This window comes from Colobus angolensis, unplaced genomic scaffold (genome assembly GCF_000951035.1).
Source record: "Colobus angolensis palliatus isolate OR3802 unplaced genomic scaffold, Cang.pa_1.0 Scaffold216, whole genome shotgun sequence".
In the NCBI taxonomy this organism is placed as follows: domain Eukaryota; kingdom Metazoa; phylum Chordata; class Mammalia; order Primates; family Cercopithecidae; genus Colobus; species Colobus angolensis.
This window is the reverse complement of record NW_012115333.1, coordinates 1,633,639-1,704,802: the sequence shown is the minus strand read 5'-3', so window position 1 is coordinate 1,704,802 and position 71,164 is coordinate 1,633,639. Positions and strand designations below refer to the sequence as shown.

The 71,164-nt window shown below is 42.9% G+C and overlaps 2 protein-coding genes across 3 annotated transcripts in view; both read left to right on the top strand.

The window, feature by feature from the left end:
• Nucleotides 1-29,212, top strand: part of IGBP1 (immunoglobulin (CD79A) binding protein 1) — a 33,454-nt gene extending 4,242 nt beyond the window's left edge. For both annotated transcript variants that reach the window (XM_011943153.1, XM_011943154.1), the window contains exons 4-7: nucleotides 9,525-9,720; nucleotides 11,980-12,059; nucleotides 13,434-13,546; nucleotides 28,726-29,212. In XM_011943153.1, the coding sequence (XP_011798543.1) occupies nucleotides 9,525-9,720; nucleotides 11,980-12,059; nucleotides 13,434-13,546; nucleotides 28,726-28,874 (538 nt within the window). In that variant the 3' untranslated portion in view covers nucleotides 28,875-29,212. The remainder of the gene's footprint in view (nucleotides 1-9,524; nucleotides 9,721-11,979; nucleotides 12,060-13,433; nucleotides 13,547-28,725) is intronic.
• An 11,091-nt stretch (nucleotides 29,213-40,303) lies between these two features.
• DGAT2L6 (diacylglycerol O-acyltransferase 2-like 6) lies at nucleotides 40,304-68,953 on the top strand. The gene is given in 8 exon segments (XM_011943152.1): nucleotides 40,304-40,446; nucleotides 40,449-40,487; nucleotides 62,877-62,987; nucleotides 63,418-63,488; nucleotides 63,851-64,055; nucleotides 65,487-65,661; nucleotides 67,919-68,130; nucleotides 68,567-68,953. Coding segments are annotated over 8 exon segments (1,011 nt in total). The 5' UTR covers nucleotides 40,304-40,403; the 3' UTR covers nucleotides 68,722-68,953.
• The last annotated feature ends 2,211 nt before the right edge of the window (nucleotides 68,954-71,164 follow it).

The window sequence follows — 71,164 nt, the reverse complement described above, 5'->3', positions numbered from 1 at the left end:
CAGGATGGTCGCGATCTTCTGACCTCGTGATCCGCCTGTCTCGGCCTCCCAAAGTGCTGGGATTACAGGCTTGAGCCACCGCGCCTGGCCTGCATTTTAACTAGTACACTCTAACAGCAGTTAGGAAACAATGAGGGAAAAGACTAGACCCAGTTAAGTCACAAAGGTGACTGGGGTTTACTATTGCAATGGTAGAGGGATGGGGGAATATATTTAGGAGGGTTGAATCTACAGGAAACCTGGTGATCAATTGGTTGTGGAAGGTGGGATAGAAGAAAGCAGCAAGGAAAGATGTCCATGTTTCTGATTTAGGTGGATGGCTGTGAAATTTATTGAGATGGGGAAAGAGGAAGAAGAGAAGATGGGGGAAGGGGAGAGTATGAATTTAGTATTGAAACATGTTGAGTTTAAGGTGCCTAGGAGATAAGTAGAGGTATCTGTTAGTCTGAAGCTCAGAGGAGAGGCTTGTTCTAGAGAGCTGAAGATGATTCATTTATTCAAAAATATTTATTAATTCCTTCCTGTGTGCCAGGAGCTGTTCTAGGTGTTAGAGAATCAGATAAAGTCAGTGGTGCTATGGAGCTTTTATTCTGGTGCTAGAGAAAAACAATAAGCTAGTAAATAATGAAATTTCAGCTGGTAAGGACTATGAGGAATAATAAAGTTAGGGGATAGTGAGTGACTGAGGATATGGGCTAGACTGATATGAAATGGAATTTAACATCCTGTCCTTTGTAAGTAGTTGGGGGCAGCCTGTCAGCAGGTAATAGATAGTTTAAACAGTGAGTTTGGTATCCAAATAATTATACAAAAAAAAAAAAACTGCAAGAGAAAGACGAGGGAGTGGTCACATCTGGTTGGAGGGATGAAGAAAAGGTTTCAGAACATAATGGCATTTGACACCAGGCGTGGTGGCTCACACCTGTAATCCCAGCACTTTGGGAGGCTAAGGCAGGTGCATCATTTGAGGTCAGGAGTTCAAGACCAGTCTGGTCAACATGGTGAAACCCCCGCCTCTGCAAAAAAAAAAGAAAAATTAGCTGGGAGTGGTGATGCACTCCTGTAATCCCAGGTACTCGGGAGGCTGAGGCAGCAGAATCGCCTGAGCCCGGGAGGCAGAGGCTGCAGTGAGCCAAGATCGCACCATTGCACTCTAGCCTGGGTATTGGAATGAGACTCTGTCTCAAAAAAAAAAGAACATAAATGGTATTTGAGACGAGTCTTACAGGATGGTTAAAACTAGAAATTAGGCTGAGCATGGTGGCTCATACGTGTAATCCCAACACTTTGGGAGGCCAAGGCGGGAGGATTACTTGAGCCCAGGAGTTCAAGAACAGCCTAGGCAACAAAGTAAGACTCTGTCTCTACCAAAAAATAAAAATAAAAAATTAGGTGTGGTGGCACAGTCCTGTAGTCCCAGCTACTCCAGAAGCTGAGCTGAGCTGGGAGGATCACTTGAGCCCCTGGAGGTTGAGGCTGCAGTGAGCTGTGATCGCACCATTGTATTCCAACCTAGGTGACAGAGTGAGACCCTGTCTCAAAAAAAAAAACAAAAACAAAAGATTTTCTTGAGTGTAAAAGTAATAGTGCTCATTGTAGAAAGTTTGCAAAACAGAAGAATATTTTTTAAATTAAAAATAAGCCTCAATCCTAGCACTCATGATGATTATTGTTAACTTTCTGGTGTGTTTCCTTTCAGATATATAGTTATTTAAGCTAATAAATTTGGAATGCTGTAACTATCCTGTTTTTTTAACCTGACATACCGTGAGCATTTCCTCGTGTTTTTTGAAACCATGATATTGAATGTTCTATGCTCTAGTTGTACCATAATTATTTAATCTGTTATTATCAAATATTTAGATACTGGTTTTTTGCTATTCTGAGTAATGCTATAAGCAAACATCTTTAAATGCAGCTGTCACTGTTTTCTTAGGGTAGATTTCTGGAGCCAGTGACTGGGTCAAAGTGTTTGAATATTTTGGAGGCTCTTGACATATGGTAAAAGTGTTGCTTTCCACGATAACAGAGTTTCAGAATATGTTCCACTGCATTTTTCTTGGATGTTAATACTTAGAAAATCCAATTGGGTGGCCGGACACGGTGGCTCACGCCTGTAATCCCAGCACTTTGGGAGGCCGAGGCGGGTGGATCACCTGAGGTCAGAAGTTCGAGACCAGCCTGGCCAACATGGCAAAACCCCATCTCTACTAAAAATGCAAAAATTAGCCAGGCATGGTGGCCAGTGGCTGTAATCTCAGCTTCTTAGGAGGCTGAGGAAGGAGAATTGCTGGAACCCAGGAGGTGGAGGTTAAGCTGAGATCGCACCATTGCACTCCAGCCTGGTCTGACAACAGTGAGACCCCATCTCAAAAAAAAAAAAAGAAAAAGAAAAAAGAAAAAAAAAGACAATCCAATTGGGCAAACAGAAAGTATCTATTGTTTTGATTTGCATTTCTTTGGCCTGCCTGCTTTGAATGTTTTTCTTAAATGCCTGACAGATATCAACACTTAACTTTATACTAATGTCTCCCACATTCATATCACTAGCCCAGACTCTTCCTGACCTTCAGACCCATACTTGCAACACCCTTCCTTCATGGGTGTTTCACAGACATGTCATACTTTGAACCCTTGACTTTTTAACCCCCAAATGTGCCTCCACAGCCATCTCAGTAAGTGTACCACCATTGACTTAGGTTTTTAAACCAGAAACCTAGGATTTACCTTCAATTCCTCCCTTTTTCTGAATTTTCACATCCAGTCTATCAGCAAAGCCCTGTCCATTCTAGCTACAAGAGGTATCTTCTATCCTTCTATTTCTCTCCATCTCCACTATCATACCTCAGTCTAGGCCACCAACATTTCTCACCCTAGATAGATAAATCAGCTCCAAGGCCTTGTGTGATCTGCTGCCTGCCTCTTTTCAGTCTCACCATGTGTCATTCTCCCCTCGTTCACTAGACTCCAGCCACAATGACTGTCTTTCAGTTCTTTGAATAGACCCAGCTCTGTCCTCTATAGAATCTCTGTGTGTGCAGTTCTCTTTGCATGGAATGCTCTTCATATGGCTAATTCTTCATCCTCTAGGTCTCAGCTTGAATATCACTCCTCAGGCCTTTCCAGATCAGTCTCTTTAAGTAGTTAACAACTATTATTCTCTCTTTGCTTCATGTTTGTTTCCTTCTTGGCACTTATGTGCAGTCATTCCTGTGTCTTTCTGAGTTTTGTCTTTCTCCCCTACTACAGTATATACTCTGAGGGCACAAGCCATTTCTTGTTCATCGTGTTATGCCTGCCATAGAGCTTGGGATATAGAAGTTACTAAAGCAATACTTATTGTTGACAAGCAGAAGAAACAAGATGAACAAAAGCCCAAAGCCAGGGTATATTTAGGTATGTTCAAAGACCATGTAATAATCTGGTTTGGCAGAAGCTAAGAGGAGTATGGTTGCAGCTCTGCGTAAAGAAGTGATATGTATATAAAATAGTGAAAAGAAAGGCAGAGGGAGAAATACAAGTTAGCATGTTATGATAGTACTTCAAATAGGAAGGAGTGATAAAAAATGAAGTTATAGCTATCAGAGATACTACTTTTGCAAGAAGAGTTTACATGGTTAGAAAACAAATTACTCAGATCCTTATTTACTTTCTGGAAGTCCCCCAACCCATGCCTTTAGATATTGAGGCCGTCTTACATAAAACACCTGAATGGTGTGTCCTCTCTCTCAAAACCTGTTTCTTCATGTATGTCCTGTATTTCCCATATCTGAGGAGTATGAGTCTGGTTGAGTAATAGCAACTCCATCCTTTTGAGAGAAATAGAGAAGTGAACGCTGGATAAGTAATGAGTCTAGTTTTGGATTTACTGAATTTAGGTCCTAAAGTGGCAACTGGATAGTCATTTCCATAGACAGATTGAAATGTGCAAGTAAAGTTTATGAGACTGTTTTGTGACTGATGTGAAAGATTTAGGAGGCCTCTGCTTTGGTTGGTGTAGATGAATTTGCCAAGGAAAAACATGTAGACAGAAAAAAACTCAAGGATAAAACTTTGGGGCAAATTAAGGGAGAAGGAAGAGGAAGGAAAGAGCAATCAGAAACTCAGTAAGGTAGCCGGGCGCGGTCTCTCACGCCTGTAATCCCAGCACTTTGGGAGACTGAGGTGGGTAGATCACGAGGTCAGGAGTTCGAGACCAGCCTGGCCAAGATGGTGAAACCCCATCTGTACTAAAAATACAAAAAAAATTAGCTGGGCCTGGTGGCAGGCGCCTGTAATCCTGGGCAGGAGAATCACTTGAACCCGGGAGGTGGAGGTTGCAATGAGCTGAGATTGCGCCACTGCACTCTAGCCTGGGCAACAGAGCAAGACCCCGTCTCAAAAAAGAAACTCAGTAAGGTACAGATACTTACAGGAGCCTGGAAAAGAGAAAGCAAATGTTATGTCTTCTTTGAAGCCTTTCCCTAATTATCTTCCCTCCCAAATACCATGGCATTTAGTTCATGTTACTTATCACAGTATAACTATCTGTCAGTCTCTAGACTTGAAACTCCTCAAGGTGAGAGACTTTGACTAATTGTATCTTAGTATCCTAATTATATCATTGTATATAATTGCATCCCTTGGTGCCCAACCCAGTAATTGGATCATAGTAGGTACTTGGAGGTGTCTTTGGGAGAGACAGAGTGGTCATAAAAAGATGGAAGCAAAATGCCACAGCAGAAAAAGCCTAGACTTAGGAGTCAGACCTGGGGTAACTAATCCAATTTCTACCACTTAATAGATGTGACATCATTTAGCAACCCCCCCCAGCCTCAATTTCTTTATCAGCTAACAGTGTATTGCTGCTTACAAAGCACTTTGATTTGTGTTTTTCCATTTGATCCTTGTAACAACCCCATGAAATAGACATTCTTGTCCCCATTTTAGAGATTTAAAAAAAGCAGGGGGGGCGAGCGCTCCGAGAATTGAATTGCCCAAAGTTACATAGCTAGTAAGTGGCTAGGTTAGGATTTAAACTCAGGTGTTCAAATTCCCAGTTCAGTAACATTCCCACTGTAGCATGGAAAAGAGAAGAATAGGCCAGGTGTGGTGGCTCATTCCTGTAATCCCAACACTTTGGGAGGCCAAGGCGGGCAGATTGTTTGAGTCTAGGAGTTCAAGACCAGCCTGGGCAACATGGCAAAACCCTGTCTCTACAAGAAATACAAAAATTAGCTGGGTGGTGGTACACGCCTGTAGTCCCAGCCACTCAGGAGGCTGAGGTTGGAGGATGACTTGAGCCCAAGAGATTGAGGCTGCAGTAAGCTGTGGTCACAGCACTGTACTCCAGCCTGGGTGACAGAGTAGAGACCCTGTCTCAAAAATAAAGAGAAGAGCGATCATTTAAAAGGGTAGAAAAATGAGTTGAGGGAAAGTGTTTCTAAGACAGGGGAAAGGCGCCAGTAGAGTGAAAACTAGCTGCTAACAACAAGGAGGATGATCAATAAATAGAGTGAGACCTGGAAGAATGTGTGTGGGGTACTAGATTGATAACAAAAGTGGAGTGGTAAAGACATTACCTTTGATCGGGCATAGTGGCTTGTGCCTTTAATTGCAGCACTTTGGGAGGCTGAGGCAGGAGGATCGTTTGAGGTAGGAGTTCGAGATCAGCCTGGGCAATGTAGTGAGACCCTGTCTGACTACAAAAAAATTAAAAATTAGCTGGGCATGGTGGTGTGCACCTGTCTTAGCTACTCGGGAGGCTGAGGTAAGAGGATCACTTGAGCCCAGGAGCTCGAGGTTGAAATGAGCTGTCATCACACCACTGCACTCCAGCCTGGACAACCAAGCGGGACCAAAGCAAAACAAAAAAAAAAGACATTACCTTGGAAATGCCTTGGTAGAGACAGAATCAGCTCCTTAAAGACAAAAGTAAAAGAGGAAGAGAGAAGTTATATATATATATATATATATTTTTTTTTTTTTTTTTTTTTTTTTTTTGAGGCAGAGTTTTGCTCTGTTGCCCAGGCTGGAGTGCAATGGCATGATCTCAGCTCACTGCAACCTCCACGTCCCAGGTTCAAGCAATTCTGCCTCAGCCTCCCGAGTAGCTGGGATTACAGGCGTGTACCTCCCTGCCCAGTTAATTTTGTACTTTTGGTAGAGACGGGGTTTTTCCATGTTGGTCAGGCCAGTCTCAAACTCCTGACCTCAGGAGATCCGCCTGCCTCAGCCTCCCAAAGTGCTGGGATTACAGGTGTGAGCCACCGCACCCGGCCAGTTAGAGATTTTATGGTGAAGAGGGAAATTGAATTCTACATTGGCTGGCCATCTGGTGAGTGTGATGGTGATAATAGTCTTCACAAAAGATGAACAAAAGGATGGCTGAGCAAGGGTGACCACTCAGCCAAAGTTTGACAATAATGGTTTGTAGTTGAACCATTTGATACAAGTTTCTAATTCCTTAACTCTCTTCAACAGCTTGGGAACAGAGAAAGGGAATGGAAGTTGCCCAGGGTTAGAAGGGTTACAAGGATAGTGGATTGTAGGGCAATAGGGAGTATTTCCATGTAATGGCCCACCATGGGGAATCTAACAGTGATGAAGGTCTAAGACTGGTTTTCCATCTGGTCCTTGGAGCCCCAAAATTTCACTGCAGTGCCTCGGGGTAGGGGGGAGTGTTGGCAGCCCTCCTGATTTAACCAAGGTAAATTTTACTTGTTTATTACTTATGGCAGTTCCATGGCATCTCTCATTAGAAGAAAAGGTTCTTTTACTAAGACAAAATAGTTTTAAAAACACTGGCCCAAATGAACAAGTGTTGAGTTAGAAGTTTAAAGGTGACAAGCAGGCTGGGTGCGGTGGCTCACACCTGGAATACACTTTGAGAGGCTGAGGCAGGCAGATGACCTGACATCAGGAGTTTGAGACCAGCCTGGCCAACATGGCAAAACCCCATCTCTACTAAAAATACAAAAATTAGCTGGGTGTGGTGGTGCACACCTATAATCCCAGCTACTTGGGAGGCTGAGGCAGGAGAATCACTTGAACCCGGGAGGTGGAGGTTGCAGTGAGCCAAAATTGCGCCACTGCACTCCAGCCTGGGTGACAGAGCAAGACTCTGTCTCAAAAAACAAAAAAAGGTGATGAGCAAAGTCATAGAAGCTAGGAAATAGAAGAAAAGGAAGGAGCAGAGTATAGTAGTTAGGCCTTAAGCATGCAGAGAATGGGAAAAGAAAGAAAAGAACTTTATTCAGAGGACTACTAGACTAACCCCGAATTTACCCTGAATTATATCATCCTAAGGTCCTCATATGTTATTTTTTTCCTGTGACAGGTACATCCAGGAAAGAGAGTTGGGGATAGGAGTGAGACTGGAGTTAAACATTCTCAAGTAGTATCTCTGATAGCATTCATGAACTAGGAATTGTATTTCTTTGTAGTGTTTTACTCAAAAAGCTTCCTAGGATGATGATGTGTCAGTTATTTGTAACATTATAGTAAATGTCCAATTGTTAAGTAAAAGGAACAGAAGAGCCTAAAAATTTTTTAAATAGCCTTTTCAGAACAGTGGTTCTTGACTTTTTTTTTCTTTTTTTTTTTTTTGAGATGAAGTCTCACTCTGGCGTCAGGCTGGAGTGCCGTGACACGATCTCGGCTCACTGCAACCTCCCACTCCCTGGTTCAAGCGGTTTTCCTGCCTCAGCCTCCCAAGTAGCTGGAATTACAGGCGCACGCCACCACGCCCAGCTAATTTTTGTATTTTTAGTAGAGATGGGGTTTCACCATGTTGGCCAGGGTGGCCTCGATCTCCTGACCTCATGATGCACCCCCCTCAGCCTCCCAGAGTCCTGGGATTACAGAGCTGAGCCACTGCGCCCGGCCGGTTCTTGACTTTTCATGGGTCATGGACCCCTTGCCCCTTTGATAATTTGATAAAATCTATAAAAATTTCTCAGCCAAAAAGAAAGCATATAGGTAGAGTTCTGTATAAAATTTGAGGGAGTTCAAGGACCACCCCCACCACACTGAACTCTCTGTGGACTTCAGCTTAAGACACCCTGATTTGGGTGAAGACCTACAGAGCAACATCTGATTCTGGAGAGTCTAAAGTGGGATTTCAAGCAGAGATATTTCAAGATATATCTCTTGGAAATCTTGATGTTTTTCCTTGACTTCTCTCTTTCCTTCAGGCTCTTACATCCAATAACTCAACATATCCTATCTATCTTATATTTTAAATATACCCACATCCCACTATCTCTATCACTACCTTCCTGTTTCAGGTCACCATCTCTCACTTGGATTGTGGCAGTATCCTCTTAATTGCTTTCCCTGCTTATATCCCTGCCTCATAGCTCCCACAGCCTATACTCCACACAACAGCCAGAGTGGCCCATATTTTAAAAAGTCTTTTAATGTCACTGTATTCATGTCATGTATTCAAAAGCCTCCAGTGGCTTTCCCATTCAAAATATCATGATATTTGATATTTTGGTTATTGCGACCTACCAGGTTCTACACATTATGGCCCTGGCTATGTCGGACTTCATTTTCTATCACTCTTCTTGACCTCAGCCACACTGGCCACCTTGATATTTCTCAGCCGTGTCAGGCCAGGCACACTTCCCACCTCATGGCCCTTGTATTTGCTTGTCTTCCTTAGCATAGTCTTCCAGATATTGGCATAGTTACTTTCCTGAAGTCTTTGTTCACTGTCACCTTTTCAGAGAGGTCTCTTCTGACTACCTTGTATATAATAGCACCACTACTTTTCCACCATCACCGTATGCACTTGACCTTACTTTTTGCTCTTTCATAGCACTTATCACAACCTAACTCATCTATTTCTTTTTGTCTACTCCCACTAGAATGAATGCTTCATGAGACCAAGGACTTTTCTTTTATACACTGCTGTGTCTCCAGCACTGAGAATGGTGCCTGTCACACAATAGGTACTCAGTAGATATTTGTCGGATGACATACTAGAATGCATCCTGAAAAAGAAAGGTAGCCAGGGTGGTTACGAGTCTTCAGATGATATAAAGATAAGCCAGAAGAGCTGGGAACATTTTGCCCAGAAGAAAAAAAGAGTTGACCATTTTTTAGGCTGTTTCACAAGGCATTCCTGCATCAGTGGAAGGTAAATGACCTCTAAGATTCTACGATTCTTTGAAGGTGTAATTCCCAAAATGGAAGCATCATAGGAAGCACTATGTTGCGATTCTAAGCGCCCACCCTAGTAAAGGTCAGTATAATCAAATGACTAAGGTGCTTATCGTCCCTAAAAGACTTGCTGAGATCCGGTTACTTCTGTATTTTTCTGGCTTCAGAATGTACTCCTCAGCCCCTGCTCGGTCCTTGTCGTCTGAGGGAACTGCCTGGTGGCAAACTCTGGGGTATAGAATCTGTATTCCTGCCAAGGTGGAAATTGGCATGCTTACTACCCTGCCATTTGCAAAGATGAAATCTTACTGAGGCCTTCTTTTGAAGGAATACCTCTTTATTTGTAAGTTCATGGGTAATGCTTTTCTGTGGAACAGATACAAGCAGAAGAAGGAGTTGGAGCATAGGTTGTCTGCAATGAAATCTGCTGTGGAAAGTGGTCAAGCAGATGATGAGCGTGTTCGTGAATATTATCATCTTCACCTTCAGAGGTGGATTGATATCAGCTTAGAAGAGATTGAGAGCATTGACCAGGAAATAAAGATCCTGAGAGAAAGAGACTCCTCAAGAGAGGTAAGCCTGGCCAAAGAAAGCTACTGCCAGAGATTTGAGTATTTTACAGGAGATCAAATTAAGATCCTGTTAAGTCTCCATAAAATCACTGTTTTTATCAAGATGAGTATAGAAAGGCCAAAGGGTCACTAGAGTAACTTTTTCTTTAATCTAATGTGGTCCCCAGGGCTTTTTAATCTGTAACACACTTATAGTCATTTGTAATGTTGTGGTGTACCATGGGGGACAGAAAAGTCTCTGAAATAAAAATTGGTTTTGGTTGTGGAAAGCTGTGGCTGCTGAAGGAAGGCATAGGGAGTTAAAGCTTTTAAAATCTGTGCTAACTGGCCACTATGGTGGCTCATGCCTATAATCCCAGCACTTTGGAATGCCAAGGCGGGCAGATCACTTGAGGCCTGGAGTTTGAGACCAGCCTGGCCAATATGGCAAAACCCCCTCTCTACTAAAAATACAAAAATTAGCCAGGTGTGGTGGTGCATGTCTGTGATTCCAGTTACTCAGGAGGCTGAGGCAGGAGAATTGCTTGAACCTTGGAGGCAGAGGTTGTGGTGAGCTGAGATCATGCCACTGCACTCCAGCCTGGGTGACAGAATGAGACTCCATCTCAAAAAAAAAAAAAAAAAAAATTGTGCTGACTATAATAAAGGGGAAGAGAGAAAGAGGATGGGAATGGAGAAGAAAGGTAGAACTGGAGGAGAGGGAGAAAAGAGTAGGAAGAATCTGAAACAAAAGACCAGGGGGATATGCTTAGGTTGGAGGAGGAATTAGAAATTAACCTTGCCACAATGATGCACTCTCACACCTTTAGATTACCCATGTAGGAGGCACAGCAAGGACATTTCCATGCACAGAGTGTCCAGTAAACTGGTAAAGAGACCTGGCATAACAGCTTTGGCTGTCTTTGAACATCATAACCCTGTTTTGGAGCTGCCGCTTCAAAAGAATAGGCTCTGCTGCCACTTGTTCTTTGGTTCAGGACACAACATGAATTGGGTTGAATTTATCAGCAAGTCACAGCCATTTATTTAAGTCCTCAGAGAAACCTCTTCCTAATTTGATTTGTACTAATTAGCCCAGGAGCTCTTGCCTCGGGATAACATCAACCTAGTTCTTCATGTTAAGAGATCAAAGAATGAACAATTAGTATTCTAAGGTCATAAGGCCCCTTGAGCATGTCTAGATGAGTGCTTTTCAGGCATTTTGAGGCTGGACTTTTCTGGGTCCTGTACTGTCCCTTTCTTTGTGTGTGGGTTTTTTGTTTTTTCTTGTTCATTTGTTTGTTTGTTGTAATTGTTGTGTTGTTTTAATGTCCTCTCATGTGGTATTGGAATTGGTTCTGAAAGTGATCGAGCTAGAACTAAGTGAGCACCTTTTCTTTAACCATCCTTTGTTTCAGCATGCCCCTAGAAAGCCAAGGTGCCTTGAAACTTTTCTATATATCTCTATATGGAAACTACTAACTATTCCTTGCCCCTTTCATTTACGAACATTGACTGCTAAAGTTCCGTAGAAGTTCTTGACAGTTAAGTGCATAATTACATTGGAAGAGGTTTTAGAAGAAGGGTTGTAGTGATTCAACTTTTTAACTGAAGGCCAGGCTGAGGAAAGGGGCTTCAAGTTCACCTCAAGGGATTTAGATGGAACATGGAAGAGGACTTTGGAATCTTCTTCTTTGGACAGGGTATTTTAAAGCCAAGTAATTTTTTTTTACTTCTAGTGACATGATTCCTGGGAGAACTTTCTGTCTTTTTTGCAAGGTACTCAGGCCCCCTCAGGAGAGCTAAGGAACCTCCACCATTAGTGTTCTGCTACTATATCTTAGAGACTGATAAATAGAAAGTGAATTTTGAGGCCGGGCGCGGTGGCTCAAGCCTGTAATCCCAGCACTTTGGGAGGCCGAGACGGGCGGATCACGAGGTCAGGAGATCGAGACCATCCTGGCTAACACGGTGAAACCCCGTCTCTACTAAAAAATACAAAAACCGAGCCGGGCGAGGTGGTGGGCGCCTGTAGTCCCAGCTACTCGGGAGGCTGAGGCAGGAGAATGGCCTAAACCCGGGAGGCGGAGCTTGCAGTGAGCTGAGATCCGGCCACTGCACTCCAGCCCGGGCGACAGAGCGAGACTCCGTCTCAGAAAAAAAAAAAAAAAGAAAGTGAATTTTGAATCCAGAGCTTTTCAAGCACCTGAAGACTTGAGAGCCCATATGGTAGGTTGGGTAAAATGGCAATTTCACCTCTCATAATTAATTTCCTTTTTAGGCATCAACTTCTAACTCATCTCGCCAAGAGAGGCCTCCAGTGAAACCCTTTATTCTCACTCGGAACACGGCCCAAGCCAAGTAGGTAGTACTAGAAAGGGGTTTGCTTTGCAGCCCTCTGCTTTTATGATTCAATGTGGCAATTCGTGAGTGACCCACAGACTGAGTGGTGTTGAAAAGTCATGATCTCGGCCGGGCACAGTGTCTCACGCCTGTAATCCTAGCACTTTGGGAGGCCGAGGTGGGTGGATCACCTGAGGTCGGGAGTTCGAAACCAGCCTGACCAACATGGAGAAACCCCGTCTCTACTAAAAATACAAAATTAGCTGGGCGTGGTGGCATATGCCTGTAATCTCAGCTACTAGGGAGGCCGAGGCAGGAGAGTCGATTGAACCTGGGAGGCAGGGGTTGCAGTGAGCCGAGATCACACCACTGCCCTCCAGCCTAGGCAACGAGAGTGAAACGCTGTCTCAAAAAAAAAAAAAAAAAAAAAGAAAAGTCATGATCTCACCTATGGAAGTTGTTCTTTTATCAAAGGGACGTTATCTCTCCTGAAACTTTCACCATGTCTGTCTTCCTCAGACACTTCCATCACAAACTCAAGCTTAAAAATAGGTACACATGGGCCAGGCATGGTGGCTCACGCCTGTAATCCCTGCCCTTTGGGAGGCCGAGGCAGGCAGGTCACCTGAGGTCAGGAGTTCAAGACCAGCCTCGCCAACATGGCAAAGCCCCGTCTCTACTAAAAAGAGAAAAATGAGCCAGGCATGTTGGCGGGCACCTGTAATCCCAGCTACTCAGGAGGCTGAGGCAGGAGAATCACATGAACCCAGGAGATGGAGGCTGCAATGAGCTGAGATCACCCCACTACACTCCAGCCTGGTCGACAGAGTGAGACTCTATCTTAAAAAAAAAAAAAAAAGGCGCACATGTAAACAAACAAATAAAACAGAAAAAAGGAAAATAATTGAACGGAGAATTGTATACTTTAAAGGTTTGGTTTTGTTTTGTTTTTTGTTTTTAACATTATTCGTACTCTTCCTGCCTTCAGCTACAATTCTCAAAAGGACATATTTGTCTCCCTATGATTTAATTCTGAGTTCTTGAGATACTTTTCCCTAGGGTGGCATGAGAGTCTCCTTGTTTTCTGTACCTTTCAGAGTCACCAACTGTGAATACCCATTCCACGGTGTCTTCACTGCTTTGTAGAGCATTGGCCTCTGGGATTGCTTAATGGGAGATGATCCTGGGCTATTTATCTTCTCATGAAAGCTCTGGACTTTAATGCCCCGTTCTGGATGCCTCTTTTTACATATCCTCCCGTGAGTTTGCACAACTCCTCAGAAGTTGACTGGGCAGGGAACAAGGCTGAAACAGACACAGACTTTGTTGTTAAAGAGACTTTTTAGTAGTATTTTGTTTGTTTGTTTTCTAAATGCAGTGTAATTTTTGCAGAGTATTTGGAGCTGGTTATCCAAGTCTGGCAACTATGACGGTGAGTGACTGGTATGAGCAACATCGGAAATATGGAGCATTACCGGATCAGGGAATAGCCAAGGCAACACCAGGTATGACGGGGTAGGAGGGAAATAGTTGTACCACTGGTCTTTCACTCCCTGGCAATTAAGTTCTCACCAAGTGTAGTTGCTCTTTAGGAGCAGAAATAGTGAGGACAAAGATTCTGAGTAATAGAAAGATTCTAGGCAGTATTATGTTTATTATTAAATAGCAAATGATTACGAGAGGATGGGGACAGTGGTAGCATAGTTTGTAAATCTCTCTAAATGTCATGACATAAAAACAGAGCAAGCTGTGTAGAAAACTCAGTCTATGGATAGCAGTTCCACATCTGGTAATGGCAGAGTAGGTTGTATCAGGCCAGCCCTTCATACAGGATAACAATTACAAACTGAACAAAATATTTTTAAAAACAACTACCTGAAGGTACTGGAAGGTCACCAAAAGCAGGTGTAAGCTGAAGGAGAGTCAGCACTTACAAGGAGGAAATGATACTTGGAACTCCTTCAGGGCAGGGACTTTGGCTTACTGTACCTTTAGTGCCCAACTTGGTAATTGGGTCATAGTGGGTACTTGGAATTGTCTTTGGAAGGGCAAGATGGAGAGGGTGGCCATCAAAAAGGTGGAAGCAATAGGGTATAACAGAAAAAGTATGGACAGACCTGGGATGAACAGTCCGACTCCTGTCACTTTTTTTTGAGACCAAGTCTCACTCTTGTCCCCCAGGCTGGACTGCAATGGCGCGATCTTGGCTCACTGCAACCTCTGCCTCCTGGGTTCAAGCAATTCTCCTGCCTCAGCCTCTCGAGTAACTGGGATTACAGGCACCTGCCACCATGCCTGGCAACGTTTTGTATTTTTAGTAGAGATGGGGTTTCACCATGTTGTCAGGCTGGTCTCGATCTCCTAACCTCAGGTGATCTACCCGCCTCGGCCTCCCAAAGTGCTGGGATTACAGGCATGAGCCACCGTGTCTGGCCCTCCTGTCACTTAATAGATGGAATATCCTAGTCTCTATGAGCTTCAGTTTCCTTATCTCATATATTACCCCATTTGATCCTTTTTTAAAAAGGAAAAATAGAGACAGGGTCTCACTGTGTTTTCCAGGCTAGTCTCAAACTCCTGGGCTCAGGCAATCCTCCTGCCTCAGCCTCCCAAAGCACTGGGATTATAGGCATCAGTCACCACGCTTAGCTTCATTTGATCCTCTTAACAACTTCATGAAGCAGACATTCTTCTTCTCATTTTAAGATGAGAAAGTGCTCTGGGACAAATAGGTGAAAACAAAAAGAAAAAAATAAAAATAAATAAGATGCGCTGGGCGCAGTGGCTCACACCTTTAGTCCCAACACTTTGGGAGGCTGAGGCAGGCGGATTGCTTGAGCTCAGGAGTTCAAGACCAGCCTGAGCAATATGGCGAAACCCCATCTCTACCAAAAATACAAAAACCAACCGAGCGTAGTGGCATGTATCTGTAGTCCCATCTGCTCGGGTGGCTGAGGTGGGAGGATCACATGAGCCCAGGAGGCAGAGGTTGTAGTGAGCCAAGATCATGCCACTGCACTCGAGCCTGGGTGACAGAGTGAGACCCTGTCTCAAATAAATAAAATGAGGAAGTGGTCACTGAGAACTGACTTAAAGTGGCCTGACTAGGATTTAAAATCAGACCTTCAAATTCCCAGATTCAGTTCTGTTTCTACTATAGCACCAAAAAGAGAAGAGTGGTAATTTGAAAGGATTAGCTTTTCACCTGGGGGCAAACTGCAGTTACTATGATGTGGGGTAACTCAAACTTGGTTAGGAACTTGCAGTAGTACTGTTTGAGGAATGAGAGAACTGAGATCACGGTGACTGGCAACTGAAAAATGAAGGAAGATATCCCAGAAAAGAGAGAACCACAGAGAAGACGCCCTTTTTCTGTATATAGACCCTACGGAAATCTCTGGCTGACTATGCATGCACAGAATGGACTCTAAGCACCTCAACTAAGGCTAAAATAACTGAATGGAGAATTCAGCTGTTGCCCAATGCAAGGGAGGTAGGATTTGGCATTTTGGTTTTAGACAAGTTAATTGCCTGCTAAAATGAAAAGTCAGTACTCTTTAGAGGAATGAAACAATTCAGAATCTCTACAATTTATCATTTATCACGTCCAGAATTCAATTCTAAGCTATTAGACGTGAAAAAAACAAACAGGAAAATGTGACTCATAACTCAGAAGGAAAGGCAATCAATGGATACCAACCCCAAAATAACTCACATGTTGGAATTAGCGGACAGGGACTTTAAAACAGCTATTATTTTTATCCTCAAGGGCAGAGAGCAAAAGATGTTTGTAATTAATGAAGAGATAAGAAATCTCAGCAGAGAAATAGAAATTATACACATAATTCTGGAATGGAAAAATACAATATCTGAAAATGTAAAGTCACTGGATCAGCTTAATACCAGATTGTTGCTGACAGAAGAGCGTGTCAGTTAACTTGAAGATCAATAGAAATTATCCAATCTGAAGAAAAAGAATGGGTAAAAGTAAGCAGTATGTCAGTAGCCTGCGGAATTATGTACAAAGGTCTCATGTATGTGCAATTGGAATGCCAGTATGAGAGGAGAAAGAAGGGAACAGAAAAACTGAAGAAATGATGGCTAAAGATTTCCCAAGATTCAGAAATGTCAGCAAACCCCAAGCAGTTTAAATACAAAGAAAATCACACATAGGCACATTATAGTCAAACTGCAGAACACCAGAGAGAAAGGAAATTTTGAAATCATCCAAAGATAAAGTACACATTACAAATAGGAGAACAAGGATATAAATTATTGCCGAATTTCCATTAAAAACCGTGGGAGCCGGAGATGGTGGAACATCTTCAAAGTGGTGGGGGGAGGAACTTGTCAATGTATAATTTTATACCCAGTGAAAAATATCCATAAAATGAAGATGAAATTAAGACATTTTCAGATAAATGAGAGCTACAAGAATTCTTCACCAGAAAATTGACATTAGAGAAATGCTGAAGAAAATTCCTCAGGCTGAGAGGAATGGTATCTATTCAGATAGAAATGTAAATATTCAAGTAGTGAAGAGCATCAGAAATGGTAATTATGTGGGTAAATGCAAAGGACTATCTCCCTCAACCCAGTGTTAAAAAACTATACGTGACTTCTCAAAGCAAAAATTACAGTACTGTCTTGTGAGGTTTATAATGTATGAGGTGTAGTATATATGACAGCCATCGCAAAAAGGACAGGGTAAATGGAACTATTTTGTTTGTGAGATTCTTCTGTTTTATGTGAACTGATACGTGTATACAAATTACTCTAAAACTTAGCAGCTTAAAATAACCAGCGTTTATTGTATCACATAGTTTCTGAGGGTGAGGAATTCAGAAGCAACTGGGTGGTCCTAGCTCAGAAACATTCATGAGGTTGCAGTCAAGCTGTCAGCTGGGGCTGCAGTCTTCTGGAAGCTTGGATGGGACTAGAGAATTCGCTGCCAAGCTCATCAATGTAGCTGAGGGCAGGAGGCTCACAGAACATTGCTCACAACATAACAGCTTTCGTTCCCCAAAGTGAATGATCTGAGAATGACCCAAATCAAAAGGCTCAACATCTTTTATAATCTAATGTTGGAATATGATTTCTGCCCTATTCTATTGGTCATATAGACCAACCCTGATAAACAGTATGAGAGGGGACTCCATAAGAGCATGAATACTAAGAGGCTGGGATTGTTGGGCACCATCCTTGAGGCCCCCCCATCACATCATTTTAACTCTAAGTAGGCTGGAAAGTTAAAGATGAACATCGTATTTCCTAGAGCAACCACTTAAAAAATAATTTATCAAGAGAATGAGAAAACAAGTCACAACCTGGGAGAAGATACTTGCAAAAGACATATCTGATGAAGGACTTTGTGGAACTCTTAAAACCCAACAATAAGAAAAGGAGCAGTTTTAGGCCAGGTGTGGTGGCTCACACCTGTAATCCCAATACTTTAGGTGGCCAAAGTGGGAGGATCCCTTGAGCCCAGGAGTTCAAGATCAACTTGAGCAACATGGTAAGACCCCCTCTCCACAAAAAAAAAAAAAAAAAAAGTTTTAAAAAACTAGCCAAGCATGATGGTTCATGCCTGTAGTCCCAGATACTTAGGAGGCTGAGGTGGGAGGATTACTTGAGCCTGTGAGGTTGAGGCTGCAGTGAGCTATCATCGCACCACTGCACTCCAGCCTGGGTGACAGAGCAAGACCCTGTCTCAAAAAAAGGGAGCAGCCTGATTAAGAAGTGGGCCAAAAACCTTAACCGATACCTCACCAAAGAAAATACACAGATCACAGATAAGCATGTGAGAAGATGCTCTACATCATGGCATTAGGGCAATGAAAATTAAACCACACTGAGATACCACTATATACCTGATAGAATGGCCAAATCCAGAGCACCTCAAATATAAATGGAATAAACCTTCAAACTAGAAGTCAGGGATCGATTATCGGGTCTAGCTACATGCTGTCTATAAGAGATACATTTTAAATATGAAGACACAGATTGGTTACAAATAAAAAGAACAAAAAAGTTACATAGGTGGCTCACGCCTGTAATCCCAGCACTTTGGGAGGCCAAGGCATTTGGATCACGAGGTCAGAAGTTCAAGACCAGCCTGACCAACATGGTGGAACCCCGTCTCTACTAAAAATACAAAAATTAGCCGGGTGTGGTGGTGCGCTCCTATAATCCCAGCTACTCAGGAGGCTGAGGCAGGAGAATCACTTGAACCCGGGAGGCTGAGGTTGCAGTGAGCCGAGATCACACCACTGCACTCTAGCTTGGGTGACAGAGTGAGACTCTATCTCAAAAAAAAAAAAAAAAAGATATATAGGTTGAGCATCCTAAATCTGAAAATGAAAAACCTGAAATGCTCCAAAATCCGAAATTTCTTAAAGCTAATGTGATGCTTAAAGGAAATGCTCTCTGGAGCATTTTAGATTTTCAGATTTGGGATGCCCAACCAGTAAACATATGATGCAGATATTCTAAAATAAAAAACAAATCTGAAATACTTCTGGTCCCATGCATTTCAGATAAGGGATACTCAACCTGTACCATGCTAACAGTAAGCATAAGAAAGCTGCAGTAACTATAGTAATATCAGATAAAGTAGATTTCAAGACGAAAATGTATTGTCAGATATTTTAAAAGGGCATTTCCTACTGATAAAGTGGAAAATTTATCAGGGAGACACAGCAGTCATAAATGCATTTGTGCCTAATAATTTTCAAATTATTTACTTGAATACTTATAGGCCACTGTAGGGTTATTCATTGGCCCAATTTCAATATTGCATCTCCAGGAACAGAGAGGCCTGAGGCAGGGTTGGGACAGCCAGTCAGTGGAGCAGTCAGTACATACACATTTACCCATTAAGTTCTCTGTCTTCTGTGGGCATGGTTTGTGGTGCCCCAAAACAATTACACTGGTAATACCAAAGACCACAGATCACCATAACAAATAAGGAAAAAGTTTGAGAAACTGAGAATTACCAAAATGTGACACAGTGACATGAACTGAGCAAATGCTCTTAGAAAAAGGGCACCAATAGACTTGCTCTCTGCAGGGTTGCCACAAACCTTCAATTTGTAAAAAAAATAAAAACATTTAAAAAATTTTTTAAAAAAAAGGCTCTGCAAAGCACAGTAGAGTGAAGCACAATAAAACGAGGTATGCCTTCACCTTCTTTTCAGATACCCATGGAACATTCACCAAGGTGGATCATATACCAGTCTATGAAATAAGTCTCAATAAATTTTTAAAAATTGAAATCACACTGAATATGTCCTCAGACCACAATGGAATTAAATTAGAAATCAATAACATACCTAGAAAATTCTCAAATATTTGAAAATTAAACAATACACTTCTAAATAACCTATAGGTCCAAGAGGAAATTAGAAAGAAAATTAGAAAGTACTTCTAACTGGGAATAAGTTCAAGAGATCTGTTATACAGCATGGTGACTATCGTTAATGGCTGGGTGTGGTGGCTCACGCCTATAATCCTAGCACTTTGGGAGGCCGAGGCAGGTGGATCACCTGAGATTAGGAGTTCAAGACTAACCTGGCCAAGATGGTAAAACTTTGTCTCTACTAAAAATACAAAAATTAGCCGAGCGTGGTGGCAGCTGTAATCCCAGCTATTTGGGAGGCTGAGGCAGGAGAATGTGTTGAGTCTAGGAGGCAGAGGTTGCAGCGAGTCAAGATCACGCCATTGCACTCCAGCCTGGGCAACAGAGCAAAACTCCATCTCAAAAAAAATAAAATAAAAATAAAATACAGAGTAGATGTTAAGTGTTCTTACTGCAAAAATAACAATGTGTGAGATGCTGCATCTTTTAATTAGCTAAACTATCCCATAATATGTACTTCAAAACATGCTGTACACCATAAATATATGTTTGCCCATTTAGAAATAAAGAGAATACTTTGAACAGAATTACAGTGAAAGTACAGCATCAGAATTTATGGGATACAACTTGAGCCAATTCTGAGATGGAAATATGTGTAACTTTCAACACTTGTTAGAAAAAAGGAAGATCAAATCAATTACCTAAGGTTTTACCTTAACAAGGGCGGGGGTCGGGCCTAGGGAACAAAGCAAGCCCAAAGTAAATAGATGAAAGGAAATAAAGGCAGGGAAACTAGGGGTGGTCGTGGTCATGGTAGTAATGCACAAAAATTGGACATGTGTATACTCCCATGACCTGGCAGTCTCCTTCCTCAGTATATACCTAAGAGGAGTGAGACCGTATGTCCACAAAAGACCTGTGCAAGATTGAACATGGCAGCATTATTTGTAATAGTCCACACTGAATACACCACTCAAATGCCCATAAATAATAGAATGAAGAAATAAATTTTGGTATATTCACACAATGGAAAACTATGTAGCAGTAAGGTTAAACTATAGTTTGTTAGCTGTGACAAATATAGCTGAATCTTATAAACCTAATTATGAGTGAAAAAAGCCAGATGCAAAAGAGTGTATACTGTATGACTCCATTCATACAAACTTCAACAAACAGGTAATACTTGTGTGTGCTGGTTGAAAGTTAGTAAGTGTTCACCCTTAGTTGGGGATCATGAATGGAACTGGACCTACAGGGTCTTCTGAGGAGTTAGAAATATTTTGTATCTTGATCTGGGTACTGATTACATGGATGTGTTCAATATGTGAGCGTTCACTGAGCTATACAAATACTAGTATACTTTTCTACATGTATGTTATACTTCAGTGAATATGAAAAAATACCCATGGACAATATTTATAATGAAAATAGGTGGCAGTGTTTCCCCATGAACGTCACAATAAAAACAGGTAAGGGCAAATTACCCGTAGCCACAAGATCCAGCAGTTATTGGCATCTGCGCAGGAGAAAACCGGAGTTGACAGGCCATCTGAAAAACTTGACAAACAGAATTCAAAACAGCATATTCCCTAGAAAGAATGGCAGTCCCATTTAAGAACTGCAGTTGAAACTAGGAGGGATGAGTATGAGGGACCAATAGTCAGAAAGTCTGAAAGGGATAGAGTAGTCTAGTCCTTAATGAACTCTTGAAGTTGATCCACCAGGTCTCCCTTCCAGGACAGGGACTCACACTGAGGAGAAATTGCTGAGAGTAGAATTGAAATTAAGCAGGACAGGAATAGAAAAAGAAAAGGTCCAGATGAAATTAGGAGAGAGGACCAGAACCAGGAACTCCAATCAAGCAAGTAATCATATTTCTTTAATGCACATAAAAACAGCGGAAAGGGAGCCTCTATGAAGTTAGAAAAGCTACTCTGAACCATGCTTCTTTCTGCAAGTTTAGGAAAACATTTCACGTAAAAATGAACAACAGACTGTGGTGATGGTTGCACAATTCTGAATATAAAACACTGAACTGGGCTGGATGGGTTGGCTCATACCTGTAATCCCAGCACTTTGGGAGGCGGATCACAAGGTCAGGAGTTTGAGACCAGCCTGGCCAAGATGGTGAAACCCCGTCTCTACTAAAAATACAAAAAAAAAAAAAAAGAAGAAGAAGAAGAAAAAAACTAGCTGGTCACGGTGGTGCGTGCCTGTAGTCCCAGCTACTCGGGAGGCTGAGGCAGGAGAATCGGCCTGAACCTGGGAGGCAGAGGTTGCCGTGAGTCGAGATTGCGCCACTGCACTCCAGCCTGGCAACAGAGCAAGACTTTGTCTCAAAGAAAAACAACAACAACAACAACAACAAAAAACAACTGAACTGTATACTTTTAGGTGGGTAGATTTTATGGATTGTGAAATATAGCACAAAGCTGAGAAAAAGGGAACAGAAAATTATCAAAGTCAAACCCTACACAAAATTATTAGAAAAGAATTGGAAACACTACAGAAAGACACGCTCAAAAAAAAAACAGAACAAATCTGAAACATGGTATTCAAAAAAGAGTTGGAAGATATTCGGAAAATAACATAGGACATGGAAGGACAATATAAAGCAGGATTAGAAAAACTCAGAAATATGACAACTTGGGGAACATGAATCATTTCAGAAATATAGACTAAAGTAGAAGGAAACAAGAATGAGTGAATGCAACAGGAAATGCCTTACTATGGTAAAAGGAAGGAAAATTTTTAAATGAAAAAAGATAAACAGGGTTTGAGGAAAAGTGACATATACTAAAGATAGTAAAGGAGACCTGGCATATAGATAATAGAATTATCTGAAGAAGAAAGCCAAAGCAAGGAAAAAGGATAAATGCTAAAAGTTAATATTAAGGAAAGTTTCTTGGGATTAAAAAAGTTGAGTGGGGGGAATCTCTGTTGGTGCTGGGTGTGGCGCAACCCACAGGCAGCCACAGCAGTGCTGTATTCCAAGGCACAGGTGCTCAGGGTGCCTTGGAACTTGGTCCTGGGTCCAGTATCTTCTTGAACTGCTGCAGCACCGGTGACATGGGTGCATGTTCAGTCTCAGGCACAGGTGGACGCCGCTCTCCCACCAAGCCAAGGACTATGACTCTGAGGCACTTCCCAGTAGCTTGGGCCCAGGGGCAAGGATGTAGCTGTGATTCCTTTCCTGGGGGTCAGGGCATAGTACTGGCATGGCTCTGGGGAGGAAGGGGTGTTCCAGACACTCAGACCCCAGGGAGCAGGGCACAGTGGCAATTCAGGCACCAGGAAAGAAGATACTGTGTAGTGGTGACTCTGGACCCTGGAAGCTCTATGAGGCCGGGTGCAGTGGCAACACAGCCCCAGAAATGGTGGGGCATAGCTGTGGCTTGGGCTCCAGTGGGTGGGATGTAGTGCAGTGTTGGCTTTGCTCCCCAGGGAGGTGGGACACCTCAGCGACTCAGACCCCGGAGGGCTGGTCCAGATCCAGGGAGGTGGGGGTGCTATGGCTGTTTGGCCCAGAGAGCATTGTGTACAGATTATCCAAGGCTGTGTTTCCCTGGGGGGTCCAGGGACCCGGTGCTATGCAGGCCAAAGCACCAGGGTCCCAGCTGCTTCCCTGGGCCAAAGCTCCAGTTCCCTGGGGCTGAGGCACTGAGTTGGATCAGGCACCAAAGAGGCACAACTACTCCCCGAAACCAGGCCCAGCTTCTCCGCGGGGCCTAAGCTCCTAGTCCTGGAGGGCTCGAGCACCACGGTCACTTGATAAGAAAAATCACACCGTGTACCTGAGAAACAACCCAGAATGACCAACAAGACAGGTCTAATAAAATTTCTGAATTTTAAAGAAAAGCCACAGACATCTCAGTAAAAATAGTAAGTGATTTATAAAGGAAAGAAACTTAGATTACCCTCAGATTTTTTGAGATCTATACTTTATGCCAGAAGAAAGAAGAAAATGGAATAACAGATATTTAAGATACTCAAAGAGAAAAAATGTGAGCCAAGGAACATTATACATGGTAAAACTGACTTTCAAGTATAGAGTACAGATATTTATCAACATGCAGGAATTCAAGAAATATTGTTCCACCATCCCATGAATTTGCTAGAGAATGAGTTTCAGACAGCCAAAGTGTTGAGAAACATTGACATCAGGACAGGTAGTGAGCGTTAAATGTACAGTTACTTGTAGAATTAAGATGAAATGAGGATTAAAAGGGAGATGGAGTATGTAATGCCTTTGTGCCCAGATAATGTAGATAACTATTCTTAAAAATGGAGAAATGGGGAAATCATGCAAAATTTTAATAGTTCTCAGTAATTATATTGGTGGGGTGTCAAAGTTAGTGTTATTATTGCAAGACTATGTATAATGTGAGATAATATAAATGAGCAATTATTAGATATTCTAATTCTATCGTCCTGTCTTTGAGAACTAGGACTTTTAATGTGAAAGAATACAGATGTAATTCCAAAGAATTTAGATTTTTTTTTAAACCCTGTAGTACTCCATATGAATGCATGAGAAATTTTATTTAAAAGTAAACACACACACACACACACACACACCCTACTTTTGCTCTATCCACTGAAAAGGCTTAGAAACAAGGACCAGCCCAGTAGCAATGAGGATACCTAGTAACTCCAGTTGTGATACAGAAATACTCTTCCCAATATTCTTTCTTTTAAGAAATCAGGATATCTTAGAGAAATAACTGACTACAATTCTGGGGCAGGAAATGTACAAAATAAGCTTGGAACATCTTGTCATAAAAGATAGGGAAGGAGCTTTCAAAGGCTACTGGGGTCATATCAAAAGCCAATTTGAAGATATTTCCACTGGCCAATTTGGTTTCACAGAGGATAATTGACAGTAGCAACAAGTCCATCCAGCGCCCAAATCTTGGTTTCTAATACCATCCTCTAATAAATGAACCAGGGCTCCTTGGAGAAATAGCTGATTCTAGGGCTGAGGCAGAGAATATACAAGATGAACCTGGAGCATCTCGTAGTCAGATGATAGTCAACATATAATGGGGTTATATCCTGGTAAAGCCATTGTAAGTTGAAAATATGGTTAAGTTGATAATGTGTTTGCTACACCTAACCTACCCAACATCGTAGCTTAGCCTAGCCTACCTTTGACCTGCTCAGAACACTTGCATTAGCCCACAGTCGGGCAAAATCATCTAACACAAAGCCTATTTTATACTACAATATTGAATATCTCAAAATACGAAGTATGGCTTTTACTGTATGCATATCACTTTCACACCATCATAAAGCTGAAAAATCAACTCAGGGCTCTCTGTAGTAGAAAACAAGAGCTCAAAAAACTGTTGGGGTGTTAAAGGAACACAAGAGCCAGCTGAACCCTCACAGCCCAAAACTGGGAGAACTTGGGCAGGAAAGTAAATTTAACAGTATTGGATTATCACACAAGGAATAAAATGAATGCACACGAGTCCATTGTGATAGAAATAAGTGATTGAATAAGTAAATAAGTGAGGGAGAAGAGATAAATCTGCCCTAGAGAAAAATTTCAAATAATTTTATGTAGATACTCCTGCTTCAAGGAGGTGTGTAGCATGACTGTGTACCCCAAAAGTGTGGGCTGTGCTTAGTGACTTGCTTCCAGGGACTGCAATGTGGAAGGAGGGAGGAGAAGTAACTTTAGTTGGAAACCTACAAATACCACTTTGGTCAGGTGATCGAGGTTATTATCAGTGTGAACTCAGGTTGATAGCATATGTAGTATTGTCCTCCAAAACCCATAACCCTAGTCTAATTCTGTAAAAAATAGGCAACCCAAACTGAGGGACATTGTACAAATTACCTGACAAGTACTCTTCAAAACTGTCCAGGTCATCAGAATGAAGGAAAGTCTGAGAAAGAGTTACAGCCTAGAGGAGACTAAAGAGACAGACAACAAAATGTACTGTGATGTCCTGGATAGGATCCTGGAACGGAAAAGGGACATTAGGTAAAACCTAAGGACATTTGAGTAATGTATGCACTTTAGTTGTTAATAATGTATTAGTATTGGTTCATTAGTTGTATGACAGAAACTGTATTAATGTAAGAGGTTAATAATAATAAACTGGGTGTGGTTATGTGGGAACTCAGTATTATTTTCTCAATTTTTCTGTAAATCGAAAACTTCTAAAATGAAGAAGTTGATTTAAATAGTTTTTTAAAACAATAATTGTGGGCCGGGCGCAGTGGCTCACGCCCGTAATTCCAGCACTTTGGGAGGCTGAGGTGGGTGGATCACTTGAGGTCAGAAGTTCAAGACCAGCCTGGCCAACATGGTGAAACCGCGTCTCTACTAAAAATGCAAAAAGTAGCCGGGTGTGGTGGCAGGCACCTGTAATCCCAGCTACTCAGGAGGATAAGACAGGAGAATCACTTGAGCCCAGGGGGCAGAGGTTGCTGTGAGCCAGGATCACACCACTGCACTCCAGCCTGGGTGACAGAGCAAGACTCCTTTGTCTCAATAATAATAATAGTTGCAACTGGTTGAAACTCATAAGATATGTTTAAATCTGTAAGTTCATAATTATATATTTTTTTATTTTTTTAGAGGTGGGTCTCACACTCTGAGCCCAGGCCAGGCTCAAGCAATCCTCCTGCCTCAACCTGCCCAGTAGGTAGGACTACAGCCATGCACTACCGTGCCTGGCAGATTTTAAACATTCTTTTCTTTTTTATAATTTTTTGAGCCAATTTAAGTGTCATAAATTTTTTTTTGTAGAGACAGGGTCTCTCCATCTTGCCTAGGATGATCTCGAACTCCTGGGTTCAAGCAGTCCTCCCACCTCAGCCTCTCAAAGTGCAGCGGTTACAGGTGTGAGCCACTGTCCCCGCCCATAATTATAAAACAAGCCCAAAGTATTCAACCTCAGAGGCTAACAAGGGAACACATTATCTTGAGAAATGGTAAATAAAAGAAAAAAGTCAAGTATTTTATCTTTTCTACTAGGCAACCAAATAGTAGTTGATGAGAGGAAGGCTCTCTTTGTAAAAGTATTCCAGTTAATTTTCAAAAGTTAAAATTAAGGGCATCACCTTTTTGAAACCCCCCAGGAAATGAATGGGTCTCGGCATTGAGCATCAACAGCTCCTAACATTACAACGAGACAGACATATTTACGTGCCTCCTGATGAAGGAATGCAGCACCACCTATAATTATTCACGCTGAAGGGATCAAACTTGAGTCAGATCAAGCCCCTGTATTCAGCTGCCAATCTGCAGAAAATACAGGAGGACATGTTAAACTGCATCATGAGTATGCAGTCAGCAAAATCTGGTCTTTGGGAAACAAACTCTACAGGTCATATGCCCCAAACTTCTTCAACAGATAACTTGGAAGAAAGGGATGGAGGGGGAACCTATAGATTTAAAAAGATATCAAAACATTTTTAAATAGGCAAGGCTAACCTCAAAAATACGATGCTAGGCCAGGTGCAGTGGCTCACACCTGTAATCCCAGCACTTTGGGAGGCCAAGGCAGGCAGATCACTTGAGGTCAGGAGTTCGAGACCAGCGTGGCCAATGTGGTGAAACCCCATCTCTACTAAAAATACAAAAATTAGCCAAGTGTGGTGGCAGGCACCTGTAATCCCAGCTACTCGGGAGACTGAGGCAGGAGAATCACTTGAACCCAGAAGGTGGAGGTTGCAGTGAGCCAAGATCACACCACTGCTTTCCAGCCTGGGAGACAGAGCAAGACTGTCTCAACAACAACAACAAAAAAAGATGATGATGCTAAGTGAAAGAAGTCAGCTGCAAAAGATCACACATTACATGATTTTGATTTCATGTATATGAAATGTCCACAATAGGCACATCTATGGAGACAGTTGATTCATGGTTCTAGGAGCTGGGGGCAGGGAGGGAAGGAATGGGAATTAACTGTAAATGGGCACAAGGGATCTTTTGGGGTTATAGAAGTTTTTAAATTGGATTGTGGTGATAGTTGCCCAACTCTGTACTAAAAAAATACGTTGAGTAAAAAAATGAATGTGCAAATAGACAATTACAGTGTCTAGTGATATATGATGAACTCTAGAAAGTTACTACTGTAAAAAACAGTATAGTGGTTACTTTTGCAGGGGAGGAGAGTTGATTTGTATAATGTACACAGAGAGGCTTTTGGGATGGATACAGGAGATCTGTTTCTTGACCTGAGTGGAGGCTATAAGGCCTCCTTATAAAAATTTGTTTTATATGTACTTGTGTGGTTTCCACCATCTCTTATTTTATAGTAAAGGATTTAAAAGAAAAGAACCAGGCAAGGTGGCCCACGCCTGTAACCCCAGCACTTTGGGAGGGCCAAGACCAGCCTGGGCAACATAGGGGAAGACTTTGTCTCTACAAAAAATGTAAGAATTAGCCAAGCGTGGTGGGTTCATGCCTGTGGTTCCAGCTACTCGGGAGGCTGAGGCAGGAGGATGACTTGAGCCCAGGAGTTCGAGGCTACAGTGAGCCATGATCACACCGCTGCACTCCAGCCTAGGCAACAGAGAGAAACCCTATCTCAGAAAAAAGAAAAGAAAATACGAGACTCTTGAGCTGTTAGATGAGGTCCCCACACATTTCATTCATAGTAATGAGACTGTTTCTCATGAGCAAACTCAAGAGTAGCCGGGAAAATGCTACTTTACCTCACAAAGGAAAAAAAAATGCAAAAGAGATGCAGCAGTTAGTTTAATTTCTTTTGGGTGTACACTGCATGATAAGTGCCATTTGGACCTCAGAGCCTATTTCAAGTACTGCAAAATAATACGTAGGCATGCTTTTCTTATAGGTCCAACTGCCCTGTGATTTTCAATTTTATGCACAAAAACTTGTATGACTGTAGTGAAGGAAATGGATGGAGGAGGAAACCTCAACTGCAATCCACCCCCCTGGCAACTCACAAATCACAAATTTATAAATATTTTTTCTTTCATGTTTTTGGATTGCAGGGGTTGTTTGGTGGTGGTGGTAATGTTTTTGTTTTGGGGCTGGAGGGGGGTGTTGGCCATTTTTGCAAGAACTCTCTTCCAAAATAGAATTCATTCTGAGGGGCACCTTTTATGATTTTTGCCTTCTTGTGGAAACCGCTCAGAGCATCCTTTCGTACTATTTTTTAACATGCGATATATTAGGTAATGCAAGTTCTCTCCCCGCTTCCGCCGGGCCCAGGGTAGGCAGCTGGCTGTATTCCTGTTCTCATTGCATGTGGTTGTGCTCAGAGTGGAACTGAGGCCCCTGACGTTACTTATTAACATTCCCTCAATTTCTCACCTCCCTTTCTAATTTTTCCACTTTAGAGGAATTCAGAAAAGCAGCTCAGCAACAGGAAGAACAAGAAGAAAAGGAGGAAGAGGATGATGAACAAACACTCCACAGAGCCCGGGAGTGGGATGACTGGAAGGACACCCATCCTAGAGGCTATGGCAACCGACAGAACATGGGCTGATCTTCCCACAACACGACAGGACTGCAGGGTGCACAACTCCCCCGCCAAGAAAAACCATGCAGTCCTCCCCTCCCTGGGCTCCCGCTTCAGCTCTGTACAACGAAGGCAAAGATGCTAAATCTTGCTTTGCATTCAATAAAGTGTCAAGTGATTAAGTGTGTATTTGTACCCTAGATGATGTGAGCCAGCAGTCTTGTTTTGGCATCATCTTCATCACGTTGTATTCCAGTTTCTTGAGAGAAAAGAGTGCTGAGAAATGGCTCTGTATAATCTATGGCTATCCGAATTCTCTGAAAAAACAATAAAAGCCCCCTCTACTACATGAGCCTGTACAGAAATATGGCTATCAGCTGCTTTTTTTGACGGGGGAGTGGGGACATTGAGCTGTGGGTCTCTGGGTTTATGGGGAGATGCCCTTTGATGTGGGCAGTGAATTTGTCCAGCATCAGATCTGCCCAGGCATTCTCCTTCCTACTGGGCATATGATATGAAGCCGTCCGTATAAGTAACACCCTGCACCATGAAGCATTCCAGCACTCTACAAGGGGAGATCATAAAAGCCAGAGCTTTCCCTGCCACACAGCACTATTCTCAGAAACTATAGCTGTAGGTGAATGGACCGCAAAGGGATGTAGTCTACTTCCCGGTCCTATCTACCTCGTTCTAGCGTGGCCAGAAGAAATGAGAGAGGAGGTATTCTTAAGAGTCATCCTTGTGTGTGTATCTGAGACCAGGGTCTTGACTGTCATGCAGACATTTACCATATATCCCTTGGGGTGAAGAGCAGCCTCAGGCCATAGCCTTTTTTTTTTTTTTTTTTTTTGGAGACGAGTCTCACTCTGTTGCCGGGGCTGGAGTGCAATGGCATGATCTCAGCTTACTACAACTTCCACCTCCCTAGTTCAAGCAATTCTCCTGCCTCAGCCTCACAAGTAGCTGGGATTACAGGCGCCCATCACCTCACCCAGCTAATTTTTGTATTTTTAGTAGAGACGGGGTTTTACCGTGTTGGTCAGGCCGGTCTCAAACTCCTGACCCCCTGAGCCAGCCACCTTGGCCTCAAAAGTGCTGGGATTACGAGCGTGAGCCAGCCAGCCTAACTCTTCAATTAGCCCTTCTTGCCTATGCTGTGAGATACCCGGCACAATCCAAACTAATGGCCTGGGTAAATGTGCCATGGTGGTGGTTTGGCTGCTTAGTGAGGTGCCTGCAGTCACGCAGATAATGGGTGTGGGGGAGGGGGACAGTACAGATGACACTGCAGCGTACCTACTTTCTGGGGAACAGAGAAGACAGTGTCCTCAGCTCTTGCGTTGGTATCCTATAAAAGCAGCCATGTGTTGAAACAAATGATATGCACAGAAAGCATACTTCTGTTCTGTGGCTTTGTTACACGGGTTTTCTTTTAAGAGGAAGATGACTCAGCCCTCCCAGCTTCTGCAGTCTGGCTTAGGAGAGGTGTTTGAAAAGGAGACTCAGTTCCCTCTTGTTTATAGGGTGGTTAGTGGAGGGCTGTCAGGTGATGAGGGGGAGGCTGTGTTTCGTGGGAGATGACAGAAGACTACCAATAAATCTATTTGTATACTGCTTAATGAGGAGTCATCTCACCCTCACAACATAAGCTCCTGAAACTGGGAGAGCACAGATTAAATCCCCAAGGATTTGGAAAGCAACATTTTCCGCTCTCTTCCAATGGTTGCCAGCCTGCCTCTAGCAATGGCCTATTTCCTGTTCTTGAAACTCCACCCTGAATTTATTCCCAAATGGGCCAGGTTGGAGTCACCTCCTTGGTCCAAGACCGTTTGAGATTGGGCCTTCCAGAAGGCCCAGCTCAATTAAACACCTTCACACATCCTGATATCTAAGAGGCAAACCAGACAAGGTGGGTTTGAATTCTGGCTTTAAAAATTGCAGGCTGATAGAAAGACAAACTTTGCATGTTCTTGCTTATTTGTGGGAACTAACAAAACAATTGAACTCATGGAGATAGAGAGTAGAAGATGGCTACCAGAGACTGGGAAGGGTACTGGGTGGGGTAGGGATGGGGACGGTTAATGGATCCAAAAAACTATAATGAATAGGACCCACTATTTGACAGCACAACAGGGCGACTATAGTCAATAATAATTTAATTGTACATTTAAAAATAAAAGTGTATAATTTGTAACAAAGGAGAAATGCTTAAGGGGATGGATATCCCATTTTTCATGATGTGATTTTTATGCATTGCATGCCTGCATCAAAACATCTCAGGTACCCCATAAATATATGCACCTATGCACCCCCAAAACTAAAACATAAGAAAATTTAAAATTGCAGGCTGTGTGACGTGACCTTGGGCAATAAAACTCGGAACTGCCTTTTCTTCGGGGCATGTAGATAAGCTGTCTCCAGGGGCTGTGAAGGTTAAATGAATAATGGCACCTATTATCGTAAACTCAGGCGACTGAAGAGTAAGTGCTTTTCTGTTAGCTTAGTGACTGCAGTCTGTCTACTGAGAAGGGAAAGGAAATGGACAGATATTGGGCCCCTAGTATGTGCCAGGCACTTTCCCACACTATTAATACAATGACCCTGCGAAACTTGATTTCTTCAAGTTCACACTAGTAAGATGTTATGCTGCTGTCATTTTCCATGTGCTTCCCAATTGCTTGTGCTTTTTTAGCTGTGTCTTAAAGCTGCTTCAAAGAGGAGCAGCTTTAGAAATCCAAACTAAAACAACTATGTCTACATCACTGGAGCTCTAGAAATTCCTTCTTAGCTGACTCACCAAAGAAAAGGTTATGTCAGCTCCCCCGCCACTGCCTCCTCAGCTGGGGGATAAGAAGACGGAGGTGGTGAGCAAGCTCATCTTCCTCCATTTTCCTCCCCAGTTCTGTCTGCCTGAATGCCGGAGACACCAAAAAAGCGCCACCTTCTCTACTCCCACCAGAGGCGAGTTCTTTCAGGGTCCTAGAGTGAGCTGGCTTTGGTGGATTCCCGGAAGCAAAGACTCTTAAAGCTCTCAATGATAGTAGTGCTTCATAGTTTGCAAAACACTTTCACATATGCTGCTTATTTCATTCTCACAACCTGTCAAGCAAGATCTGATATCTTCACACAGCTAAGAAGTAGGGCGCGCTAACAGATCGGCTTAGTCAAAGGATTTGCTCTCTGCGGCCCTCACGTGGAGGCCAATTAGATTTGGAAAAGGAGAATGCGAGGCACTATTTCCTTTACTGCCGTTACACACTCATTTGTCCTTTCCACTCTTGTTCCTCTTAACACCCCTGTGAGAAAGGGCAAGGGGAGAAATGAGCTGACTTCAAACCCAAGAATTTGGAGTTGGAGTCCTGAGTCAAAGTCTCAATTCCGGGGGCTCTGCCACTCCTAAACTGGGTGGCCCCAGGCAAAGTCTTCTGTCATTTCAAACAACTTAAAGAGGGGGAAACTTTAGGAAACTGCCTCTCTGTGTCACCCAAACCCCAGAAAGTCCTCCTCTGCTGACCCTGGGCCTGCAGTTTCATTAGCACAATAGGAGCATTGCCACCCATCTCTGTTGGGCACGCTACAGCAATAGAGTATTGTTATCACTGTCCCCTTGCAAAACAGCTGTTCCCAAAACCTGCGCATCATTTCCTCACAGATTCCTTTTAACCCACTCATCAAAGTGCAAGTCAACAGGGCACGGTTCGTTTCTGTCCAACACAAGGAGGCGTGGGTTCTAGTCCCAGCTCTGTCACTGTCTTAGCCCCTCTGAGATGCAGCCAATATCTGCCCTACTTACCTCACAGGCCAGGGTGGGGAGCAAATGAAATCATATAGGCAAAGGCACTCTGAACAGTTGTAAGACACAACACAAGAGTGACGAGTAAGAGCAGCAGGCTATTGGTAAGCTGGAGGGACAGAGGAGGGGATGCTTTTTTTTTCATTAAAAATTTTGGTAATAGAGATGGGGTCTCCCTGTGTTGCCCAGGCTGATCTCAAACTCCTGGGTTCAAGCGATCCTCCTGCCTCAGTCTCTCAAGTAGCTGAGATTACACGTGTGAGCCACCATACTCTGCTGATTTTTGTACTTTTTGTAGAGATGGGGTTTCGCCATGTTGCCCAGGCTGGTCTCGAACTCTTGGGCTCAAGTGATCCTCCTGCTTGGCCTCCCCAAATGCTAGGATTACAGGCATGAGCCACGGCGCCCGGCCTTTTTTTTAATTCAGCTGTTCACGACTTAAACCCTTGTTCCTCCGATGCTTTCTCAATCTTCTAGATGTCACCACCAGCCAAAAGGTTTGTGACATACTTTTCTTCATGTGCTGAAATGACCAGCAAAAAAGAGAAATAACTATGCACAGCAAAAACAGAGAACCAGTTTTTACATATCTGCCTGCCAGGCCACCTTTGACAAATGTATGTGAAAAGATGATGGGAAAAGTCTTAGATTTCAGTGTCTTGTTCCAACTGCAGCAAATCCCTCAAAGAGAGTAGAACTGAGCAATGTCTTAGGCTGGCCTAGTCCAGTGTGGTAGCAGGAATAAAAATTATGGCTACTGTGTATTAAGCACCTACTATATACTAGGAGCTTTACATACACTATTTCTAATCCTCACAACACGCAGTGTAGACACTATTATAGTCTCAATCTGTCGATGAGGAAATTGAGGTTTAGAGAAGAGATTTCCCAAAGATTACTAAGCTCTAAGTGGTTGAGCTGGTCCTGGATTCCAGGTTGGCCTGAGGACATATGAAGGTAGGAAATACATCCTGGTGGTACGCTGCTCTGAGGATAACCCCTCCCCTTTCTCTGTCCAAGTTTTGAGCAACAATTCTATCAGCTTTGCCTACTGGCCCCTTCAGGGACAGTCTGAGACCTGCTCACTAGGGGCAAACCCCACTGAGAAATCTACCCTTCCTGGGGCCCTCACGTTGCTCAACCTGCAGTGGAACACTTCTGCCCCCAATGCCAAGCCTACGTACCTTCCCTTTCCCTGTCCAGCCTTACTCAGCTGGTCTTTGTTCAAGTAAATCTTTTATTTTTATTTTTTTTAGAGACAGAGTTTTGCTCCCTCTCCTAGGCTGGAATGCAGTGGTGCAATCATAGCTCACTGTAACCGCAAACTCTGCTCTCTTAACCTGAATGCCATCACCTCATTTTTTAAAAATAGAGCCAGTCTTACTATGTCACCCAGGCTGGAGGGCGGTGGCTATTCACAGGCACAATCATTGCACACTGCAGCCTTGAACTCCTGGGCTCAAGCGATCCTCCTGCTTCAGCCTCCTGAGTAGCTAGGATAATAGATACATGTCCACACCCAGCTATTTTTTCTATGTTTTATTTTGTAGAGATGAGGTCTTGCTATGTTGCCCAGGCTTCAGGTAAACCTTTAAAACCTTTTCTCCCAGCCTCTCATTCAGGGGTTCCTACATAGTTTCTAAGCCAGTCACAGCATCTCTTCATCTACCAGGCCTTTCAGGACAACTAAGACCAGACCCAGACCACGCGTGCATGGGGTTTGGGAGACAGGGGCTGGGAGGAAGGTTTCTGCGTGAACTCTGAGGCGCTTCAACACTCAATAACAGATACAGCCTCTGCTACCCTGGTGCCCTTGGCCCTGGCTCAGAGGTGTTAAGAGATTTGCAGAACTACTTCCTCACCAGCTTTATTTCATCTGTCTTCCCCTTTCCTCGTCTATCTTCTCCATTCCACTTCCGGCTTCCCTGTCCACAAATAAACTGGCGGCTATCACTAGCCCTGGCTGTTTCACTGAGCTCCCAGACCTGTACCCTGCCATCTGCCACACAGCTCCCCTTGATGAACAAACTGAACTCAAACTCCACAGTCTTACAATGAACTCATCACATTCCCCACCCCTCTCTCTCCATCAGAGCTTCTTACATCCTCATCACCTACTTAGTGCTCATCCTCAGAAGCTTACCATTGTTTCTGACTTTTCCTCCTGACAAAGCAAGCATTCAAATGTCTGCTGAATGAATTACTGAATGAATGAGTTCCATCATGAATCACACTTCATCAGGCAGATTCACAAGAATCCAGCCTCTTTCTTTTCATATTCAAACAACTTTACATAAAAGAAAACTTTGAATCCCTTCACCTTAAAGCAGCAATCATTTCTGTCTCAGGCTGATGGATCAGTTCAGTCTATGATTGAAGAGACCAGTTTTTTTGTTGTTTTTTTGTTTTTTGTTTTTACCAAGTGCATTCAATGTAGAGGTGTGCTTTATATTCTGCTTTTAAAGCTTAGCAAGTAATACTACAGAGTCTGCCTTATAATAATTTTAATAATGTTAATGACTGCGGATTAGTCTATAATGTTGCTATATAATCGTTTACTTAGTCAGCCCCAGATTTTGAACACTTGGAATGATTCCAGGTTTGTACTGTTAGTTTCTTTATTCATTAACAAAGCAAATTACCTTATTTGCTTGTGTATGCAAAAAGAGGGTTCCTGGAAGGGGAGGAGTATTGAGTTGTTAGAGGCCAGGAGTGGGAAGGACACTTTTCACTGAGCACGCATAGTTCCTTCTGAATTCTGAGTCATGCAACTATACCAGCTATTCAAAATATACATACCAAAAGCTTACTGTACACCGAGCATTGCGCCAGAAGCTGACTGTAGAGGTTTATACTCCCAACCCAACTCCTTGATATGTGCTCTCCCAAAAGTATGTATAATGTGCCTTGGAAACCCAGAGGAGAGAGCAGGGAATGACATTTTCACTGAATCTTGAAGGGTGGGTAGGAGCCAGTCAGGTTGATCGGATGCTGTGATGGGCAAAGGCTCAGAATAGGAAAGGACACTTCCAGTTTGGGGAACTACGGTGTATCTGGGTGGTGTGAAAGTGATGGGAAATGAGACTTTCAAGGAGGGTGGAAACCAGTGTAGAAAGAGCTCTGGGTCCAGGTCCTGGGGTCTGAGTTGGATCCCAGAGGCAATCGGGCCTTTGGAGTGTTTGAGACAAGGCAGAGAGACAGTAAGAGCCGTGTTTGACAGCAGCCCCTCTCACTGCAGAATGGAGACCAAAGGAAGGGAGGCGAGCAGGCAGCAACCTGCTGTAGTCCAGGAGACAGTGACAAGGGCCCAAACTAGGGGGACCGACTGTTTTAGTTTGACCAAGGTTATACCAGTTTTAGCCCTGGAAGTCCAGCATCCTGGGAAACTCCTCATTCCAGGCAAACTGGGAGGGTTGGCCACCCCTCCCCCAAGCCCCCAAAGGCCACTGTTCCCTGGGGCCTTGCCTGCCATGAGAAGTGATCCAATCACTACTGCTTCCAGGGCATTTGAAACATCCTCTGTTCTGCCCTACACTCCATCTCCACAGGCCCCTCGTCCCACCACCACTCCTGGGTCTACCTGCACTGAATAAATCTCTTTACGTATATCTAGGCCTCCAGATACGCAAGGAGATTTGTGAGGAAATCAGCCCTACTTACGCTTTCCATGCTTCTCTTCTTCTACTCCCCTCCACCAACCTGAGGCTCCTATCAAACTAAACCACCCACTGTGCCAAAGCAAACCTCTGGCCTTTTGTGTATGCTGGGCCACCGTAGGAAATGCCATGCTCCCCACTTCTCAGCCTGTTGGAGCACATTGCAAATACTCCCTCCCCACAGCTGAATAGTAGCACTAGTGAACAACTCCTGGATGGTAAACACCGCACGAGAAGCTTTTCAAATACTGCCGCTACATCTTACAGCAAAGAAATGGGATGCATCCTTTTTACCGATGAAGAAACCAAAACTCAAAGAGAGGAAGTGTCTGGTCCAAGGTCACACAGCTACTAGTGTTCGTCTCTGTCTCCTTTGGCATTATCTGATGGCCCCAATCCTTGTATTGATGACATGTGCGCTTCTTTCATTCCCTGTCTGTGCCCCCTGCCCCCTAACCCAACACACATGCAATTGTAAACCTAGAACAATACCAGACTTAGAGTAAGTAGGGCCTCAAGGAAAATTTGGTGAATGAAGGGATTAGGTATACTCCTTCTAGAATACCTAGCCTGGTGCTTGGCATTAAATAGGTTCTCCATTGTTGTTGTTTAAGACAGGGTCTTGCTCTGTCATCCAGGCTAGAGTGCAGTGGTACATTCTTGGCTCACTGCAGTCTCAACCTTCTGGGCTCTAGAGATTCTTCCACATCAGCCTCTCAAGTGAGTAGCTGGGACTACAGGTCTGCACCACCATGCTCAGCTAATTTTTGTACGTTTAGTAGACACAGGGTTTCACCATGTTGGCCAGGCTAGTCTCAAACTCCTGGACTCAAGTGATGTGCCCACCTCAGCCTCCCAAAGTGCTGGGATTACAGGCATGAGCCACCGCACCTGGGCCTAATGTTTTCAACTGAGCTGAAATTGTAATACCTGACCATATAAGGGTATGACAGAGGGAGAAGATCAGAAGAAAACAAATTATGGCAAAACCTCAGCTATCCAAAGCTTTCTGGAAATGAGTCATTCCAAAGGCTGAGGGTGAACCTTTGAATCAGAGCTACCCTCCCTTCCACCACCCTTTCTGAACTCTCTGGTCCCGGTCCCCTTGAGCTGTTTCCTTCCACTTTCCTCCTTTGTTTTTCTGTTTCTCCTTTGAAGTTTCTTTGGGGTCCAGCTTATCCCAGCCCCGTTTGGTGAGCTCACGGCTGTCTCTCAGACTGCCTGTCCAGGCCTCTCTCACCTGATCCATTTCTCCTCACTGCAGCGGGCCCTCTTCCACAGAGCCCTCCCTCACCTCCCAGGGCAGGCAGGTGTTTCTCTCGTCTGTGCAACCCACAGCACCCCATGCAGGTGTCTGCTTTTACACCTACTTCCAACACTGGACTGTGAGTTTCTTGAGGGTGGGAATCACGTCAACCTTCAATGTCTACAGATGAAATTGGCAGGCCTTTGTGCTCCTTGGCAACCTTTCCTTCTTTGTTGCTTACTCTGAGGCGGCCAAGCTTCTGCTTGTTGGGTGATGAATTGTAATTGGGAAATCACGAGTGCTGGCTGTTCCAGGTTGATCTGCTAGCCTAATTATCTTCTTCTTGCTGTTTCTCTGTTCCCTGATGTTTATGTTACACTTGTCCATTTGGCTCAAGAGAGCTCCAGCTGGGCCAGCGTGCTCTGTCTTTGGAAGTAAAGGGTGGCCAATCCGGGTCAGTCCATCTTGCCTGAGGCAGCAGGAGACCTGGTATCCCTCACAGGTTCCACAGACATTTACTTGAGTGCCTGCTCTGCACCAGACCCTGACCCAGGTGTTAGGGAGACAGAGGTAGAAAACTGTCTGGCCCTGTCTGCCTCTGGTTCCTGCATCACCTTGAGCCCCTTCTAGATCTCCTCCATTTACCCATCTGAAAGTGGAAGGGAGCGGAGACCTGATCTGTAAGGTGCATTGGAGCTCTTGATACTGTGGATCTTGTCTGGCCTAGGTACTCTAAGCCCCTCCATATCTCTGCTTTCCCCCAGCAGAGCCAGGCCTGCCTCTTTTACCTCCCTCCCTCCTCCCCTGCAAATTCTGAGCAGATACGCTCTGATACATCTCACCTTCTATGTGGTCAAGCAGCCCCAAGAAGCAGCTGGAGAACCCCAGCTAGCCCAAGGGGAAGAAAAGAAAGAGGAGAAAGAGGAAAGCGTCGCATGTCAGATGACCATCTAGAGCACATGGGGAAGTGAAAGCACACCCTGACGTACCAAAAAAGTTCCCCAAGCTCGGCTCCGAAGAGTCACATTGGTCAGTCTAATGAGGGAAGCCCAAAGCAGAGTGGGAGTGGGGAGATAGCAGAGTTCCACTAATCTCCCTGGGAAAGGGACCAATGCCCCCTTGCACTTGTAGAACCCTTGATACCATTTTTATATCTGATTTTCCCAGCAACCCCTTCAGTTCTGTTTAACAGGTGTTTTTGACTTATCTTCTATATTCAAGGCCTTCTGCTGGGAGCACTGGCCTTTTCCTGTAGGACACATCACAACTTCAAGTGTACAGATATTTTCTCTTATTTTATCATTTATTTATTTACTTATTTTGTAGAGATGGCATCTCATTATGTTACCCAGGCTGGTCTTCAACTTCTGGGCTCAAGCAACCCTCCCGCCTCAGCCTCCCAAAGTGCCAGGATTACAGGCATGAGCTGCCACACTCAGCCTAACATTTTTGTGATTTTTTTTCTGTTTTAATGTCTGTCTCCTCCACCAGACTGTAGACTAAAAGAAGGCAAGAATCATGTCTGTCTTCTTACTTACTGAATCCTCAGCACCTAAAAACAGTACCTGGCAAACAGCAGTCACTCACTAGATAGTGACAGAAAAAATATATCCAACATGGTGAAACCCCATCACTACTAACAATAGAAAAACTAGCTGGGTGTGGTGGTGTGCACCAGTAGTCCCAGCTACTCAGGCTGCTGAGGCAGGAGAATCACTGGAACCCAGAAGGCAGAGGTTACAGTAAGCCGAGATCACCCCATTGCACTCCAGCCTGGGTGACACAGTGAGGCTCTGTCTGGAAAAACAACAACAACAACAAAAAAAAAGGTCTGAGACCTGGCAACAGTCTTCAATTTTCCAAAGGCTATTGCACAGAAACAAGCCTCAGCCTGAAACATACATTACTTGTTCAATATATGTTACTTGAACTCAATGAGTAGTAATGACAGGAAACGGTCCCAGGCTGTGTGCTAAGCACTTTATATTCATTCACTCATCTAATCCTCAGAACTATCCTAAGAAGTAGGTACTACTATAGTCCCACTTTTACCGATGGAGAAACTGGGGCATAGAGGTTCACCACCTTGTAAGTGACAGAGCTGAGATGTGAACCCCAGCTATCTGGCTCTAAAATCTATGCCCCTAACCTACACTGCATTCTAGCAATGAATGCTCAAACTGAGCTCTAGAGAGATGTAGCGTTTTCCAAAGGTGTCACAGGAAGAGCATGGCAGAGCAGGGACTGGGAGCCAGGTCTTTCTTCTGTGCAATGCTTCTCCCGCTCTATGATAAGGTATCTGGCCACTGAGACAGGGCCCTTGGGACTAGAGGCACAAAGAGGGATCTGAGGAGTCTATTAACAGATATCCAGTGCAGAAAAACAGCCCCAGTGGGCTAGGTGACTCAGCAGAAGACAAGAGGAGACAAGGGGGAACCACTAGGGCAGAAACAAGTGTGGCTGCCAAGTCCCTTTTCTTAAGCAGGGAAAGGAAGTGGGGTGCTTTTCAGAGGTCCTATTTGAGGCCCAAGCTACTCTCTTCCTGCATTAACTTATCAAGACTGGCCCTCCTTCACAGCTAGAGCCACCCCAGGGCCATTTCTGCTTTATTACAATTGGGCACACGTGGAGAAAGGATACTACTGGGGAGATCAATTATATTGCCTGATCTGCAACCTGATGTGTGGGTAGGAACTTGGGGCGGAGCAGTGGAGGAAAGGTTTGGTCAAGTGTGACAAAACCCCAGCAGCTAATCTCACTCCACAATAAGAGATTATAGCAAAGCATCTATAATCAACTCAGCTTAAGAAGTTTTGACCTTCTGGTTGGGCTTCTTACCGCAACAGAACAGCACCATAACCATGGCCTTCTTCTCCCGACTGAATCTCCAGGAGGGTCTCCAAACCTCTCTGTTTTGCAATGGATTCCAGTCTATATATTTTTAGGTGAGTGAACCCCAAGGGCTGGAGAGCATATGGGGAACAAACCAAAAGAGTGTCCAATCTCCAGATGAGGAGGGTTCCAAAGAGATCATCTGGTTGATCTCCACCCTCTGGAAAGGATCTGCCAGGCACAAAGGCCAGGAGTGAGGCTGCGGCTGTTCTGGTTTAAAGATTATTCCGGGCCAGGCACGGTGGCTCACGCCTATAATCCCAGCACTTTGGGAGGCTGAGGCAGGTGGATCACCTGAGGTCAGGGGTTCGAGAGCAGCCTGGCCAACATTGTGAAATCTCATCTCTACTAAAAAAAAAAAAAAAAAAAAGAAAAGAACGGGAGGTGGAGCTTGCAGTGAGCCGAGATCCTGCCACTGCACTCCAGCCTGGGTAACAGAGCAAGACTCTGTCTCCAGATTAAAAAAAAAAAAAAAAATCACTCATGCTTCACCGCAAACTCAATTGTATCAAAGCTTTAAATTGATGATCTATATATGAACACTACTCTGTCTCCAGATTAAAAAAAAAAAAAAAAATCACTCCAGCCTTCTCAGGAGCTGTCCCCTATGAACTAGCTGAAAAGAGTCATATTCAGGGACAGGGCAGAAGTGGTAGTGGCTTACAGAGTCGGTGTTACTAGGTAGGTGTTGGGTGATTTTCTAGTCTACAGTTACGGTGAGAGAATTCTGGAAAATCTGAGGGCTGCCTGAGTGACATCTCAGATAGAATTTTGAGAAAGAGCCAGTTGTTCCGTGGACTCACGGCACGGAAGTCAACAGTGTTGGGCCTCTCCCACCTAAGAAGGATCTTCTGGGGCAGCACTTTTTTTTTTTTTTGAGACGGAGTTTCGCTCTTGTCACCCAGGCTGGAGTGCAAACTGCAAATGGGCTGACAGCGCCAAGATTTTCCTTGCCAGAAACCAGGGATTTGAGGGCGGTCAATTACAGGGGCAAGCTTGAAAACTGGATGAGGAGAAATAATATCATCCTGAGGGATGAGATGGGTAGGAGATAGCTGGTTCCAACCCATGGGAGGCTATATGATCCTTAGAGCAGAGGCTCTCAACCAGGGTCCTACAGACCAAAAATTCAGGGTGGATGGGGGGGTACTTTGAATTGGGATGAATAAAACTGCCTCTTTCGGCCGGGCACAGTGGCTCACGCCTGTAATCCCAGCACTTTGGGGGGCCGAGGCAGGACGATCATGAGGTCAGGAGATTGAGACCATCCTGGCTAACACGGTGAAACCCCATCTCTACTAAAAATAACAGAAAATTAGCCAGGCTTGGTGGCGGGCACCTGTAGTCCCAGCTACTCAGGAGGCTGAGGCAGGAGAATGGCGTGAACCTGGAAGGCAGAGCTTGCAGTGAGCCAAGATCGTGCTACTGCACTCTAGCCTGGGCGACAGAGCAAGACTCCGTCTCAAAAAAACAAAAAACAAAAAACAGAAAAACAAATAAAACAAACTGCCTCTTTCTTTCCACTAACATCTAATTGAAATGTAGTATTTCCTTCAATGATGAATGTAAGCAATAAACCACAAAGTATTAGGAGTACCTGTGAGTGTCAGTAACAGACATCACAGAGATTTGCATTTCGTATTACAGATGTTGCAGGCATCTCGAAATTTCATTTATGTTCACGACTACTTCAAAATACCAGTAGTTATTGGCACTGCTGTTAGATCTGGTTATTTAATGCATACATCAAGAAGCACATATGTTACTGTATCACATTGTGGGTAATATTTTGATAACCGAATTTTAATATAATGGGTTTCCTTTGTAAATCTGTGTATTTTATTTTGTGCATTTAAACATATTATTCAGAGAAAGGGTCCATGGCTTCACCAGACTGCCAGAGGGGTCCACAGCTTTCTCAAAATGCAGACTTACTAAGCCTTATTAAAATCAAAACACGCTAAGCCCATTGATGGCTTGACTTTAGCTATATCGACAGAAGACAGTGATTTTGTTAGTAAACTTAGTTGTTTCTAGACTTTCATAGTTTCTTTTTGTTTTCCTTTGTATTTCCCCTAACTTCCCCAAAAAGACCCCTTTGATAAGTTCCAGCCCTCAGCCAGGAAAGTGAGGGACACAGAAATGTCCTAAGACACTTGCTATCAGGGTGGCAGCAACTGTGTCAAATCAGGATCCCAGAAAGAATGGGCAGAGATGGGGCAGAAAGAGCAGGGAAAAGATATCAAGAGGATGAATTTTGTGAGCGGGTCCTTTTAGGTGTGAGGCCTCTTCCACCCAGGAAAGCTCTTCTGGGGCAGGTTTTTTTTTTTTTTTGAGACGGAATTTCGCTCTTGTTGCCCAGGCTAGAGTGCAATGGCACGATCTTGGCTCACTGCTACCTCCGCCTTCCGAGTTCAAGCGATTCTCCTGCTTCAGCTTCCCAAGTAGCTGGGACTACAGGCGCCTGCCACCACGCCGAGCTAATTTTTGTATTTTTAGCAGAGAGGGGTATCGCCATGTTGGCCAAGTTGTTCTCAAACTCCTGACCTCAGGTGATCTGCCCACCTCGGCCTCCCAAAGTGCTGGGATTACAGGCATGAGCCACCGCGCCCAGCCGAGCCAGCTTTTCTAATTAAAATGTACTCGTTTTTCTGCCAGAAAATGATACTTTCTCATATATATTTTTCTCTTTTTCATTTCCTCTCTCAAAGGACAGTGTGTCCTGCTGGGTATAGGGTAGAGAGTGTATCAGACAACTGGATATGTGAGGGACCAAGAAGGTGAGGATTAGCCTCCAAGTAATGCCCCTTCACCCCCAAATTTCAATGGTTTCTAGTTGTCCCAGAAGAGCTGGAGGAGTGGAGTGGGGATGATACCTATGTGTCTTCAGTGGAAACACATAAGAATAAATGGGGCCGGGTGTGATGGCTCACGCCTGTAATCCCCACACTTCAGGAGGCTGAGGCGGGCGGATCACAAGATCAAGAGATCGAGACCATCTTGGCCAACATGGTGAAACCCCATCTCTACTAAAAATACAAAAATTAGCTGGGTGTGGTGGCATGCGCCTGTAGTCCTAGCTACTCGGGAGGCTGAGGCAGGAGAATCACTTGAACCTGAGAGGCAGAGGTTGCAGTGAGCCAAGATCACGCTCCTGCACTCCAGCCTGGTGACAGAGCAAGACTCTGTCTCAAACAAAATAAAAAATAAAAAAATTTTAAAAATAATTAAAAAAAGAATAAATGGGATTTTTTTCACCTTCATTTTTTAAAGTTATTTTTATTGTGATACCATACCTAGAACATAAAATTTACCATTGTAACCATTTCTAAGTGTGCTCTAAGCACATGTCATTAAGTACATTCACAATGCATGGTCACCATCCATCTCCAGAATTTTATCTTCCCAAACTGAAATTCTGTATCCATTAAACAATAACTCCCTAATTTCCCCTCCTTCCAGCCCCTGGCAACCACCATTCTGCTTTCTGTCTCTATGAATTTGCCTATTCTAGGTACCTCATATAATTGGAATTATTATTCCAGTGTTTGTCCTTTCATGACTGGCTTATTTTACTTAGTATAATGGCTTTAAGGCTCACCCATGTGGTATCATGTGTCAGAATTTCTTTCCTTTGAAAGGCTGAGTTATACAGTGCCTTGTGTGGATATGCTACATATTGTTTTTCATTCATCTACTGATGGACATTTAGGTTGCCTTGACATTTTGGCTATTGTGAGTAATGTTGCTATGAATATAGATGTACAAACATCTGAGACTCTGCTTTCAATGCTTGTGATATACACCCAGAAATGGAATTCCTGGATCACACAGTAATTCTGTTTTTACTTTTTTTTTGGAACTGCCATCCTGTTTTCCTTAACGGCTGCACAATCTCACATTCCCACCAACAGTGCACAAGAGTTTCAATTTCCCCACATCCTCATCTATACTTCTTATTTTCTGTTTTTTAAATAATAGCCATCCCAATGGGTGTGAGATGATATCTCATTGTGGTTTTGCTTCACATTTCCCTGATGATCAATAATGTTGAGCATCTTTTTCGTGTGCTTGTTGGCCCTTTGATTTGACTTCTTTTAGACTGATTAGCTTTACTATTTCATTTGTCTTTCTCTTCTTGTTCAGGTGCTATACGTCCTGTTTCTGTTCTTTTAGTGATTATGCTAGAAATTACAACACAAATCCTGGGTCTTGAAAGTTACCAAGGTAGCTTCAGTGTCCAACAGGGCGTGATGCCCACAGAGGTGCCTAAGACATTCAAATATGTTCAATCCAACAGTTATAGAGTAAATACTAATGATAAGATCTTGGGCTGTCCTTGCTGTGAGATCCTTACAGGCTCTTTACTATCTAGTAACAGAGATAAACCAATCATTCATTCAACCACTGTCCCCATTTTATGTGCCAGTGCTGGACACATACACAGATCACTATAATGTAAGACAGACTGTGGTGAGTGAAAGAGCCATGACAAAGTGATATTAGGGTGTCAGAATAAGAAAATATTATACAAGTTGAACAGATCAGGGGAGACAGGAAAGGGAGTCACCGTGGCATGGCAAACAGGACATGAGTTCTGGAGTTCATCAGACTTAGATGGCAATTAGCTGTGTGACTCCAAACAAGTACTGCAATCCCTCTAAGTCTCAGTGTCCCTATTCTCTCAGCCTGGTTCATGGGAAATGCTCCTACAGAAATGTCTGCCTTCCACCCTTCCTTCTTCCTTTTCTTTCTCACCTTCTTTCCTTGCTTCCTTCTATCTTGCTCAGAGCCTCCCTCAGTGCTTCCCCTCCTTCCCAAATGATGTTCAGAATCATAGCTGATTATGGAGCATTACTGGAAGTAATGGGGAGGAAATAGAGAAAATGGAGAAAAGGCAGAGGGACAAGAAGGAGGGAGGAAGCAAGAAGAGAGGAGTGAGAAAATGGCTTGCAGGAGATGTGGAATACAAATATTCATGTCCTTAGAATTAGGCTGTGGCTCTGACAGCCCCTCTCAGGGCCAGCTTTCATTCAGAGGATGGCTTTCCCTCATCTCTTCTGGGCTTGTATCACCATCCCCCTAAACTATCTCAATATTTTTTTTCCTGATCGTCTAACCTCTGATCTCCACCCTCTCCAATCTATTCCAGTGCCTGCTTTTGGAGGTCTTTTGAAAGCATCCCCCCCTTTTTTTTTTTTGAGACGGAGTCTTACTCTGTTGCCCAGGCTGGAGGGCAGTGGGGCAGTCTCGGCTCACTGCAACCTCCGCCTCCTGGGTTCAAGCAATTCACCAGCCTCAGCCTCCTAAGTAGCTGGGATTACAGGCATGTGCCACCACACCTGGCTAATTTTTTTTTTTTTTTTTTTTTGGTATTTTTAGTAGAGACAGGATTTTGCCATGTTGGCCAGGCTGGTCTCCAATTCCTGACCTCAGGTGATCCACCCACTTCAGCCTCCCAAAGTGTTGGGATTACAGGCATGAGCCACCGTCTCAAAAGCATCTTTGATTACATCCCTCTCCTGCTCAAAAAAAGTCAGTGGTTTCCCATTGCCTATGTGATAATGTATAAAGGTGTCAGACTGGGCATTCAAAGTCTTCCTCCACTCTCTGGTGTTAACCCGTTGCCAGCTCATCCTCCTACTCTTCCCTACATGATTGCCTTGCGTTCCAGGTAATCTATTCACTGAACAAACAGGAAATCTACTCTTCCATTCCTTCACCTCTGCTCCCACTACTCCTACTACTCCTGCCACTGGAAAGACGACATGATAGCTCTTCCTGGACTATCCAGGGACAGCACCTCCTTTTAGATATTACTCAAGTTATATCTTCTCTGTACATTTTCCAGACAACCCATGACTACATCACCTCTGAAAGTCTAGAGCACTTTGTAAGAATAGGCTGGGTAGCAGCCATTATATCTTTTGTGCCCTCTACCCAATAAGCTCCATGAGAACAGGAGCTCTTTCTTATCATTATATTTCATGCAAGACCAAGCTTGACACTAACTTGAAGGTCTTCCAGATTTCTTCTTCCTCAGCAGAAATCTTTAAATTCACTCTTACTCTTTTTTCTCTCCCTTGGACATCCTTTTTGGGTGTGTAGGCCTGCCCTCTTTCTCTGGTTTCTGGTACTGTAAAAAACAGAACAGGTTGGGTGCAGTGGCTCATGCCTGTAATCCCAACATTTTGGGAGGCCGAGGTGGGAGGATCACTCGAGCCTGGGAGTTTGAGACCAGCCTGGGCAACATAGTAAGACTCCATCTCTACAGAAAAAAAAAAAAATCAAAAAATTAGCCAGGCATGGTGGTGCACGCCTGTGGTCCCAGCTATTGTGCTGGCTAAAATGGGGGACTCATTTGAGCCTAAGAGGTAAAGGTTAGAGTGAGTTGTGATCACGCCATTGCACTCTAGCCTGGGTAACAAAGCGAGACCCTGTCTCAAAATAAATAAATAAAAGTAGAACATAGTCTTCAGAGTCAGATAGACCAGTCTGTCACTTACTTGCTATGAGACCTTATGCAAGTAAGTCTCTGTTACTTTCTATGTGACCTTGAACAAGTAAGTCATTCACCCTGTACCATAACAGAAACAGCATAGTACCTGCCTCTCAAGACTGTTCCAGAGATCTTTGAGGTGAGAAAATCCTCAATACATGTTAATTTTCTTCCTTTCAACTACCAAAATTGACTACTTGGAGCCCAACCACCACACCTGATAAGATACTGCCAACCTTGCCACTTGATCAACAGAGGAGTGACAACCACTCCTCTGAGGCAGACACCTTAGACACTGACTTTATTGCATCTTCAGGAAGAATAATGATAACTAAAGCAGATAGAGACTTTTTCTTTCTTTTCTCTTTCCCTCCCTCCCCTCCCTCCCTTCATTCCTTCCTTCCTTCCTTTTCTCTCTCTCTCTCTTTCTTTCTTTCTTTCTTCTTTCTCTCTTTCTTTTTCTTTTTTGAAACAGAGTCTCGCTCTGTCTCCCAGGTTGGAGTGCAGTGGTATGATCGTAACTCACTGCAGCCTCAAACTCCTGGGCTCAAGCGATCCTCTTGCCTCAGCTTCCCGAGTAGCTGGGACTACAAGTGTGCACCACCATGCTCGGCTAATTTTAAAATTTTTTTGTAGAGATGAGGTCTCACTATGTTGCCTGGGTTGGTCTCGAACTCCTGGACTCCAGTGCTCCTTCTGCCCTGGCCTCCCAAAATGCTGGCATTACAGGAGTGAGCCACCATGCCCGGCCTAGACTTTGATGCATTCCCAGCATTCCCACATACCCCATCACGGCATCTTTCATTAATCCCCTTCCATCACCCCAGCATCAAATCAGCTGTGTTGGGCTGAAAATTCTACCTCCTTGGTGACTTTCAAATTGCTATGTGAAACAGTAGCCTATTTTAGGTTCCCACTGGCTTTCATCTGAATGCCAAAACTCTTAGCTGATCTCTTTGCCTATAGTTTGTCTTGCTCTCACAGTTATTCCAGATTATCTTCCTGAAACAGACACGATCATGCTACTCTTCTGCTCTCTGCTTAATAACCTTTACTGGCTACTCATTCCCTTCAGCATCAGGCCTAATCTTTCCAGTTTCCTTCCCAGCTTCATCTCCTGTACCACGGCTTCCTTAGGCTGCCTGTGTTTTTGCAGGTAATGATGTTACTCATGGGCCTTGGACTCTCCCATCTCCTGGCCTTTGTTCGAGTTCTTCTTTGTGCATGGAGGACCCTTCCTCTGCCAAGCCATCTGACAAAAGTCCTACCTTTTATCCAAAATCAACTCTGAACCTTACCTTTCACAAGAAACCCAGAGCTTCTGGAAGACAGGAATTTTGTTTTCCACATGTATTAATATGAGTTAATACACATGAGGTACTTAAAATAGTTATTGGCACACAATGAAGATTCAACAAATGCTATCTACTTTTTTCCTACCGCTTGGAGTAAAGATACATGATCTCTCTGATTCTCAGTTTCTTCATGTGTAAAATGAGATATAAAATTATCCGCCTATGAGGATTGCAAGAACATTAAATGAGATAATATACATTAAGTGCTGAACAGAGTGCCTTTCACAACAAATGGTCAATACATGGTATCAAGGACCACGCATGCATTCTTTTCATCATTTCCATATTTACTCCCTTCACCCTCCTCTTTCCAGTTCCCAACCCTGTCCCCATGGCTCTTAACATAGAGATTTCATATGAGGTAGGCTCATCAATGTTTATTGAATTTTTAAATTACCTGTCACTCCTACAAGTTCTTATATTGATAGTTTATTTGGATCCAACAAGTAATCCCAAAGCCACGGGATTCCTCTTTGACAAACTACCCTTGTTTTTTGTTTTTTTTTTTTTAATTTCTGAAGGCATTGAGCCAACTGACTAGATTTGGCAAGCATTGCCAACATTCAGATTTAGGTCATTGCCCCGAAACATGAAACATAATGTTTTCACCCATAAGATCTATAGGTTTTCACCTTACACTGGAAATAATTCATTGCCTATATCCTTACACACACATGCACACCTTATAACTTCAGAAGGCCTTTCCTTGTTTGGAATAAGGGCATTGGTGGTTTCTCTTCCTATTAACTTTCACCTGCAACTTGGAGAATTTTGAAATCGAACTTCCTCCTTTACTATAATTCAATGTAATGAATAATTATCATAAGCTATCTCTTTGTGCTTGGCACTGTGCTAAAGGGTGTTTTTAAGAAGCTTACTGTCTGATAGGGAGAGAAACGGACATATGAGGTACTAATTACACAATCAAACAAAATGGACCAGAACCAGAAAGAAGCACCAGTAGTGTCTTGGGAGTGTGCAGAAGAGGCAGTCCTTAATTCTGACCAGGAGATGAGCAAAGATATCACAAGGAAGTGTCATTTGAGCTAATCCTTAAAGCCTGAGAGAATTTTGATAAGCAGAAAGTTGGAAACAGAGTAATAAAAATAAGTGAACAGCATCATCAAAGGCACAGAAATGTGAATTACATGGTGAGTTGAGGGAATGGGAAGTAGACAAAGGCGGTCGGGCCCCTGTTTCCCATACTTTAGCCATTTGTGTCCCACCTTCTGGCTCTTTCCACAGCTGTGTACCACCCATGCTATTATTACTTAACGTACTTTTCCTTCAAATTAAGTCATCTCTGTAGCCTAAATTAATGTATTTTAACAGGAAATTTTATATTGCTACCATGAATTTGCTTTTATTCTCTATGCATTCAAATAACTTTTTGTCCATATACCACCTTGGATCATCTAATGTCCCTACAGAGCATGGGAACACTAGGCTGAGAAACACTTTGATTTTTCAAATTACTAGGCTGCAGCATAAGGAATGTGAGTACAGGCACTGAGAGATGAGGCTAGGAAGATATATGGGGCTAGGCCAGTGAAGGCCTTGAATACCAGGCCAATGTGTTCAGACTTTATTCTGTCAGCAGTTGGAAAATATTGATGGTTTTGGAGAAAGCAAACAACATGATGTGATGGTGCTTTTTAAAAATTTCTGGCAGAGGTGTGGAAAATGGATTGGAGGGGAAGAAACCAATAGCTGAAGGGCAGACAAAATGCTGCAGTCCAGACTAGAAAAAAATCAAGTCCTGGACCATAGCAGTGGCAATGGGGACAGAGACAGGAAGATGGATAGAAGAGGTTTTTGTTGTTGTTGTTGTTTGTTTGTTTGTTTGTTTTGGGTTTTTTTGGAAAGGGAAAGAAGTCAAAGATGGCCTAAAAATATTGAACCTATGACATTTATCTTGAGGCCTGAAAGATCAATAGGAACTAGCCAGACAAAGGGCTGAAGAGAGAGTTTTCCAGGCAAAGGGGACTGCATGCAGAGAAGCCCTGAAGCTAGAGAGCACTTGAAGGAGCTGAAAGAATAGCATGGTGGAATGCAAAGGACAAGGTGGTGGCCAGGGCCTAGATCACCAAGATCTCCTAATCCTTCTAAACCAGGGTTAGGAGACCAGACTTGATCCTAAGGGCCACAGGAAACCATGTTAATTGTTGAATTGTTAAATTACCATATACTCCCACAGGTTCTTATATTTATAGTTGACTTAGATACAATAGGTAATCATAAAGCCACAGATATGCCTCTTTGACAAACCAGCCATGTCCTTGGCTACGTGCTATAGAGTGACACAGACAGACTTGCATTTAATGCACTGGCTGCATCATGGCTCAAATGGAAGCAGGCAGCCTATTTGGAAGACACTGGTGGTCATCTAGGTGAGAGATAATGGTGGCTTTGAGCAAGTGGTAGCATGGAGGTGGGAAATATAATAATTTGAAAGATATCTGGAAGGCAGAAGTGGCAAGAATTGGTACCTGACTAAATGGAAGTAACAGCTAGAGCTTGGTGGTTAAGGGTACAGTCTCTGGAGTAAGACAATCTTGGTTCTCAGCCCTGGTTCACTTACCTCCTAGCTGTGTAATTTTGGAACTATTTAACCACTCTGAACCTCAGGTCCTCATCCACAAATTGATAATGATTACTGTTCTCATGGGGTCTTTATGAAGATTACATAAACTACGCCACATGAAACACTTAGTTTTACATGATAAGTGTACAATAGATATTGGCTATTAATCTATGGGATAAGTGAGCAAGTGAGAGGAATCAGAGATGATTTGAAGAAAGGACCCACTTAGGTCATATTGATACCATTTTTAACTTAAGCTAGTAATCATTAGCAATTTGAGGCTATACAGGTTTAACTTTTTTTAAAGTCAGGATCAGGGATAAAGAGGGACATTATGTAATGATAAATGGGATGATTCACCAAGAAAACAACTATCCTAAATGTGTCTGCCTCAAATGATAGAATTTCAAAATACATGATGCAAAAACTGATGGCTCTAAAAAGAAAAATAGACAAATTATCAATTATATTTGGAGACCTCCTTGACAACCACAATCAGTCAAAACTCACCTAACATGAAATAAATAACCCATCACTATAATCTTAATTTTAGAAGGTTAAAAACCTTCCAAAAAGAGATTTTCAGACCCAGATGGTTTCAACAGCAAATTCTACATTTTACAGAAGAAAAATCACGAATTCTATGAAATCTCTGCGAGAAAACTTAAGAGAAAGGAACATTTCCCAAATCATTTACGAGGCCACATCCTGATACCAAAATCAGACAAAGATAGTACAAAAAAAGGAAAAGAAAACTATAGACTAAGATCCCTCATATATATAAATGAAAAAAGCAACAAAATATTAACAAATTGAATCCAGCAATACATCACAAAGAATAATGCACCGTGACCAAGTGGCCTTTATCCAGGAAGGCAAGTGTAAATATTTGAAAATAAATCAATGTAAACTACCATATTAACCATCTAAGCATGAAAAAACCCCACGTAATCATATCAATTGACAAACTTCAACATTTAATCATGATATAATCTCTCAGCAAACTAGGAATAGAAGGGAACTTCCTCAATCTGATAAAGGGCATCTACAAAAAAAAAAAAAAAACCCTACAGTTAACATCGCACTTGATCACGAAAGATGAAATGCTTTCTCCCTAAGATTAGAAACAAAGCAAAGATGTCCATTCTCACCACTTGTATTCAACGATATACTAAAAGCCCTAGCAAATGCAATATGGCAAAAAGAAAAAAAGAAATAAATGCATACAGATAGGAAAAAATGGGAAATAAAACTGTCCTTACTTGTAGATGACATGAGAGTCTGTAAGGAAGATCCCAAGGACTCTACTTTAAATAAAACAAAAACCTCCAAGAACTAACAAATGAGATTAGCCAGTCACAGGATACAAGACCATGCATAAAAAGTAATCACATTTCTATATACTAGCACAGAAGAATTGAAAACGGAAATTTAAAAAACAATACCATTTAGGCCGGGCGCGGTGGCTCAAGCCTGTAATCCCAGCACTTTGGGAGGCCGAGACGGGTGGATCACGAGGTCAGGAGATCGAGACCATCCTGGCTAACACGGTGAAACCCCGTCTCTACTAAAAAAATACAAAAAACTAGCCGGGCGAGGTGGCAGGCGCCTGTAGTCCCAGCCACTCGGGAGGCTGAGGCAGGAGAATGGCGTAAACCCGGGAGGCGGAGCTTGCAGTGAGCTGAGGTCTGGCCACTGCACTCCAGCCTGGGCGACAGAGCAAGACTCCGTCTCAAAAAAAAAAAACTACCATTTAAATATCTTCAAAAATAAAATGTTTGGGAATAAATCTAATAAACCATACAGGATTCATAGGCTAAAAACTGTAAAATGCTGATGAATAAAATAAAAGATCTAAATAATTAGAGACATACTATCTTCACAGATTGGAAGATTCAACAGAGTAAAGACGCCAGTTCTCCCCAGACTGATCTATAAGTATAATGCAATTCAAGTAAAAATCACAGCCAGGGTATATTGGGTAATAGTTTTGCATAAATATTAAATTTCCCAAATTCGGTAATAGCATTATGGGTGCTATAAGGGAAGAGAATATCGTTTTTCTTGCAAAATACATGCTAAAGTATTTAGAAGCAAAAGGTTGTAATTTCTGTGATGTATTCTCAAATACAATCATATGTATATACTTACATTTTTACATTTAAAGATAAATCAAAAGTAAAATGTTGACAATGGGTAGATGTAGATGAAGATTATACAAGACTTTGTTAAAATAGTCTTGTTTTGTCAAAATAAAAAGTTTAATTTAAAAACCTCCATCAAGAGATTTTGTAGAAATAAACAAGCTGATTCAAAAATTTATATAGAAAAACAAAGAAACTACAAATAACTAAACAATTTTGAGAAAGAATAAAGTTAAAGGAATTATACCATCTGATTTTGAGACTTAGTATAAGACTACAGCAATCAAGACAGTGACGTATTTGTCAAGGAATAGATATATTGATCCACAGAACAGAAAAGAGTCAAGAAATAAACACATGAATATGGTCAATTGATTTTTAACAAAGATGAAAAAGCAATTCAATGGAGGATGAATAAGTCTTTTCAAGGAATGGTGTAGGAAATTTTGATGTCCATATGTGGCAAAATGAACCTTGACCCAAACTTCAGGCTCTATAAAATTTGACTCAAGTATGACATCAACAAGATGGTGAATGGGAAGTCCATCACATCTCTCCAGAGCAAAAAGAATTTGGCAGCCATCCGTGGACCAGAGTACCTTTGTGGGAATTTTGGACCCAGGTAGGATGTTGCAAAACTCTAGTAGAGTCCAACACCAAGGAAGGCTGTTTTGAGAGGGCAGACCCACACCCAAGGTTGTTGACCATGGTGAAGGTTACAGACCTGGAAATAGCCTCATCCCCCTGTAAACTCAGCTACAATGCCATTTGGCCTTGATTCTGCCACCAAAATCATCTTCCAAGGTGTCCAGGAGGAGTCACAACCATCTGTGCCTCAAGTTACAGGACTGCCAATCTTGGTCCCTGTAGTATACCCTGAAGCAGCCTTATAACTCAGCTCTGGTCACACTCTGCTGTGGTATGGGAGCAATTATGCCTTCCCAGGGGCTTGCTGGGAGTCATGCCTGTCTGTGCCATAGGAAGCAAGCTTGCTAACCTTGGTACCACAGCAGATCCTGAAACAGCCCCATAACTTGGCTCCAGCTCCATTGTACTGTCCAGAGCAGTCCTGTCCACCCAGGAACCTGGCAGGAGGCACACCTGTCCATGCCCATGGAGGCAGGCCTGCAGGCCTCAGTCTTGGCTATAGACCTTGAGGCAGCCCTATGACTCGGTTCTATCCCTTCTCAGCCACAATCCTGGGCCTGTCCTGCCTGCCCAGGGACCCACCCAGTAACCTAGCAGAAGCCCTCCCATAAACCTGCTGAAATCAGTCTATAAAGACTGATTTGCTCCTTGAAATGCACAGACACCAATGAAAGGCTACATAAATAACAAATAATCCAGCAAACATGACACCACCAAAGTAAACTAGTATAGCTCCAGTAACAGCCTAAATAAATGGAGCTCTATTAAAGGCTTGATGAAGAATTCAAGATAGTCATCCTGAAGTGCAGTGAGTTGTGAGAGAACACAGACAACTAAACAAAATCAGGAAAACAACACATAAATGAGATGAGAAGTTTAATAAAGAAATAAAAACCATAAAAAGAACCCAAACAGAAATCCTCGAGCTGGTGTATACAATGACAGAACTGAAAACTAAAAGAAAGAGTTTCAACAGCAGACTTGATCATGCAGAAGAAAGAAATGGGTAACACAAAGATAGGTAATTTGAAATTTGCCAATTAGAGAAACAAAAAAGAAAAAAATGAAAATGAGTGAAGAAAGCATAAGGAACCTATGGGACACAATAAGCAAATGAATCTACTAATTATGGGAGTCCCATAATTTAGGAGAAGAAAAAGAGAGAGAAAGAAACAGAAAGCTTTTTTCAAGAAATAATGGTTGGAAACTTCACAAATCCTAGGAAAGAAATGGACATCAAGATTCATGAAGCTCAGAGGATCCCAAGCAAGATCAACTCAAAGAAGAATATCCTGAAGCACATTATAATCAAATTGTCAAAAGTCAAAGACAAAAGAGAATATTGAAAGCATTAAGAGAAAAGAGTTGTATCACATACAAGGGAACTTCATCAGCCCACTTCTCAGCAGAAATCTTGCAGGCCAGGAGGGAGTGGGATGATACATTCAAAGTGCTAAAAGATGAAAAACTGCCAATGAAGAATACTATAACCAGCAAAGTGGTCATTCGTAAATGAAGGAACAATAAAGACATTCTCAAAGCCAGGCATGGTAGCTCATGTCTGTAATCCCAGCATGTTGGGAGGCTGAGGTGGGAGGATTGCTTAAGGCCAGTTTGAGACCAGCTGGGGCAACATAGTGAGACTCTGTCTCTGCAAAAATAAAACTAATAAAATTAGCCAGGCATGATGATGTCCAGCTACTTGAACTTCCAGCTACTTGGGAAGCTAAGGCAGGAAGATCGCTTGAGCCCAGGAGTTCAAAGCTTCAGTGAGCTATGAGCATGCCACTGCCCTTCAGCATGGGTAACAAAATGAGACCCCATCTCTAGCAACAAAAAAAGGCATTTCCAGACAAATAAAAGCTAAAGGAGTTCATCACGACTAGACCTACCTTGCAAGAAATGCTAAAGAAAGGTGTTCAAGTTGAAATGAAAGGATACTAAGTAACAATATTAAAACAGACAAAAATATGAAACTCACTGGTAAAGGTAAATATATCATCAAATCCAAAATGGTAGTGTGTAAATCACTTTTAACTTTACATCTTTTTATATCATGTATCCATTAAAAAATTATTGCAGCTGTAGTTATTTTTAATACTTTTGTCTCTTATCTCATGTTAGAGTTAAAAGTGGAAATCAAAGAGTATCTTGAAGCATATGAAAATGGAAACACATCAAACCAAAACTTATAGAATGCAGCAAAAACAGTTCTAAGGGGAAAGTTTATCGTGATAAATACCTACATAAAGAAAAAAGAAATATCACAAATCAATAACCTAACTTTACATCCCATGAAACTAGAAAAAAAAAGAATAAACTAACCCTAAGATAAACAAAAGTAACAAACCCTTAGCTAAACTAACCAAGGAAAAAAGAGAGAGAATATCAAATAAATAAAATCAGAAATAAAAGAGGAGACATTACAACTGATAAGACAGAAATACAAAGGTCATAAAAGACTACCATGAACAATCATACGCCAACAAATTGGATAATCTAGAAGAAATGGATATGTTTCTAGACACATACAACCTACCAAGAATAAATTATGAAGGAAGAAAATCTAAACAGATCAATGACAGATGAGATTTAGTCAATAATCAAAAACCTCCTAACAAAGAAAAGCCCAGGACCAGACAGCTTCATAGGTGGTCAGTAGTTCCAGACCAGCTCGGCCAACGTGATGAGTTTGAGACCAGCCTGGCCAACATGCTGAAAATACAAAAATTAGCCAGGCATGGGGGCATGCTCCTGTAGTCCCAGCTACTCGGGAGGCTGAGGCACAAGAATTACTTGAACCAGGGAGCAGTGAGCCGAGATCGCACCATTGCACTCCAGCCTGGGCAACAGAGTGAAACTGTGTGTCAAAAGGAAAAAAAAAGAATTAATGTCATTCCTTCTCAAACTCTTCCAGAAAATTGAAAAGGCAGGAGCACTTCCAAACTCCTTTTACAATGCCAGCACTACCCTGATACCAAAGCTAGGCAAGGATACTGCAAGAAAAGAACATTACAGGCCCATATCCCTGATGAACATAGATGCAAAAAATCCTCAACAAAATACTAGCAAACCAAATTCAACAGCACATTAAAAGGATCATACACCATGATCAAGTGGGATTTATCCCTGGGATGCAGGGGTGGTTCAACATGCATATGTCAATAAATGTAATATGCCACATTAACAGAAGAAGAATAAAAATCATAAGATCATCTCAATAGGTGCAGAAAAAGCATTTGACAAAATTTAACATCTTTTCATGATAAAAACTCTCAGCAAGTTAGACATAGAAGGAATGGATTTCAACATAATAAAGGCCATATATGAAAAGTCCACAGCTAACATCATACACAGTGGTGAAAAGCTGAACGCTTTTCCTCTAAGATTAGAAACAAGACAAGGGTGCTCATTCTGCCATTTCTACTCAACACAGTACTGGATGTCCTACCAAGAGCAATTACACAAGAAAAAGAAATAAAAGGCATCTAAATTGGAAAGAAAGAAGTTAAATTGTCTCTGTTAGCAGATGACATAATCTTATACAGAAAACCCTAAAGACTCCACCAAAAAATTGTTAGAACTAATAGATGAATTCGGTAAAATGTCAGGATATAAAATGAACATCCAAAAATCAGTTGCATTTTTATACACTGACAATAAACTATCCAAAAAAGAAATGAAGGTAAACAATTCAATTTACAATATCATTAAAAGGAATAAAATACTTAGGAGGTTAAATAAACTACTAGGTTAAATAAATTTAACCTAGGAGGTGAAAGATCTGTATATCAAAAACTGTAAGACATTGAAAAAAAATTGAAGAAGACACAAATAAGTTGAAAGATGTCCTGTGTTCATGGATTGGAAAAATTAATATTATTAACATGTCTATACTACTCAAAGTGATCTATAGATCCAGTACGATCCCTATGAAAATTCCAATGACATTTTTAGAAGAAACATAAAAAAATCCTAAAATTTGTATGAGACAGCAAAAGACCCTGAATAGCTAAAGTAATCTTGAGAAAGAAAAACAAAGCTAGAGGCATCACACTTCCTGATTTCAAACTATATTACAAAACCATAGTAATCAAAACACTATGGTACTGACATAAAAACAGACACAGAAACCAGTGAAATATGATAGCCCAGAAATAATCCCATGCATTTATAGCCAACTAATCTTTGAAACAGGTCCCAAGAATACACAATGGGAAAAGGATAGTTTCTTCAATAAATGGTGTTGAACTAGACATCCACATGCAAAATAATGAAACTAGACTCTTACCTTACAACATACACAAACATTAACTCAAAATGGATTAAAGACTTAAATGTAAGACCTGAAATCATTAAACTCCTAAAAGAAAATATAGGGGAAAAGCTCCTTGACATTGGCCTTGGCAATGATTTTTTGGATATGACAACAAAAGCACAGGCAACAAAAGCAAAAATAAACAAGCAGGAGTACCTCAAATTAAAAATCTTCTGCCTAGCAAAGGAAACAATCAACTAAATGAAAAGGCAACCCACAGAATGGAAGAAAATGTTTGCAAACCACATATCTCATAAGGGATTAATCTCTAAAATATATAAAGAACTCACACCACTCAATAGAAAAAAATAAAATAACCTAAACTTTTTAATAGGCAAAGGACTTGAATAGACATTTTTCCAAAGAAAACATACAAATAGCCAACAGGTATATGAAAAGGGGCTCAACATTATTAGTCATCAGGGAGCTGCAAATCAAAACCACAGTGAGATATCACCTTATACCTGTTAGGATAGCTATTATCAAAAAGACAAATGATAAGTTTTGGTGAGGATATAGATAAAAGGGAGTCTTTGTACACTGTTGGTAGGAATGTAAATTGTTACAAATTATGGCAAATAGTGGGGAGGTTCCAATGGTAATGAAATTAGTGTCTTGAAGAAATATCTGCCCTCCCATGTTCACTGCAGTATTAATCATAATAGCCAAGACGTGGGATCAACCTAAGTGTCCATTGGCAGATGAATGAATAAAGAAAGTGTCACACACATACACACACACACACGAATATTATTCAGCCATAAAAAGGAGATCCTGCCATTTGCAATAACATGGATGAATCTGGAGGATATTATGCTAAGTGAAATAAGCCAGACACAGAAAGAAAAATACCATATGATCTCACTTAGAGCTGAATGTGGTGCCACATGCTTGTAATCCTAGCTACTCAGGAGGCTGAGGTGGGAGCATCACTTGAGCTCAGGAATTTGAGACCAGCTTGGGCAGCACAGAGAGAACCTGTCTCTAAATATGTATATTTGTAAATAAATATAAGTCAAATTCATAGAAGCAGAGAATAGAATGGTGGTTGCCAGGAGCTGGGGCAGAGGGAAAATAAGGAAATATTTGTCAAAGGGCACAAAATTTCAGTTATAAAAAGAAGAATTTCTGGGAATCTAAAGTATAGCAGCATGGTGACTATAGTTAATAATACTATATTATATGCTTGAAATTTGCTGAGTGGATCTTAAGTATGCACACCTCTAGCCACAAACACACACAAAGGGTAACTGTGTATGGTGGTGGATGTGTTGATTGATTTGATTGCTGTAATCATCACACAATGTATACCTGTGTCAAATCATCACATTGTGCACACTGAATACACACCATTTTTATTTGTAAATTATACCTCCATAAAACTGGTAAAAATTAACTTGAAGTGTATTGTAGATTTAAATGTAAAAAAAGAAAACTGTAAAATGTTTAGTAGAAAACATAGGGGAGGCCAGGTGCAGTGGCTCACACCTGTAATCCCAACACTTTGGGAAGCTAAGGCAGGAGGATCACTTGAGACCAGGAGTTTGAAACTAGCTGGGGCAACACAGCAAGACCCTGTCTCTACAAAAAAATACAAAATAAATTGGCTGGGTGTGGTAGCATGCTCCTGTAGTCCCAGCCACTCTGGAGGCTGAAGTGGGGGGAATCACTTGAGCCCAGGAAGCAGAGGTTGCAATGCGTTGAGCCGAGATCATGCCACAGCACTCCAGTCTGGGTGACAGAGCCAGATCCTGTCTGAGAGAGAGAGAGAGAGAAAGAAAGGAAGGAAGGAAGGAAGGAAGGAAGGAAGGAAGGAAGGAAGGAAGGAAGGAAGGAAAGGAAGGAAGGAAAATATAGGGGAAAAATCTTCATGACATGAGGTTACACAAAGAGTTTTTTCAGCTTGACACCAAAAGCACAATCTGTGAAAGAAAAAAAAATTAATAAATTGGGCTTCATCAATATTAAAAGCTTTTGCTCTAAAAAGGACCCTGTTACAAGAATGAAAAGATAGACAGATTAGGAGAAAATGTTTGCAAATCACATGTCAGACAAAAAACTTATATCCAAAATGCATAAAGAACTATCAAAAGTCAACAGTAAGAAAACAACCCAATTGAAAAATGGGCAAAAGATTTGAATGGACACTTCACCAAAGAGGATATGCAGAAAGCAGACAAGCACATGAAAAGCTGTTTCGCATCACTAGCTATCAGAGAAATGCAAGTTAAAATTATGATGAGCTACCAATGCGCATATATTAGTTTTTTTCTTCATTTTTTTCCTTTTTTTTCCCCCAGTGCGCATATATTAGAATGGCTTGGCCATCTTCACTACAAACTAAATTAGAAGCCTACCTATGTGAACTTCCTCTTTGATAACCCTCTCCAAGACGCCTCACTTGAACGTGACAAGAGAAATTGGAACCATCTCCTGGTGTCAAGGCCATAATATCTAAGGGAGTGTCACACATACATAAATGCTTGTTCATCATTCCTTTCTCAGGTACCCTTGCTTTATGTCACGGAACTCTTTTTCCATGAGACTTAGCTCTTCCACATTTGGCCTCTATTTCTCCTATATCTTTCTTTCTTTCTTTATTTTTGAGACGGAGTCTTGTTCATCTTCCAGGCTGGAGTGCAGTGGCGCGATCTCGGCTCACTGCAAGCTCCGCCTCCTGGGTTCACGCCATTCTCCTGTCTCAGCCTCCCGACTAGCTGGGACTACAAGCGCCTGCCACCACGCCCGGCTAATTTTTTTTTTTTTTTTTTGTATTTTTAGCAGAGGCAGGGTTTCACCGTGTTAGCCAGAATGGTCTCGATTTCCTGACCTCGTGATCCGCCCGCCTCGGCCTCCCAAAGTGCTGGGATTATAGGCGTGAGCCACCGCGCCCGGCCTCTCCTATATCTTTAAATTCCACTTTTGTCACTGTGCACGACTCTAGTGACACTCAGGCTGGGTCTGGAAGCCTTGCTCTGGAAGAACCTTCCTGGTCTCTTGCCGGGTCATACCTGCAGTTCCAATAGGTTCCACAAGGGGGATGGTGTTACCCAGGTAAGGGCTCTTAGACCGCCTTTAGGACTGGTGGATAAATGAATGAGATAAAAGGTACACGACCAATCCGTCTATGTTATTAAAATAACATCACATTTAAATAACACTATACATGCTGACTAAATAGTAATCATCAAGTTTACTACTGAAAACAGAAAACATTTTCTTATTTCTTTTTCAATCGGTCTACAGATATTTGTTGAACACACACTGTGTGCCAAGCTCTCTTCTAAATACTGGGGATACAAACAAAATGTATTTGAAAAAATATATAAAGGAAATGATATACTTAAGCTAACTTTAATTAGTGATGATTCTTATTTAACTTTATCTGAATTTTCTTCTGAAGCTTAATTGGCAAATTTACTCTCCTCTTTGATGAAGGGCATAGACAGCAAGGCTTTTCTCCATGACAGGCTTCCCATAAAACTCCTCCCACCACTCTTTCCTGTCTAATTCGAATGCTTACAACAACCATCTCGATCAGTGCTTATGAGGGCAATTCAGCTTATTACAAAGGTTTCTTCTACTCCATAACATGACTTTTTAAAGTACTGTCCACTCAGCCTTTTTCCTGCTATTTTCATTTATGTCCAAAATGCAAGAGACAAAGAGTTGGTAGGTAACTCCTGAGTTTCTTCTTCCCTGAAACTTTTATCTGCCATGACATGGTACCTGGTCAAAGAAGTCATTCCCTTAGCTAAGTCTTTTTTTATTCACCATATGTATACTCAGCCCCTCTTTCTCATGAATGCAGATTTTTTAATGGAATTCATTCCCACTGCTGTAAGATGTATCATGTTCACAGTTACAGCCTGCTATGGTCATTTGCTAACACAGACTTCCCCTTCTGAACCTTTGTGACACTTTTGAATGGAACAAAATGAACGTAGTAAAGTGGTTTTTTTGTTGTTGTTGTTGTTGTGTTTTTTGTTTTTTTGGTTTTTTAGAGATAGGGTCTTGCTTTGTTACCCAGGCTGGTCTCAAACTCCTAGGTTCAAGCTGTCCTCTCGCTTTGGCCTCCCTCCCAAATTGCTAAGATTATAGGAGTGAGCCACCGCACCTGGCCTAGTAGAGCAGTTTTGTTGTTGTCGTTGTTGTTTGTTTTGTTTTGTTTTGTTTTTTTCGAGACGGAGTCTTGCTCTGTTGCCCAGGCTGCAGTGCAGTGGTGCTATCTCAGCTCACTGCAACCTCTGCCTCCCGGGTTCAAGCAGTTCTCCTCCCTCTGCCTCCCAAGTAGCTGGGACTACAAGCGTGTGCCACCTCGCCCCGCTAATTTTTTGTATTTTTAGTAGAGACGGGGTTTCACCGTGTTAGCCAGGATGGTCTCAATCTCCTGACCTTGTGATCCACCTGCCTCGGCCTCCCAAAGTGGAGCAGTTTTTAATCCATGTTTACTTTTCAGCATCAAACAGCCTGTACACTGCGGATAACGTCCCTGCTGGAATATGCAGACTTGGCAGTTCAGCACAGGAAAGTGGTTCAAGCTTTTAGAAAGAATTTCCAGAGGTCCCAGAATGGGGATTCAGCTACCAGCCCAATGTGCTCTTCTTCCCATTCAGCAAGCCATGCTGTCCTTTGACCCCAACTTCATGGTTCTGCTCTTTCTTCAATTGAGAGTTTGGCCATCAAGGAGACCCAGATCCAGGGGCTCAGAGGCCTGCCTAGACTACAGCAGAGACAAATGGAGGGCGAGGGGTTGGGGAAGAGGGGAGAAGGAGAGAAGGGTCCCACACCAGCCTAGCCCTGCTCCTGTAGTGTAGAGCAGAGGCCGGGGTTATGAGAAGTGTACTAAAACTTCAAGGGAATTGAAAGGTGTGAACTCTTTTTGTCTCCTCAGGAGCTATTCCCATTCTCCTTATACCCTACTTTCTGCTGTTCAGTAAGTTCTGGTCCTTGGCTGTGCTCTCCTTAGCCTGGCTCGCCTATGATTGGAACACCCACAGTCAAGGTGAGAGACAGGGGCACAATGGTCTTCCTGTTTGGGCCAAGAATGGAAGCACAGGGAGAGGGAGGTGGAGGGAGAGAGGGAGAACCAAGGGTAGGGGAGAGGCGAAGGAAGGGGAGAGAGAAGGGAGAGCAAAGCTCAGCAGGGACAGAGGTCTCCACCAGGTAGCTCAGGAAGAATTATGAGGTTGAGGTCTCTGGGCAGGTGCCCCCAGTCTCAGACTATTTTCCTGTCACCTTTCTGGTCAGCTCTAGAGGAGCAGGGGCTTCCTATGTCTTGGGGACTGGATTCAGGGACAGTACTTACAGTTCTGAGGTGTCAGAAGGAGGCCCCTCCTGTGACCTGAGGACTGCAGGCAGAACTCTCCTCCTCTGGGAGAGGTGGAGGGACTACAATGCCCTACGGACTCTTCCCTTCCCTTCTGTACACACAGGCGGCAGGCGTTCAGCTTGGGTACGAAACTGGACCCTATGGAATTATTTCCGAAATTACTTCCCAGTAAAGGTGACTACTCTTCCTTGGGGTGCCCTCAGTCCCTGTTGCCCAGACTCTTGCTCCCTACTCAGCTCCATGTTTTCAGAGGCTTTGGTGGTCAGCAGCGAAGATCAAGGCCCCAAGTCATAATGCAAAGCAAGGGCCCAAGATGGATGGGCAGGTGGGGAGACAGGTGGATGGCAGAGAGGCAAAGCCAGGTCAGCCTCTCTGACCATCGTGAGCCCTGGCAATCCTATGACAATGATGACATCCTAGTGTACAGGGTTTTGGGGCTCCTGAAGGGAAACATAGGCTACCTGCTGGGATTTTAGTCCACACGTCGTTTCTTCCTTCTTTGTAGCCAATGCTCTGACTCAATCTCCCTCTAACAGCTGGTGAAGACTCATGATCTTTCTCCCAAACACAACTATATCATTGCCAATCACCCCCATGGCGTTCTGTCTTTTGGTGTCTTCATCAACTTTGCCACTGAGGCCACTGGCATTGCTCGGATTTTCCCATCCATCACTCCCTTTGTAGGGACCTTAGAAGGGGTATTTTGGATCCCAATTGTGCGAGAATACGTGATGTCAATGGGTGAGTATAAGAAATAATTAATTCTATTTTTTTACCTACTTCAAAGGTGCAACCCCAATAAGTCCTGACAATCATTCCCTGCTTGAAGAGTACATGATAGAAAATAAGTCCAGCACACCCTGGGCCCTTAACAGGAGTATGTGGCTAAGCATTAGTTTCTGTCCAAGATCTGGGGAGCAGGGTTTGGTTGGGCAGCAGGGGAAGTTATAGGCATTCATAAGAGTCACCAGCACTTTTTTCAGAGGGAGAACCAGAAGGCTGGAATTCAGGACCAATGCCAAAGTGCAAATCAGAGGATGAAAGCCAAGAATGAAACACAAATGCAGGGAAAAGCAGGTGTGAATGGGATCGCTCCAGTGAACTTCACCAGGCTCTCTCTAGGATGTCAGTTGGCGTCTTTGGGCCAGTCATTTGTACACCATGGTGTCTTAAAAGCATTTTGAAGTCTATCATACTAGCTAAAACCCTCCTGGTCCATGACTTTTATCTCCTTGGAACCCCTTCACACTTGCATAAAATGCCAAGGGATAAAGGATAGGAGTTCATCAGAGTCTCCAGAACAACTTGCCCATGCTCAGCTTCAGGTCAGTGCACTGTGACAATTGTCTCTCTCTCTGGACAAATAGTCATCCTTCTGGACACCAGAAAACACCTGAAGCCAAACATTAAAAGGTAAGATACATTTCTCTGGAGGGGCCAGGTGGGACCACTAGAGTCCCAGAGGATGCTTCTACTCTGCTCTGAGGTTAGCATGGCCCTGGAGTGGGAATCTTTCTCAATGGCTAGAGCCTGGAGGCAATTTCTGCCATCCCAGTGGAGAACAGACGGTGAGCGCAGGACAAAGATGGGAGACAGAAGTGAGAAAGGCTAGATGATTGTTGTTAAACAACAGGGTGTCATTCACATTCCATCATTCATCTACATTTCAGTTTGGCTTGGGCAGGCTCACGGGTCTGCCTACTCTCCAGAAACCCCAGCCATTGGCTTCCCTTTGGCAGGTTACTCTTAGGGAGGAAGCAGGTTGGTGGTGGCTAGCCTCGATTACCCCTGGAGGAGAGAACTCTGGAGGATCTCCAGTGTTGTCAGCCTGGGCAGAGTGGAACATGGCTGTGCTTCATGGGTAGAGAGGGATGAGGTGGGCTTAGATACTATTGATCTGAAATGCAGTAGGCTATGGATGGTAAGAGGCAGAGGAACTCAGTATAGACCCAACTGCAGAAGCACAGACCCCCAAGGCAAACGGCTGACCCTAAGGACCAACCTTAGGCTAGAGCAGTCATAACCCAGGACACCAAGGTCAGAGACAGAAAGGTGGAAACAGCAATCATCAGAAAACAGAAGAACTGTCTCCGACAGGAAGAGCCTGGGAAAACCCCTCACCCCATCCTCAGGCATGAAGTTTTTCTACCACTTGACCCTTTGGTTTCACAGGTGTGTGCCCCGTGAGTAGGTCAGCCTTGAAGTACTTGCTGACCCAGAAAGGCTCAGGCAATGCTGTGGTTATTGTGGTGGGTGGAGCTGCTGAAGCTCTCTTGTGCCAGCCAGGAGCCTCCACTCTCTTCCTCAAGCAGCGTAAAGGTTTTGTGAAGTTGGCACTGAAAACAGGGTAGGTTCCAAGGTTCTAGTGCTCTGTTGTCAGGGTGCCATAGACCCTCTGCAGCCCTCTCCAGAATGGTGCCTTCCCTAGGCACCTGTTAGAAGGCCCCCATCTTCACTCTAATTCCTTCCGTCTACCCCCTCACACTGTGCCTTAGGGATGTTTAGGCCTCCAGATACGTTTCAGTGGGCACTTTTCTTACTCGAAGTTGGAGAAAGAACAGCAGAAGAAAACCTTTTACTTTCTGCCCATTGACCTGGTAGGCTGGAGGTCTGGGAAAGTGGGGCTCCACTCTATATCAACCTGTTAACTGAGAGGCCCTGAGAATCTACCAACTGCAAGGGGAGGCACTAGCTTTGATGCTGTGAGGATCAAAAAGATAAGACGTGCCCCCAAAGAGTATACAATCTGGTTTGAGAAATAGACCTCATTCATTCAGCAGTTACTGAACACCCACTGTATGTCAGGCATAGTACTAGGCATTTAGGATACAAAAGTAAATAAGACCTGGTCCTTGCAAACTCACAGTTCAATATGGAAGACGACAGACCCATACACATATAATTACCAAATAAATACATGCAGAATCCTACCACTTGCTACCTAGACTACCCCTTGTAGTAAACCCCTTGGTTTACTACCATCATCTCTCCCCTTGGATGATTATAACACTTCTAACTGCTCTTCCTGTATCCATTCCCGCTTCCCCCACCCCCAAGAGTCTATTCCCAGCTTCAGCCAGGATGATCCTGTTAAACACGAGTCAGATCATGTCACTTCTCAAAACGCTCCAGTGGCTCCCATGTCACTCAGAGTAAAAACCAAAGTCCTTATAAGGGCTTGCAAGACGTGGAATAATCTGGTCCTTAGCTGCCTCTCTGTCCTCATCACTCACTCCTCTCACTCCTCTCTCATTCCATCACAGCTACACTGGCCTCTTTGCTGTCCCTCAAGCAAGCCACCCACTCCTGCCTTAGGGTCTTTGCTTTAGCTGTTCCCTCTGCCCGCAACACTATTCCTCCAAATGACTACTTGGCTCATTCCTTTATCTCCTTCAAGTCTTTGCTCAAATGTCTCTTCTCAATACGGTTATCTGACCATCTTGCCCTATTTTTTCCTGGTTACACTTATCTTCTTATAGATCATCCATTTTATTTATTTGTTTACTTACTATTTTCAATGTTTATTGTCTGTCTTCCTCCCAAAAAAAGTAAACTCCATAAAGACAGAATTTTAAAAATTCCATTGTATTTACTGATGCATCTCCAGGGCCTAAAACAGTGCTGGCACATAGAAAGAGCTTAATATTTGTTAAACAAATGGAACACTACAATGGAAATGTGTACAAAGTGCTATGTGAGCACCAATTGATGGAAAAATCTTGACCCAAAATAGAGGTTTCATAGGTGGGTAACATCTGAATTGTGAATTGAAATATTAGTAAGAGTTTCCAGGCAGACCAAAAGGGAGAAAGAACTCAGGCATTCAGTGAGGACCTATGGCACGTCAGGCGCTATGCCGGGGACTAGGGATTCAAAGACGAATATGACTCAGTTCTCGCCTTTGATTGGCTTGCTGTCTATGGGGCGAGTCAGGCAAGTAAAGAAGATGCCTGTAATACATGGTTGGGCCAGTGTTAGTGTAGAAGAGAGGTAAGCACTAGATGAGGGGTACCTACTCCGCAGTGGGGGAATTGAGGTGGTCAAACAAAGTTGCTTTAAGGGGATGAAACTGGGACTGAGTGCAAAACTGAATGAGCCACATGAAGACAGAGGGAAGGCACTTCCGACAGAGGAAGCAAAATGTACAAAGACATAGATGAGAGAGTACAAGGCACAATTAATATGGCTAAGCAGATTGCAAGGAAAGAGAGGGGAGAGGAAAAACTACCCAAGGAGGGAAGGCCAGAGCAAAAAGACCGTAAGGAAGCAGCATGGTGGAAACTGAGGAGCTCTGCAAGATTTTGAGAGGAGTGTCATGTCCAGATATGCAGTTTACGAAGAACACTCTGGATGCTGGATGCAATGAAGACAGAGCTTTTGAGATTAGTTTTTTCCTATACCAGAACAAGGCAGAGCAGCAGCTCCCCTCAGAGAGTTCAGTTGGGAGAGTGGGGCATGGCAGGAATGGGATATGAGGCTGGAGATGTTTGGGTGCTGCGGTTCTTGTCCTATAAGGGAGAGGTTGGAGAGGTTTCCCACCTTGGAGAGGATTTTTCTGGGGACCTTCCTCAGAGATCTCACACTCCTGCCCCTCTTCTTTGCAGGGCATACCTTGTCCCTTCATATTCCTTTGGTGAGAATGAGGTTTTCAATCAGGAGACCTTCCCTGAGGGCACGTGGTTAAGGTTGCTCCAAAAAACCTTCCAGGACACATTCAAAAAAATCCTGGGACTAAATTTCTGTACCTTCCATGGCCGGGGCTTAACTCACGGATCCTGGGGCTTCCTGCCTTTCAATCGGCCCATTACCACTGTTGGTGAGCTTTCCAGTATCTCCAGATGGCCTCTTTCTTCATTCACTTCCCACCCACTTTAAACCATCCATCAAGTCCAGGGGGACCCAACTCACATCTGGGATGGGCAATGGGTGTGGTTGAGAGCAGGGTGGGTAGGACAACTAAACAGATAAGAGTTGTGGCCATTTGTGGATGTGACATCAGCATCTGCTGCAAGAGCATCACCATTCACACACATTCTGTCACCACTCTCCTGAGCTTGCTTGCATTCTCTTGAGCATGGGTTTGATTAGATGATCAGAGAACAGGGGCCAGGATGAGACTGGAGCAAAGGGAAAGAATGAAAGAAGGGGAGGAAAGCCAGATACTGAGTTTCAGTACATGGCTCCCAGTGAGGGATGGGTAGTTTGAGTTGAGGGGGGGGACTCTGATGTTTGTCTCTTGTCTTTTTTCATAGTTGGGGAACCCCTGCCAATTCCCAGGATTAAGAGGCCAAACCAGAAGACAGTGGACAAGTATCACGCACTCTACATCAGTGCCCTGCGCAAGCTCTTTGACCAACATAAAGTTGAATATGGCCTCCCTGAGACCCAAGAGCTGACAATTATATAACAGGAGGCACATTCCTTGTTAACGTACCCCCTAAGCCATGAGGGATCCAAGTAGAGCCACTGAAAAAGAAGAATTCCAGGAAAGGGAAAGATTGTAAGGATGAGAGAGGAGACCATCCAAACCAGAAATTATTTAATAAATCAGAGTTCTAGCAATAGAGTCCCCTCCCAAGTGGCTGAGGCAGGCTTAGGGGAAAGAACCAGAGGGGCAGGGGAGGACTGGGGAGGGCTGGACCTGCACTGTAGCTGCCTGGTCAAAGCAGACAGGATTTCCTCAGTTGTGATAGAGTTCTAGATTGGCAATGCAGTTACATTGTTTCTTCTTTGAAAATAAAGTTCTAGACATATAAAACAGGATACCACTATTTCCTGATTATTCTGTGGTTTGCTATTGGGCTTCCCTCAAACCTGAGATTTTCCCTTCTAACCAGAAAGCTGCTCTATGGAGAGCCACTTTCCTCTTCTTTATTTACCCTTCATACTTCCCCTGACAGAAAAGGTAGGGGAATGGAACCATAGCTGCTGCACAGTGTAGGAGACAGGAGCAGAAACATGGGAACTGGCACAGGTACCCGCTGGGTAGCCCACCTCTCCTGATCCCACATAACCACCCTATGTCAGAAGGGAGGGAGCCACAAGACCATGCACCAACTGTAAGTTTGCTTGATGTCAAGTCCCTACTATGTTCCAGGGACCATGACATTGCTTTCATAACCATTGTCCCTTAATACTAAACATAAGCCCAGTGAGATTGAGATTGTCATCACCTCCATTTCACAGTAGCTAAAGCTCCTAGAGGGTTAGTAACTTGCCCAAAGCCACACAACTTTGGATAGAACTAGCATTCAAACCAAAGTTCTCTCCAATGTACCACTCCATGTCCCCATTCCTCATTTTCTGGAGACCCATTTTTCAGCTTCATTTTCCTAAATGAGGCCCCCTGGCACTCCACCAAAATTAGTTCATAAATGCGGGCAAAAAAGGCACTGATTCTACTCACAGTAGTCCTAATATTAGGCCCCAGGGAAAATAACTGATTAATTTAAAAAATCTTTCTATGTCAATAGAAAGGAAATGAGAACACAGAGGGTCAATTGATTTTCACCTAGGGTGCCAAGACAATTCAATGTGGGAAAGAATGGTCTTCAACAAACAATGCTGAGACAACTGGACATCCACATGCAGAAAAATAAAGTTGGACCTTACCTCATATCGTATACAAAAATTAACTCAAATGGATGAAAGACCTAAAGTGAAAGTTAAAACTATTAAACTCATGGAAGAAAACCTAGGTGTAAAGCTTCATAATCTTGGATTAGGCAATGACTTCTTAGATATGACATCAAAAGCACAAACAACAAAATAAAAAATAGATAAGTTGGACTCCATTATAATTAAACACTTTTGTGCTTCAAAGGACACCATTAAGAAAGTGAAAAGACAACCCACAGAATGGGAGAAAATATCTACAAATCACGTATCTCATAAGAGTCTAGGAGCCAGAATAGATAAATAATTCTTACAACTCAACAACTGAAAGACAATTCAATTTTTAAAATAAGCAAAAGATTTAAATAGACATTTCTCCAAAGGAGCTATACAAATGAAAAAGTAAGGGTCGGGTGCAATGGCTAACACCTGCAATCCCAGCACTTTGGGATGCCCAGGAGGGAGGATGGCTCGAGCCCAGGAATTTGAGACCAGCCTGGGCAACATAGTGAGACCCTATCTCTACAAAAAATTTAAAAATTAGCCGGGTGTGGTGATGCATGCCTGTATTCCCAGCTACCGGGAGACTGAGGTGGGAGGACTGCTTGAGCCCAGGAGTTCAAGACTGCAGTGAGTTACAATCATCACATCACTACACTCCAGCCTGGGTGACACGGTGAGACCCTGTTTCTAATAAAACAGAAAAAGAAAAAGTGCTCAAAATCGTTAATGATTAGGGAAATGCAAATCAAAACCACCATGACACCATTTTACACCCACTAGGATGACTATAATAAAACAAGATAGACAATAACAAGTATTAGTTAGGATATGGAGAAACTGGAATTCTTTGGCATTGCTGATCGTAAAATGGTGAAGCCACTTTGGAAAACAGTTTGACAGTTCTCAAAGAGTTAAGTGTAGAGTTACCATATGACCCAGCAATTCTACTTTTAGTTATATACCCTTCAAATTTGAAACATACGGTCACACAAAAACTTGTACATAGATTATCACAGCAGAATTATTCCTAATAGCAAAACAGTGGAAGCAATCCGAAGGTCTACTAACTGATGAATGGATAAATGTATTGGTGTCTATCCACACAATGGAATATTATTTGGCAATAAAAAGGAATGCAGTGATGATACATGCTACAACACAGATGAACCTTGAAAACATTATGGTAAGTGAAAGAAGCCAGACACAAAAGGTCATCTATTGTATGATTCCAT